The sequence below is a fragment of the Zingiber officinale genome, chromosome 6A, assembly GCF_018446385.1.
Source record: "Zingiber officinale cultivar Zhangliang chromosome 6A, Zo_v1.1, whole genome shotgun sequence".
Taxonomy (NCBI): Eukaryota; Viridiplantae; Streptophyta; class Magnoliopsida; order Zingiberales; family Zingiberaceae; genus Zingiber; species Zingiber officinale.
The window spans coordinates 109124829-109196421 of record NC_055997.1 but is presented as its reverse complement, the minus strand read 5'-3'; the positions used below and the strand labels follow the sequence as shown (position 1 = coordinate 109196421).

The 71593-nt window shown below is 38.5% G+C and overlaps 3 protein-coding genes across 9 annotated transcripts; 2 read left to right on the top strand and 1 right to left on the bottom strand.

Moving 5' to 3' along the window:
* Positions 1–48552: 48552 nt before the first annotated feature.
* Positions 48553–54296, top strand: LOC121997373 (heat shock 70 kDa protein 15-like). 2 transcript variants are annotated; one of them, XM_042551752.1, is made up of 10 exons: positions 48553–48769; positions 49015–50210; positions 50346–50573; positions 50788–50883; positions 51360–51551; positions 52822–53016; positions 53100–53246; positions 53327–53476; positions 53617–53747; positions 53854–54296. In XM_042551752.1, the coding sequence occupies exons 2-10, from the start codon at positions 49041–49043 to the stop codon at positions 54032–54034; spliced, it is 2490 nt and encodes an 829-aa protein (XP_042407686.1). In that variant the 5' UTR covers positions 48553–48769; positions 49015–49040; the 3' UTR covers positions 54035–54296. The 2 variants fall into 2 exon arrangements, with proteins under 2 accessions (XP_042407686.1, XP_042407685.1); XM_042551751.1 differs by lacking the exon at positions 51360–51551 and having other exon boundaries at positions 48575–48769.
* A 1042-nt stretch (positions 54297–55338) lies between these two features.
* Positions 55339–63780, top strand: LOC121997372 (probable 1-deoxy-D-xylulose-5-phosphate synthase, chloroplastic). Of its 5 annotated transcripts, XM_042551748.1 has the most exons (12): positions 55339–55503; positions 55678–55812; positions 56137–56315; positions 58291–58410; positions 58498–58662; positions 58765–58915; positions 59919–60187; positions 60585–60840; positions 61027–61334; positions 62247–62525; positions 62730–63014; positions 63233–63780. In XM_042551748.1, the coding sequence occupies exons 3-12, from the start codon at positions 56160–56162 to the stop codon at positions 63380–63382; spliced, it is 2139 nt and encodes a 712-aa protein (XP_042407682.1). In that variant the 5' UTR covers positions 55339–55503; positions 55678–55812; positions 56137–56159; the 3' UTR covers positions 63383–63780. The 5 variants fall into 5 exon arrangements, with proteins under 5 accessions (XP_042407682.1, XP_042407683.1, XP_042407681.1 ...); XM_042551749.1 differs by lacking the exon at positions 55678–55812; XM_042551747.1 differs by having other exon boundaries at positions 55699–55812; positions 58498–58915.
* A 283-nt stretch (positions 63781–64063) lies between these two features.
* On the bottom strand, positions 64064–68818 carry LOC121997370. 2 transcript variants are annotated; one of them, XM_042551743.1, is made up of 8 exons: positions 68590–68818; positions 67329–67494; positions 67206–67246; positions 66562–66625; positions 66164–66352; positions 64934–65005; positions 64643–64803; positions 64064–64560 (listed from the first exon to the last, which is right to left on the bottom strand). In XM_042551743.1, exons 2-8 carry the CDS (start codon positions 67482–67484, stop codon positions 64443–64445), a joined length of 801 nt encoding a protein of 266 aa, XP_042407677.1. In that variant the 5' UTR covers positions 67485–67494; positions 68590–68818; the 3' UTR covers positions 64064–64442. The 2 variants fall into 2 exon arrangements, with proteins under 2 accessions (XP_042407677.1, XP_042407678.1); XM_042551744.1 differs by having other exon boundaries at positions 67329–67490.
* Positions 68819–71593: the final 2775 nt, after the last annotated feature.

Below are 71593 nucleotides of genomic sequence, written 5' to 3'. Positions count from 1 at the left end.
ACTTAGATAGACCTTATCTAAGTTATGACTCAAGGGGAGCAAGTAGAAAGACAATACAACCAACTTAATTAACCAAACTCATACATTTAGGATTAGGTTTATTTTCTGCTTAGAATGGTTAGATAACAAAGGTTTATCAAACCCTACAACATATCATCGGAATAGATTGGGATGATAGTACGTCAAGGAAACTTTGTCGAAGACATATCTAGGTTGAATCTTGTGTATTCTACCTAGTGCACTAGACTTGGTGGATCTGACCGAAGCTACCCTAGTCAAACATGGGCTAGTTAGACCAAAATTTAGTATTAAGTTTTTTGAGCATGAACAGTTTGGAAAGTCTTCAGCAAGTGGTCCACCGTTGATACACAAGAAGGTCATAAGCCTCGCCACTGAACTGAAAGCTTATCCTTAGGAAGCCTGCTTGATTAACCCAAAGCTAAGTTTGAATCTAACATGGGTTCAACAATCTTTTTCAATAATTCAATCTTTTTAAAACCTAATTAAAATCATTTTAAAAATTAATTAAAATCTTTTTAAAGCCTAATTAAAATCATTTTAAAAATTAATCAAAATCTTTTTAAAACCTAATTAAAATTATTTCAAACTTTATTTTAAAACTTAATTAAAAATTATTTTAAACTTAATTAAAACTTAACTTAAAATCTTTTTAAAACTTAATTTAAAAACTTTTTAAAACTTAATTAAAAAAAAACCTTTTAAAACTTAATTAAAAATTTAAAACTTAATCTTAATTAACATCTTTTTAAAACTTAATTTAAAACTTATTTAAAAATTATTTTAAAAACTTAATTTTAAAACTTATTTAAAAATTATTTTAAAACATAAAACTTAATTTAAAATTTATTTTAAAACTTAATTTAAAAATTATTTTAAAAATTATTTTAAAAAATTAATTTAAAATTTATTTTAAAACTTCTTTAAAAAAATGTTCCGTCGACCGAAAACAAATATCAGTCGATCGAACAAACGTTGATCATATGACGAAAATCAATTATTCGGTCGATCGATCATTGTGATCGGTTGACTGAAATATTAAATCGTAATCAATTCTTGACTATTCACCTAACTTATATTTGTATGAAAATAAATTTATCGGTCGACTGAACATTGTTTCCGGTCGATCGAATATCGATTACTTGGTCAAGAAGTACGGCGTGGTAAAGGGATCGGTCGACCGAACCCTGGATCGGTCGACCGATCCACCTCTATATATACGGGATCGGGCAGAACACAGAACTCACCCAATCTTACCATCTCCTATCTTCCTTGACTTCAGATTTTAGGCGGCCCAAGTCTGTCTTGAAAGCCCGACAATGCCTCGGTAACCATTCTTTTTGTTCTATTTCTTTTTAAACACTTATGCACAAATTATTTATTGCTATTTTTTATTTAGTGAAAAAAGTAGAGCAATATAATTGCACAACGAGAGGCTAGCTCTCTTAATCCCAGCCAGGACCCTAGGTTTTCATCTGAAGAATTAAGGCAATTTTTTCCAAATAAAAAATTTAAGGTGATAGGTACTCGTTGTCTAGATCTCCAATTTTACCAAACTTACTGTCCTGAAGCCATTGAGATCAACCAATACTTTCAACTAGATAACATAATCTTCTGTCGGCATGCTTACAATCCCATTCTCTATTCTGAATTTTATCACAACCTATGTGAACTTGATCATCATCACTATAAGACTAGAGTAGCCACCAGAGAGATGTTGTTTAATCTAGATATGTTTCTTCAATTTCTACGGATCCGACCCTCGATGAACCGTATATTTTTCAGTGCTTCTCTTCCAGATCCATTACCTGTTCCATTTGCACATCTTACTCTTGATCTTATGTATGCTGACTTCTTTGAGGGACCACGTCCTAAAAAGATGTCTATTGTACCCCTTAGTCCGATAGACAATGCTTTTTATAAGATGGTTGTTTCCTGCATTCATCCCTTATCATCTAGAGATCAGGGTGTTTTACGGACAGTTCATCTTTTTCTGATGTATGCACTGCGACATAGACTAGATTTTGACTTAGTATACTGGGTATTCCGATCCGTCATCTAATATTCGAGGTACAACACCTCAAATAAAGTTCATATGATCTAGTGTCATGTTCTCACTGCCTATATTGCCTCTTTAAGGGTCGGAGTTCACCGTGGTGAACTAATTGAGTTATTTGATTTTGATCTTATTGGTATTAGGCAGTTTGTCTTTGGCTAGGATTAGGACTAGCGCTGTGAGTCTAGTGTATAAACGGACTCATCCACACTACATTCCACCGGCTGTTGAAGAACCTATTGCTGAAGATGATCCGATCCTAGCTACTGTGCCTTCTCTGGTGTTTATTGATCCAGGATTTGCCATGACGCCTTATTTTGATTTCCCTCAGAGCAGTTCATATGCTCCTCCTCCTCCGACTAGTGACTTCTTTACCCATCTTCGTGACGATATTTTTAGTCGATTTACCTCCTTAGAGACGAAGATGGATGATCAGTACAGCTCCCTCCAGGGTCAGATTGTAGATTTTCGTTAAGAGATGATGGATCATACTGATGCTTTAGAAAGGGAGCAGCAGAGGATATTTGACTATCTTAGAGATGATGAGGATGCGGAGGAGTGATTTTAGTGTCTCTTACTTTTGACTTGCTATATCTATTCACTACCTTGGACTATGACTAATCTTAAGTACTTTTCAATTATGATCTGTGTTAGTAGCTTTCTGGTAAAATTATAGAATAGGTTTTATTATATTTTTTGAAAATTACTACTATATAATTTTAAAAAATATATATATATTTTTGTAAAAATCCCTCTTTCAAAATTTTGTTTTTCAAAACTTTTTCAAAATATTTTAATTTTCTGGAGTAGCCTAGGTTCTACCGTAGCACTGCATGTTCCTATAGTTCTAGGAGCCAGCATCTCACAAGCACAGTAGGATTCCTTGCTTGATAACTTAGAATGGATGAGATGCTTAGGACCTAGCCTAAGATTTCAGATGTTTATGTCAGTGCATCGCTATAAATCTAGGCTTTAAACAACATACATGAATCAATTTGAGTTAACTAGCTAGTAAAAACCTAGTTAGTCCTAAACACTCAAATTAACCAACCTGAGTCAATAGCTACTATCTTATGGTAGTTAGTGTTGTACAACGGTTGGACATTTCATCATAAGGATAATCTTTCCTTAGTCTTTCTAACCATGCTTGGACTTTTAGGTTGTCATCACTTTTAGGGGGAGCCTTGAGCTATTTTTTTAAGACTATTTTTCAAATTTTAAAAATCAATTTTGATAATTTTCAAAATATTTTAAAATATTCTACTTAGTTGAAATTTTTACACTTCTCAAAATTATATATCTTGCTTTATTTTTCAAAATTCATTTTCAAATTCTTTTTCAAAATCTTTTTCAAAAGTTTTTAAAATAAAATTCAAACTCAAACTTTTTAAAAATTTTCACACTTTTCAAAATTTATTTTCAAAATCTTTTTCAAAAGTTTTAACTTGGTGAAAATTTTCACATTTTTCCAAAATGTTTATTTTTTACTTTACTTTATTTTGAAATTTTTAACATCACTATTCTTTTTAACTTAGTGAAAGTTTTCAAATTTTTACTTGCTTATTCTTCTTGCTCTCAAATTATATCCTTCATTCAACTAAAAGATAATTTTCAAAGTTTTATACATATTTTTTATGATTAGAATTTTTCTATGTTTCACATGTTCATTACTACTAGGGTCACACTGAACTAAGTTGTTTTCTTTGAGCATGCTTCTTTTACTTGCTTTTATAGTTTTCCTCTATTTTTGATGTGTATCAAAGGAGGAGAGATAGTGAATTCAGGGGGAGTTGTTTAACTCAGGAGGAGAGTTTGTAACGACCCAATTTTCCCTATTCTGAGTTTCAAATGTCCATAAAGATATTTGAAAATACTTTTAAAATATTCTTGAGATTTTTAGAAATTTTTAGAGTATTTTTGCGTAATTTTTGGAGGTCGTTTAGTATTTTTACAAAACCAAAAAAGTTTAGGCAAAAAGCGTTGGAAGCAAAGTTTGAACCCGGGACCTCGAGTCAGACTGACCCAAGCCAAAACCAGCCTGACCAACTAAGCTAGGAGATTTCTGTTAACCGAATATGAGAAGAAGTAGATTTAAGATATAGTATAATGGAAACCCCTAGATATAAGAAAAGGCTTAAGTTTCTCCCGAACCGAAATCTCGAAACCTAATTTCGCTTCCTCCCTCACGCGCGCGATCCTTCTCCTCTCGCGGCGGAAACAAAGAAGCGGGCTTAGGGCTCTTCCTCCGGCGGCCGGCCAAAGCTTTCCGAGGGGTTTTCTTCACCTCCTAACGGTCGTATTGTCGAGGGGAGCACGCGGGCACAGAAGGATCACCGAGATCTCAAGCTTTTCCCGAAACCCTAGCAATCTTTCCTCTCGGTTGTAAGTCCAAGCAAACAAGGGTAAGTACTACTCACCTGTGGTAGGAGTAGCTCCGAGTCTCCGATTTTGTTTCCTTGCTCACGGGATTTGCAGTGCCGGATAGATGATGCTAGGGATTAGTTTCATTCTTTTCTTCAATTGCTGCTTGGTTATGTTGCTATGTAGTGCTATGTAGTTTGGACTCTTCAATTTTTCATTGCTGAACCGAATAAGAACGGCCTTAAGGTTGCTGTGTTGTGATAGTTTAGGTTCAAGCATGCGGGTTTTCTTTCCCTTGCTATGATTGTTAAGCCGGACAACCTTTTTGAAGCTTACTGTCAGTTTGTTTGTGCTATGCAATAGGCAAAGACAAGCTTTAGGGTTTTGTCCCTTGCTTTCGGTTTTGTTGTGCCGAGTAGAAGAATGTGTTAGGGTTTTCTCCTTGCTCTGTTGAGATGCCATCTTCGGGTTCTGTTAATTGGACACCAGTAGCTACCATTTGCTATTAGATATGCATGCAAGTTTCCTAAATTTCACTAGTTTTTTTTAGTTGGGCACGAACAACCCTCAATTTAGGTACATGGTGTTAGTTTTCTTTCTGTTTAATAACATAGCAAGCTTAGTTTACATGGATATGCATGGGCAGATCATTTAATTTCCATTTACTATTGATTCTTGTTTCTTTCCTTTACCGGTTACAAGCATGAACAATTTTCTTGTTCCTTTGCTGTTAGTTGTTTTCACTCTGCCATTGGTTTGAGCACGAGTAACTCCAGCTTAGTTCCCTTAAGCAGAGGCAGATCCTTCCTTTTTACATAGTAGCTTAGTTTTCCTTGCTAATGTCATGCACCTGATTAGTTTTAAGTTGGTATTTCAGCCTTGGATTTCCATGTTTCTAAACATGTACAGAACTTTGTTTTTAAGCATGCATAAAGTCTTATTACAAACTTGAACCACAATAATTCTCTAGATCTTTAATGTTGCACGTAGTTGGAAACTTCTTTGTTGTTTGTTGCTTGTTACATCTATAGATTCCAAGCTAATTAATGGAAGTGCGTCTGATATTAATTTGGCTAGCTTTACAGTTCTATGTAGAGAATTAAGGCATGAGATGAATTTTGGAAAGTTGGAAAACTACTCTTACAGAATCATAGCAATAGCACATTTTAGATGTTACAAAGATGCAACAAAATGGATTTTTCCAGAGTTCGGATAGTCTTTTAAGTTGACTTTTAAGGTAGTACACCTTGCCTTTTTGGAATAGACATGCTTAGCTTGGATGGGAACTTTATTTTCAGATTATTTAATTAACATTTTCAAAAAAAAAACAGCATGCTTAGAAAGTCCAAGTTAGTTTCCTTTTGCCCTATTTTATAGCCTGATTAGTAAGCTCAAAGTTGCTTCCTTTTGCTCTATTTTGTAGCATGATTAGTAAGGTTAGATTAGCTTTCTTTTGCTTTTATCACAGCATGTTTAGAAAGTCCAAGTTAGCTTTCTCTATCTCTATTTTACAGCATGTGTAGAAAGTCCAAATTAGCTCTCTTTTGCTCTATTTTATAGCATGATTAGTAAGTTTGAATTAGCTTTCTTTTGCTCTATTTTATAGCATGATTAGCAAGTTTGAATTAGTTTTCTTTTGCTCTATTCTAGAGCATGATTAGTAAGTTCAGACGTGCTTCTTTTCCTTTGTTTTACAGCATGTTTAGGAAGTTCAGATTTGCTTTTCTGTTGCTTTGTTTTATAACATGCTTAGGGAGAGTTTAGATTTGTTTCCCTTGTATTGTTTTTGTTGGGATCCTTCGTACTCGGCTAGAGAGGGGGGGTGTGAATAGCCGCCCCAAATCGATCGCGTTTCTTCCTACGATTAGGTTAGTGCAGCGGAAATACAAATAGAAACGAAAGGAGAAGAAAATCAAACCTTAACACAGCGATGTACGAGGTTCGGAGATGATACTCCTACTCCTCGGCGTGTCCGTAAGGTGGACGAGCCCTATCAATCCGTCGGTGGATGAGTCCCTGGAGAACCGGCTAATACAATATACTCCTTGTGGGTGGAGAAACCTCGCCACAATATTTGCAACAGCAATAGGAGTACAAATAGGAACAAGAAAACAAGAACAGAAATGTAAACTACACTTGCTTGCCTTCTTGAAGTCAGAAGGAACCCAAGCTTCTCGGATCCAAGCCTAGCTAGAAAACCAAGAACAGGAAAGCTCACGCGAAGCTTTAGCACCCAACGAGCTCAACAAAGCTCAAGAAGAAAGACGTAAGCTTCGGCAAGAAAAACTTCCGTAAGGAAGAAGAAGAAGCTCTGAGAAGCCCTCGGCCCTTTATAACCTGCGAAAGAAAGACAGAAGACGCTAAGTATCAGACACTGATCGGTCTACGGACCGATCAGGGCCGATCGGGTCCCCGCATCGACAACGTCACACGTAACCTTCGGCATTCGACGGCCAGGACCGATCAAAGACATCTGGATCGGTCCATAGACCGATCCCAACTCGCGTCCCTCGCGACATCGTCTCTGATCGGTCCCCGGATCGAGGACATGGCCTGATCGGTCCGTGGACCGATCACCGCTTTCTTTTCGCCTGTTGATCGGTCACCGCATCGACAAGAATCGAACAGAGCTTGTTGGTATCCGATCGGTCACCGCACCGATCGAGCAAGCAGTATCGGATCGGTCCGGTGACCGATCCGAGCTTGGTTTTTGCCCAAACCAAGTCCCAAGACTTCCAAACCAATATCCGTCAACCTCGACCTATTGGTACTTCATCCCTAGCATCCGGTCACTCCCTGACCGCTAGAACTCCTCGCCAAGTGTCCGGTCAATTTTTGACCTACTTGACTTTCCAACACCGTAAGTCCGATCATCCCCGATCCATCTGGATTTTCCCTTGCTCGCTTCACTCACCAGGACTTTCACCGGCTTCACTCACCAGATTTCCCACGCCTAACATCCCTAGACTTTTCACCGCCTCGGCTTCACTCACCGGACTTTCCCACCGCCTCGCTTCACTCACCAGACTTTCCACACCGCCTAACATCCCGCTTAGGACTTTCCCATTCACCTAGCTTCACTCACTAGGATTTTCACCGCTTCACTCACCAGGATTTTCCCGAATGCCCGGCTTCACTCACCGTGACTTTCACCTTCACTTAGTTTCACTCACTAGGATTTTCACCGGATTCACTCACCAGGATTTCCCCACCGCCCGGCTTCACTCACCGTGACTTTTCCCCGTGCCAAACTCCCTGCTTGACTTTCCCGCCAAGTCTCCATACTTGGACTTTTCACGTGCCAAGCTTCCCTTGGACTTTTCCAGCCAAGTCTCCATACTTGGATTCTTGCCAAGCTCCCCTTGGACTTTTCCGTGACAAGTCTTCATACTTGGACTTTTCCCAAATCAGGTCAACCAGTCAATCCACACTATTGCACCAATAATCTCCCAAACATCTATTCTTGTCCCACATCAAGAATAGAACTCTCACGAGTGTCAAACATCAACATGCAACACAACTAGGTCAACCTCGACCTAAGGTTGCACCGATAATTTTCCCAAGTCAAACATCAAAATACAACTCGAGTCACGCCAACTCGAGTCGGGTCAACCAGTCAACCTCGACCCAAGGTCGCACCAACAATCTCCCCTTTTGATGTTTGACAAAACTCATAATCAAGTTAGGTTAACCCGATAACCCAAACTTGGGTTTCTACATTCTCCCCTTTGACACACATCAAAAGAATAGAGAGATCAAGGTCAAGAGTTTCTTCCCAATGAAAGTCCCATACCTTCATTGAAACTCTTAATTTCCCTGATACTAAACTCAACAATCAACTTAGTGATAACCCCATATCACTAATCCTCAAAAGTCTTAAGGAGTAAAACCTCCTAAAAGTCAACTCCCTCGACAATTAGGACTCCCCTAAAGGTCAACTCCCTCGACCATTGCACCAACAATGTCTTGAGAGTTTCAAACCCTTAGAAACCTAAACCACAACTTTCACACCGGAATTTCAGATATACAGCTTGAAATTCAGCTTTGGCACGCTCGACGGTCACCGACCGATCAGATCCCATCGATCGGTCCCCGCACCGATCCACATTCACCGACCGGATCCGCCTCATCGCTTACCGGATCGGTCTCCGACCGATCCACACCTGATCGGTCCAAGGACCGATCATTCCTTCCCGGATCGGTCCAGGACCGATCCAAGATCCCTTATCAATTCCTGAATTTTTACCCGAAATTCAGAAACCCATAAACAATTCCAGAAAATTTCAAAAATTATGAAACTTTGAGGATACACTCCTCATAACATATACTATCAAGGAAAAATAGTTTTCTATGAAAATAACTTCCATTTTTCAATCTTGATACAAAGTTCAAAAACTTTGAAATAGTTCAAGTTTAACTCAACTTTGTATCACAATGTTCAATGATGAATGCTATCACTAGGAAAGCTTCATCAAGGTTTTTCAAATCAATTTTAAAATGCTTTTAAAACCATTTGAATTTAGGACCATAATCTTAGGGCTAGATGTACATGACTTGTACACAAGCTTTCCCTATGATCCTCAATTTCTTGAATTAGGGTCATCTAGGTACAAGAACTATGCACCTTGATCCTAACTCATGATCCTAATATCTCACACACATTTAAAGTGTATCAACACACATCCAAGTCAATTTTGATGTGAGATATGGGTTTAGGTATCTTAGACTAAGGTCTCATGTATTTTCTAAACACAAATTTGATCTCAATATCAAAGTGTGTTTTTCATCCTTAAATCAATTCAATTGATTACTAATGCAAGAGATGATGACATGGCATAAAATGGTATCATCAATGAAAACATGTGCCAATGTCATGATGTCATGGCATAAAGTTTGAAACGAAACTAACACATGACATATAGATAACCTAAGCATTATCATGACATTTCAAATGATAATAAAATAAATATGATGTCATGACATGGCATATGGCAACCAATCATGGCAAGTTAGCACAAATAAAATACCTAAATTCCCTATCTAAGTATCCTTAGCCTTTGCTAACTTAAAATCTAACCCTAGATTGCCCATATATCCCTAAGAGAAAACCAAAATCCCAATTATGGTATTTCTCTAGGTTTTCTTAAATTGTGCCAAATAAGATTAAAAATGAAATTTCCAATCTTTAGGCACATTTAACTCTTCAAAGGAGTAAATGATAATTCCATTTCATTTTCAAAAGTTCTCAAAACCTTGAAAATGCTCCTTGAGTGTCAATTTCCTCAAAGTTGGGTTAACTACCCTTCTTATTGGAGTTGACACTCTCTAACCCATTTATGGGGTAGAGAAGATGCTCCTAGGAACCCAATACCTATTTGAGCTCATTGGGTTCACTAAATATTCACTAGGGATAACTTCCCTAGCAACCCTCCTAATGAGCCTCTTAGGCTTTAAAGCCTTGGTCATTTGGGTCTCATCAAGGTCAACTATAGGGGTGACTCCCCTTGTGACCTTGGTAATGGTCTTCCTAGCCCTAGGTTTTGTTCCATAATCGAATGGAACATTGTGGTAAGTGGGCTTGACCATTTGGGACTTAGGTTTGTGACCCAAACCTTTCTTGTCCTTGGACTTGAGTTTTTGACTCTTAAACCCTAGAGATGACTTCTCCATGTTTTTAAGAGCCTTTTCCAAAGTATCAAGTCTTGACCTCAAGACTTGATTCTCTCTCTCTAATACCTCAATTTTTGATTTGTCATTTTTCTTGAGGCATTCCTAGGCATGTGTCTAGTTGATTTGGGATTCCTACCTAGGTCCTCCTTCACCTTAGATGAGGTAATTATAGGGTTGGCTTTCCTAGTGTTATCCTTATCTAGGCTCACATGTTTGGCACCTAAGCACATGTATTGATTCCTAAGGTTATCATGCTTGTTATTATCGACAAGTGCAATAAAATTCCTAGCATGCATTTTATTAGAGTTGCAAAAATGAACCTTAGAGGTTACCTTAGGGTTTGCCTTAGCTCCCCTATCGATGTGCCCGGCTCTTGCCCTTGTGAGGTTGCCTCCCCTGACAATGACTCCTATAGTGTCCCCTTTGCTTGCATTGAAGCACACGATGTGCTCCTTGCCCTTGCGGGACTCCGGCTTCCTTGAGCCACCGGTGGAGTCTTTCTTACCCTCTTGGACACTTACTCTTGTAATGTCCAAATTCCACCTCAAGCACATTATGTGTAATTTGCTAGAAATTAAAATGCTTGAGTTACCTAGGGTTGAGGATGGATGAACGCTCTCATCTTCATCCCTTCCGGAGGTAGAAGCTTCTTCTTCTTGCTCCGATCTTGAAGAGGAACTCTCCTCCTCTTCTTCTTTAGATGTTGAGTGGCCCTCAACTTCTAAATCTTCTCCTCCATGATGTGAGCTACTTGGCTCACTTAGCTCCTCTTCATGGCTTGAATTTGAGCTTCCCTCATGGAACTTGGCCAAGTTATCCCATAATTCCTTGGCATTGTTGTAACCTATCTTACACAAGATGTTAGTAGGCAATGAAAATTCAATTATTCTCGTTACCTCTTCGTTGATTTCGGATTTGTGAATTTGTTCTCTTGTCCACTCCTTCTTCTCAAGTGGTTTTCCTTCCTTATCCACCGGAGGAGTAAAACCTTCTTGTACACAAAACCAATTCATTATGTTAGTCATAAGAAAGTACTTCATCCTTACCTTCCAATACGCGAAGTCACCGCATTCGTAGAAGGGTGGAATGGTGACATCTTCTCCGAGTAGATCCATCCTCTAGCCCGTGCTCCCCGGGTGTTGATCCGTCGAAGAGCGGCCTCGCTCTGATACCACTTGTTAGGATCCTTCGTACTCGGCTAGAGAGGGGGGGTGTGAATAGCCGCCCCAAATCGATCGCGTTTCTTCCTACGATTAGGTTAGTGCAGCGGAAATACAAATAGAAACGAAAGGAGAAGAAAATCAAACCTTAACACAGCGATGTACGAGGTTCGGAGATGATACTCCTACTCCTCGGCGTGTCCGTAAGGTGGACGAGCCCTATCAATCCGTCGGTGGATGAGTCCCCGGAGAACCGGCTAATACAATATACTCCTTGTGGGTGGAGAAACCTCGCCACAATATTTGCAACAGCAATAGGAGTACAAATAGGAACAAGAAAACAAGAACAGAAATGTAAACTACACTTGCTTGCCTTCTTGAAGTCAGCAGGAACCCTGGGGAAGCAGCAGCTTCTCGGATCCAAGCCTAGCTAGAAAACCAGCAACAGGAAGAAGCTCACGCGAAGCTTTAGCACCCAACGAGCTCAACAAAGCTCAAGAAGAAAGACGTAGGCTTCAGCAGAGAAACAACTAAGGAAGAAGAAGAAGCTCTGAGAAGCCCTCAGCCCCTTACCGCGAAGAAGAAACAATGAAGAAACTAGCCGTTGCGTCGCATTAGCAGACACTGATCGGTCTACGGACCGATCAGTTCAGGCCGATCGGGTCCCGCATCGATCAGCCGCACGTAACCTTCTCAGGCATTCGATCGGCCTCGGACCGATCAAAGCACATCCGGATCGGTCCACGCACCGATCCCAACTCCGGGCCGTGCTTCGCGACATCGTCTCGATCGGTCCCGCATCGATCAGATGGCCCGATCGGCCCGTGGACCGATCACCGCTTTCTTTCGTTGCTTGGCGATCGGTCACCGTATCGACAAGAATCAACAGAGCTTGTTGGATCCGATCGGTCACCGCACCGATCGTAGCAAGCAGACACCGATCGGTCCGTGACCGATCCGAGCTTGGTTTTTGCCCAAACCAAGTCCCAAGACTTCCAAACCAATATCCGTCAACCTTGACCTATTGGTACTTCATCCCTAGCATCCGGTCACCCTCGACTGCTAGAACTCCTCGCCAAGTGTCCGGTCAATTCCTTTGACCTACTTGACTTTCCAACACCGGAAGTCCGATCATCCTCGATCCATCATGGATCTCGCTTCACTCACTGTGACTTTCACTTCACTCACCAGGATTTCCACACCGCCTAACATCCCGTTAGACTTTCTCACCGCCTCGCTTCACTCACCGGACTTTCCCACCGCCCGGCTTCACTCACCGGACTTTCCACACCGCCTAACATCCCGCTAGGACTTTCCCATTCACCTAGCTTCACTCACTAGGATTTTCACCGGCTTCACTCACCATCCCAATGCCCGGCTTCACTCACCGTGACTTTCACCTTCACTTAGTTTCACTCACTAGGATTTTCACCGGATTCACTCACCAGGATTTCCATTGCCCGGCTTCACTCACCGGACTTTTCCCTGCCAAACTCCCTGTGACTTTCCCGTGCCAAGTCTCCATACTTGACTTTTCACGTGCCAAGCTTCCTGGCTTCACTCTCTATGCCAAGTCTCCATACTTGACTTTTCCAAAGCTCCCTGCTTGACTTTTCCGTGCCAAGTCTTCATACTTGGACTTTTCCCAAATCAGGTCAACCAGGTCAACTTTGACCTACGGTTGCACCAATAATCTCCCAAACATCTATTCTTGTCCCACATCAAGAATAGAACTCTCTCACGAGTGTCAAACATCAACATGCAACACAACTAGGTCAACCTTGACCTAAGGTTGCACCGATAATTTTCCCAAGTCAAACATCAAAATACAACTCGAGTCACGTCAACTCGAGTCGGGTCAACCAGGTCAACCTTGACCTAAGGTTGCACCAACAGTTTTTATATAGCATGCTTAGTTAATTGTAATCCTACACTTGTTAGGTATATCTAAAGGATTCCAATAAACTCTAATAAAGGATTATGAGGAAACTGAGTAAAAAGAAAGAGACCAAGGTCTAGTTAAAAAGAGATAACAAGTAAACTAAAGTAAGAGGCTAGTACCCGACTTCCAAGGTTGTCGTTAAACAAATTCAGGTGACTAATTCCAAGGTCTTGGCCCTGGTAAGACCAAGGTCTTTATCTCATAGGACTAGAGGCTCGCTACCTCAGTCACTATTAGAGAGCGCGCAAAATAAAGATGGTACTAAGTCTGGGCCCAAAGAAGAAAAGAAAAGAAAAGAAGAAAGAAGAAGAAAGTAAAAGATAGAAATTAAAAGATTAATTTCTATTACAAGGATATAAGAAAATATAATAAGTTTTATGCTTAGAATAAATAAAAAGTTAGTTTCTTTAATTCTAAGCTTACAGTGTTCATTTCTTATTATCCTATTAGATAGTGAGCATGTTTAGTATTCAGTTTCATTTTCTGTATACCATGAGCACATGCAGATTTGCTTTAGCATTTCAGTTTCAGTATTATTGCATTTCTTTTATGCGCTTCGAGTTTTTGTGAGATAGATTAGTACTTACTAAGTGTTTTCGCTTATAGATCTTTTGTTTTTTTTCCTCCTACCGCAGATAAAGGAAAAGCTAAGATATGAAGGGAGACGACAGGATGATGGTGGTGATGAAGGTGTGTGATGTTTGGACTGTGGAGAGATCCAGGATTAGCTGACAAACCTGTTAAGACCTTCTATTTAATTCTTTTAGATTGCCTTAAGTGTTATTTTGAGTTGAGATTGTATTTAAGTTATTCCGCACTTGTATGTAGTTCACTTGTATTATTCGTGGAGTGATGTAGTTGGTTGCTTACTAGAGTAGTTTCTTTCTTTTACTGTTGATTTATTACTGCGTGGTTATGAATAAAATGTGTTCCAGCCGCTTGTGGCTGCGTATATATTGTTTGTATTATGGATTTGGTCACCGGTATAGGGGAGACTCTGTCGAAATTTTTCGGTAGGGTTTCCATATGATTTTTAATCATACCGGTTAAGTAGAGTTAGTAGTTAAGTAACGGTCATCCTTAGAGAGTAGTAGTAGTAAGAAGGGTGGGTTGTTACAGAGTTAAAATTAAAATTGCTTGTTTATTTCATTTTTACATATTTTAACTTAACTGTGAACTTTGGTTGCCAAACATCAAAAAGGGGAGATTGTTGGTGTAAGTTGCACTAGAATCAAACCTAAGTTTTGATATTATCAAAGGTTCAAGTTAAGTCTTATTGTGATCTAACAAGTTGACTGAGTGTGCAGGCTGTTTACTCAACCGCAAAGACCTAGTTGGAGGCTAGGCAAGAGAAATCTTAGCAAATCGTGGAACTCAGGTGCAAGTCCAAGTGGGTCGAGGGGATCCGAAGCTTGGCGGTGCGATCGAGAGGTCTGGAGGACCGAAGATCAAGGAAAAAGTCCTGGCGAGCCGATCAAAGCTAAGTGAAAGTCCAAATTAGATCTGGAGGATATAAGTTTGGCAGGTAGGTTGAAGTAACAACTAGAGGAGCGACAGTGAGGTCGGGTTCCCATAGGGAACAATCTTAGGTTGCTGATCCAACTAAAGAAACCGGGAAGGTTTCTAAGTTGAGATCAAGACAGTTCTATTGTCTTTTATATTACTCTTGCATTATAATATTATTGTGCTAACATTTGTTTTGCAATATGTTTTGTCTAATATTGTTTTGTAGGTCCGATGGATCGGTCGACCGAACCGCTAGATCGGTTGACCGAACAAGGCAAAATCAATCCAGTATTCAGAACAGGTCAAAGCAGTTCAGAGTCCGATCAAACATTGATCGGTCAACCGAACTATATGATCAGTCAACCGAACCATGATGACTCAACGCCAGTTCATCAGCACCGATCAGCAGCAAAGGAAAAGAAGCGGATCGGTCGACCAGATATAAGGATCGGTCGACCAAACCAATCAACATTAATGGTGCATTAACTATTGATCTCGGCAAATCACAATGAACAGGGAAAGAGCTTGTTCGGTCGACCGAAAAGATAGATCGGTCGACCGAACCATTAAAGACCAATTAATGCAGAATATCGAGCCAGCGTCAGATTCCAGCCAGGAAGGAGGGGAGTGTATTCAATCGACCGAACATCCAGTACACCTATAAAAGGAGGCTCGAAGTCTGACGTTGTATAACACTTCTGATTATCTCAAAAGCTCTTCTTTACGTACGGATCGTGCTACACGTCTTCATCAGCTCAACAAGCCACTCCGTCCGGAAGTACCGAGCAAGCTACATTCTACGCGTACTACTGTCGGTATAATTTTTGTATTGCACTTAATTTTAAATAATATAGTAGGATTGTTACTATCTTATGTCTTTTGTATCTGTACGATCTGCTTCTTTCCGAAGGTTTCGAAAAGAATGGTTATAGTGATTGCCCATCGGTGTGGTCAAGGACCACGGGCCTTCGAGTAGGAGTCGAGCTAGGCTCCGAATGAAGTAAATAAATTTGTCTCTCTCTTTACTTTCCGCTGTGCATGACTCTGATTTAAAAGGCTAAAGTTTTTTTTTAAAGTGTGATATTCACCCCCCCCCTCTATCGCATCCATTCGATCTATCAGACTGGATAGTTGGTACAAAGTCTAGCTAGGTCGATGGGCTGACCGGATAGCTGACACAAAATCCAGCTAGGTCGACGGGACGACCGGATAATTGGCATGAAGTCCAGCAAGGTCGACGGGCTGACCAGATAGCTGGCACAACTAAGTCGATGAGCTAATCGGATGTCTGGCAAAAGGTAAGTCACTAGAGGAGAGTAACTGTGAGGACGTGTCCTAGTTAAGGGACAGTAGACGTTGGTCCAGTTTAGGTCCATTTGGGATCTCTAGACTGAGACCTTGACTAGATTCTAGTCTTGAGGAGATAGAGTCTAATTACTACTATTTATTATTTGTGCTAACACTTGTTTTGCAGGATATCACATTTTGTGCAGGGCAAGTAAGAAAGTAAGTCTACATTCTGGTGAACAGTACCCGAAGGCACCTTTCATGGCTATGGAAGGCGTCTCGGTATTATTCATAGAAGGCGCCTTCTATGGCTATGGAAGGCGTCCTCCGCAGGATGATTTTTGAAATCGGTCGTAGATAAGTGTCGATTTTCTCGGGATAGAATTTGTCTTATTGGAGGCGCCTTCCATGCTTATGGGAGATGCCCTTCAAGCTCTTTATAAGGTAGTCTCGAGTAGGCACTTATACGTCAAGTACATACAAGCTACTACACGTGCATTAAAGCTTCCGATTGCTTCCAGTTCCTGCTATGACTCTACTGTGAAGCTGCTAAGCCCGACGACTACTCCAAGGAGTTCCGATTGTGCTCGGTAGATAGACATCAACACAAAGTACCTCATTCCAATTTCTAAAAAGTGTTGGTAGTATCTGTGTTTATACTTAATTACTATAAAAGGACAAGTGCAGTGTGTTGCACTTGACCTAACTTCTCTTGTACTCGATTCTCTCTTCCACAGGAAGAGGTTTTTCAGTGGATTGTCCATCAATAGGTCTGTAGGACCTGGCCTTGGAGTATGAGTCGACGAAGGCTCCGAACCAAGTAAAATTTATTTTGTTAGCATTGTGTTTAATTTTCTGTTTTCGCTGCTTACTTGATAACGAATTTTCGACGATTGCTATTCACCCCTAGCAAACTTTACGATCCAATAAGTGATATCAGAGCAGGCACCGCTCTGATTTGGTGCAACCACCAATCAGGCAAAAGGGGTGAATTTTTTTTGTTTTCTCATTTTTTCGATTTTAAGTTTTTCAACATAATTCAAATTGGTATAGTTACCTCTTTGGAAAATTCTTTTTCGTAGTAAATTAAACTAAACTAGTGCAACATCAATTCAGTCTTAAATTTTTTATTTTTCTCCCACACTGCTAAATCCAAGACCAAGTCTTGGGATCCTCTTCCTTGTTTCTTTGTGTGCAAGAGTTATGACTCAAATCGAGGGATTCAGCACCGTCCGTCCTCCCCTGTTCAACGGTGACGACTTCCCGTACTGGAAGAAACGAATGGAAGTCTATCTAAAGACATACTTCGACCAGTGGTTCAGCATCACCAGAGGCTACAAGGCTCCTGTCGACAACTCCAGAAAATCGATGGACCCTGAACAGTGGAATCTGGAGATGAAGAAGAAAGCCCAGACGGACTTCAAAGCTTTCAACACACTACAATGCGGGCTAACGAAGGAAGAGCTGAATCGAGTGGGTCCACACGAAAATGCGAAGGAACTATGAGACAAGCTCATCGAACTTCACGAAGGAACCAGCGACGCTAAGATAACTAAAAGAGATCTTTATTTAAATAATTTATTTAATAAAAAAATGTAGAAAGAAGAATAGGCAAGTCAACTCCACGTGAGGATGAAGGACATCCTCAATGGGCTTCACATTATCGGCCACCAAATGGAGAACCGCGACCTAATAAGGAATGCTTTAAACATATTTCCTCGGAATGCATTGTGAGCATCCATCGTGGATTCCTACAAAATTTCGAAGAATCTTTCAAAATTAAAGTTAGATGAACTATTTTGTAAACTTGAGCTACACAAATAAACTAACGCCAAAACTGAGAAAGGTGTTGCTCTTTTTGCAGGTTCCTCCAAGGAAAAGTCAAGAACCAAGCCTGAATCTGAAAATGAGTCTAACCAAGACTCAGAAGATGAAGTGTGAGATCTCGGAAAAATTTAAATAAATAAGGTTATTTGGGAAATAGCCTTATAGAATTTTTCCGAAATTTTTAGAAATTTTCTGGGAATTTTTCGGAGCTCATACGGAGGGTTTTGAGGGGATCAACTTTGGGTTCGGATAAAGCCTGTTTAGGATACCCGTTTAAGTGAGGAAATGTGTTAATATATAAATTCATTTCCTTTATTTCTTTTCTCCCCCAAACCCCATCGCCGATTCACCCGACTCTTCACCCAACCCGAACACCTTCTTCCCCGATCTCCCCAACTCCTCTCGACCTCTCTTTCTCGCGGACGAAGCACAGCCGGGGGTTCCGGTGATCGTCGACCTCGACGGAAACTAGTGGGGTCACCGGAGCTTGACGGTGCCGAGGAGCTGGATCTGATCAGGGGGTTCTGTCCGGCGGATTTGGAAGCCGATCTCCTCCTACGCGACCCTCTCCTTCCTCGATCTCTCTAGCCTTCGTCGCCGATCCTGAGGAACTCATCGCTGGATCTCGACGGTGCCAAGGAAGACCGGGCTGCCTTCGGCCGAAGGGTCTCTGCTCCGGTGGTGCTTGCGGCCGATCGCCGAAGGTGCGGCGGCTAGGGCACGGTGAAGGACCAGATCTTGCGTCGACTCCCAACCAATCGCCTACCGAAGCTTGGAGAGGTGCCCTAGTCCGGATCTGTATCACTCGATCACCGGCGTGGGTAAGCCAGCCTTAACCGAAAGCCCCTCTTCTGAAATTGCCTCTTGATTCATCACTGGATCCTTGTTGATTCAAGGGTTTAGCTAGATTAGGGTTCTTCCTTTGGATTTGAATCTTCTTGTGCTGGATTCTTCTCTGATCGAATTGGTCATCTTATTGTGGTTGGTTTAGGTTTTGGTTGGAGATGATGGGATCAATTGAGTTGCCGAGCAAAGGCTTGAAGGTTTATTGTGTGATCCGTGATCTCCATTGATTGAACCCTTCTTGATCCGATCAGGAGGTGAGGTCTGTGCTTGCTGTGGAGTTTCTTTGGTTCCGGCAGCTACTCCATCGAGCAGAACACTTTGTTCCAGCATCAATAGGGGGCTGTGAGGTTAAGGTATGGTGTAGGATTTTTGATTGGGTAGTAGATCATCATGTAGTTTGGTTATTTTAGATGGTTATGCCTGTTGTGGATGAATTAGGGTTATGTTGATTGTGATTAGATTTAATTGCTTAGATTAAACTAATGGAATGATTAGGGTTAAGACAATTAACCCTAGTCAACTATCGGATTTAATCTAAGATTGGATTTCTAATCTAATTGGTGATTAGAGATTAGGTAACTAATCCTAATTAACCATTAGATTTAATTATGTAGATTGAGGTTGTGATTAGGGCTTTGCCCTAATTTAGGTTTAGGGATTTTATTTAGCTATTCATTTGGATTTAGCTAAATAAAATATATATATATTGTTTGATTGACACAGGACTCTGATTAGAGACAGGCGTCTCGACCTTGGATTGCTTGATTGTACCTTCTATTGGAGGCGGGTACCCTCTGACTTATCTTTTGATAATGTCTTATGATATGTGTAGCTTATATATATTTACTAGTGGTAGATAGTAGATTATTCTCCCCCTTGGTCTTAGCTAGTTGATACCTATCACATGCTTCATCTGCTAGTTGCTTTACTTCAGGATTGGATATTTTATCTCTTGCCATGTGTAAATATGTTCATAGAGATGCATATCTATAGTGCTCTACTCTACTGGATTTGGTTTTCTTCGATGTAGTGGAGTAGGATGTGTACATATATTTTCGAGATTTTATATCGTCTTTCCTTATTAAACTGCGTGGATTGATTATATGTTGAATTATGTGGAATGTTGATATAAACTGCGTGGCTTGTTCTTTTGTATTGTATTATTCCGGCCGTGTGTGGCCGAGGTATGGAGATATATGTATACTGAGCTTCATATTGTCCGTCGTACAGGGGAGATGCTGCCGAAATTTCTTCGGACAGGGACTACCTGGGGGCGTGACATGAAGAACACTTGGTGAACTTGGTAAGAAAAATGTTTACCAGGAGAAAGAAGAACTTCAGCAGAAATGACCTGTAGAAGATCAGCTCCACAACCAAACCAAAGAATGTGACCTGCTTCGGATGCAACAAGAAGGGTCACTACAAGAACGAGTGCCCAAAGTTGAAGAACGATAAAACCAAGACAACCAAAAAGAATACACTCAAAGCAACGTGGGACGAATCGTCTTCGGAGGAATTGGAAGCCGAAGAGCAGAAACATCGAAGCTACCTTGCGCTTATTACCCGCGAATCAGAATCAGAGGACGAATCGAAAACGGGTCCGAACCTGAATCAAGCCACGAGTCCGTACTCGTTTCCAAAGGTTCCGATGAGATATGTTTTAATTTTAGCAAAAAGTTTTTAAAGTCATTCCATGCTTAAAAGAAAATTAACTGAACAAGAAAATCAAAATAAGATGCTACTTGAGGAAAATTTGTTGGTGCGGGAAGCATCCGATGATTAAACTTGTGTTTTGATTATATTAAAGGGTTCAAAGTTAAGCTATTTTGTTATCTGATATGTTTGATTGAGATTGCAGGAAAGTCTTAAGTTTACTTAGGCAAAAGTCTTAGCTGCGGTTAGGCAGGTGAAAAACCCTAAGGGGTAATAACCCTAGGTCCTAGGGGGTGGTAACCCTAAGTGAAGAAAAGTCCTAGCTGTAGTTAGGCAAAGGGAAAACCCTAAAGGCGATAACCTTAGGTCCTAGGAGGTGGTAACCCTAGGCAGGAAGTCTTGGCGGGTCGGAGCTTCGGGCAAAAATCCTAGGGGCAGTAACCCTAGGTTGAAATCCTGGTGTCGCGAACCAGGTGGAAGTCTGGGCGGGTCGTGGAGCGGATGTCCAGCATGAAGACTAGAAGCTTCGGACGCTAAGCAAAAGTTCAGTCAGTCTGGAGGACCGGTTTGGCAACAGGTATACTCTCCTGAGTGGAGTAGGTGAGGACGCGTTCCCCGAAGAGAGAACAGTAAGCGTCGGTTCGACCTAGGGTTTCCGGGTCGGAAATCCGAAGTCAGAACAGGATAGTATGGTGACTGCCAGACTTTTATATTCATGTTACTATTATGTGCTAACTTTGTATTGCAGGGTATTTTTGGGACTAACATATCTTGCAGGGATAAAGGAACAAGTTTTGCCTTAGATGAACAGTACCCGAGGCACCCTCCATGGAGCTTGGAGGCGCCTCGGGTGCAAAGGCTGAGGAGTGCGCTCAGCGAAGCTGGAGGCACCCTCATGGAGTGCTGAGGCACCTCGGACGACATTGAAGGTGCCCTCCAGGAGGTTGGAGGCGCCTTCAAGTGGATAGACAAAGACTGTTTTGGAGTTGGTCCACGCTGCGGATCCGGTGGTGATGGAGGCGCCCTCAAGGGGCTTGAAGGCGCTCTCAATAGCCTTTATAAGGCAATCTCAACCAGCAGCTTGTATCAACACATTCCAAGCAATCTTTTTTCAGCACGTTGCTAACGAGACGATCCGACTGAGCTACAACAAGACCCTCGACGACCCGAAGCTGTAAAACTTCAATTCTTTGTTGTCGGTATAGTATTTTAGTATGATTAATCTCTTGTACTTTTTGCACGATTATAGTTGTTGCCCAAAGTAAACGCTCAACGAGCGTGGGCTTTGAAATAGGAGTCGTCCCAGGCTCCGAACTAAGTAATCTTGGTGCCTCTTTGTGTTGTGCTTTATTATTCCGCTGCGTTTACTTCTAAAGTTTTTCGAATACGAAAAGTGAAAGCCACGAGCGTTATTCAGCGCTATTCACCCCTCCCCCCTCTAGCGCATCTCGATCCAACAATTGGTATCAGAGCGGGGTCGCTTCAATTTGGTGCAACCACCTGCCAAGCACATTTTTCGTGGTGTTTTTTAGTTTTTCGGAGTTGATCGGAATCGATATTCTTGTCGGCCTCTGATTTTTTTTGTAATTGAATTTTTCTCGAAGTTGGTGCAACACCACTAGAGACCGCGTGTTAGTTTTTCTCTTAACCCGCACTACTAATCCAGGATCAAGTCCTGGGACAAGTTTCTTTTTGTTGTTTTCCTTGTGCAAGTTTCTATGGCTCTTCAAGAAGGCTACAGTATAGCCCGACCTCCGCTCTTCACCGGAGAAGACTTCAGCTACTAGAAGGGTCGAATGAAGTCGTACCTTCAAACACATTTCAAAGTCTGGATTATCGTCAAAACCGGTCTTGAACTTCCAACCGACGACCCCGGCAAACTGATATCGTGCGAGAATTGGGATGCAACTCTGATAAAGAAGGTAGAAGCAAACATCAAAGCGACATGTACACTTCAGTATGGCCTAACCAAGGAGGAGATGAACCGCGTCTGTCCGTTCTCGAGCGCCAAAGAATTATGGCAAAAGTTGATCGAGTTGCACGAGGGCACGTTCGACATAAAGGTAAGTAAGCGTGACTTACTACTTAATAAATTATATAATATTAAAATACAGGAAGGTGAGATGGCTAGCTAGCTTCATGCTCATATACAAGATTTTCTCAACGGACTCCATGCAATCGGACAAAAAGTGGAGAACCGCGACATCCTAAGGTACGCCCTAAATGCCTTTCCGAGGAATACCTTGTGGGCATCCACGGTAGATGTTTACAAGGTATCTAAGGATCTATCTTTAATTAAACTAGACGAATTGTTTGCTGAATTTGAATTGCATGAACAAATTAACGCTCAATCGACCGAGAAGGGTATAGCTTTGATTGCAGGTACAAGCAGAGCGCACAAACCAAAAGCAAGACGCAGAACCGAACCAGAGTCAGAAGAAGAACTGGACTCAGACGATGATGACGATGAAATTACCGCCGAGCTCGTGAAATTGGTCCAGAAGATGTGCAAGAAAAAGAAAAAGGTGACTCAAACGAACACGAAGGTCAAGACTAAAGTTACTTGCTACGACTATAACCAGAAGGGGCACTACAAGCTGGATTGTCCAAACCAAAGGCAACAAAGAAGGAAGGTGTTGAAGGCAACATGGTCCGAGTCATCAGACGAATCTGAATCCAACGAAGAAGAATAAGCAAGCTTTCTCGCTCTACCAGTACAAGCAAATATTGTCGAAACCGAGTTTGAGTTCGAGTCCGAAATAGAGAGCGAATCAGAAACCGAGTCCAAGCGAAGCCACAGATCCATATCCATTTTCGAAGGACCTAACCCCACTGTAAGCTTCTTATTTCTGGTATTAATTTAGAAAATTTAGTTTCTTATTTGTTAAAGAGATTAGCTAAATCCAACATCCGGGTCAAGTCACTCCAAAAGGAGGTAACATCCCTTAAGGAAGTGACTAACTCGAGTTCTTTGGCTAAGCCAATTTAAATTGGAAACTCAATTCAAGTCCAACAACTTGAGAAAGAAAATTCCAATTTGAAAACTCATGTCAAAGAACTTAAAGACACATTGGAGCGGTTCACGTTGGGTTCTAAGAATCTTGATTTGATTCTTGGAAAACAGAATATCGTATACAATAGATCTGGACTAGGATATAAGACTAAAAGGAAATACAGTTCATATCTATCACTTGTTAACAGACCAAATAAGAAGGTCGTCCAAGCATGGACACCCAAGCCTAACTTGATTAATCAAGTTGGATTTGGACAGTATTAGGTCCCCAAGGATCAGATACATTATCTTAATAGACCACATCGAGACTATGATTAGGGGGAGCCAATAGAAAAACTATCTTTATAAATAATTAGAATTGTTTGATGATTGTTATTTTCTTTTCTTTATAATATGTATGCTTAGATTAGGATAGATTAAGGACCTAGGCGTAATTTACATTTGATTGGATAGTTCTAGGAGTTTCAAAAAGAAAATTAAATATATAATTTTTTTGAAAGATTTTGTCTAGAAGTAGTGGATGATCTCATACCCAAGAAGACCTAGTATCTCGCCACAGCCTGGGAGCCGATCCTTGAAATGTGTATTTAATTGACTAACTGAACAACCTAAGTCTAACTCAAATGTTAATTAATCCTTAGACATAATCTAAATTAAAAGATAACCATCTCACAAAACTACAAAAGATTTCCTGATTGATAATTTAGAAAAGGGTGAGATGAACCTAGGGCTAAAATAGTTAATTAATTAATTAATTTCAAAATCCTAGTTAATTCTATAATTAATTTTAAAAATCATAATTAATTTTAAAATATTATTTAATTCTTCAATTAATTTTAATTAATTTCAAAATCCTATTTAATTCTATAATTAATTTAAAATCATAATTAATTTTTTTTCAAAAAGTTAATTATTATTAAAGTTCACGTCATAATTAATTTTAATTAAAGTATTAATTCTCTTTTTTATAATTTTAAAATTCAAAATCATTATTTACAAAATTATAATTTCAAATCATAATTAAATTTTAAATTATTAATTATTAAAATTTTAAAATCTTAATCAATTTTAAAATTATATTTAATTCAAAGTCTTAATTTTCAAAATCTTAATTAATTTTCAAATCATTTTTTCAAATTATAATTTCAAACTGAATTAATTTTTATTATATTTTTAAAATAATCAAAATTTTAAATGTTTACTCATTTGAAATTCAAACTCACAAAAAAATCCAAACTTATCTTAATTTCAAATATTTTAAATATCAATATTTTTTTTTGCTAAAATTGAAATAAAGTTAACTTCATCTCATACTCACTTATAAGCTGAACATTTTTAACAACCTAGAATGGGTGAGATGGAAAATTAAGAAAATAATAACTTCTATTCCTTTTTAAATACATGCTTGGACTCTAGGACCCTCAAAATTTCTAAAGCATTAATCAAGAGGGAGCGAAGGTGTTAGGACCAAATATGGAGCTATAAGAGGGGTTAATAGCTCGGTGCGTTCATCGTGCTCTTCGTTGCTTGTTTCTTCAAATGGATGCAGCGGAAATACAAGAAACAACTACAACAATGCTAACAAATGGATTTTACTTGGTATCCACCTTACAAGAGGTGACTAGTCCAAGGATCCACGTACACACACACACCTCTACTAATAAAAACACTCCTTTATGGTAACTACCAAAGGCAGAGAAGCCCTACAAGTTCACACTACAAGAAGAAAGGGAAAGGGGACAAGATACAAGCAAAAGCTTATAAGTTTGCACAAGAGAAACCCTAACCCTAGCTTTCTTCTTCGCCTCTTGACTTGGACGTGTCTCCAAGATCCTTCAAGAACTGGCGGTGAGAACTCTTTGGAGATGTTGAGGAAGCGCTGGTGTGATCGGGAGTGAACAGTGTGAGCTCTGCCGAAGAAGACGCACGCCAACGACCTTTATCTGCGCCAACGGTCGGATCCCGATCGATTGGATTGCTCCCAATCAATCGGGGAGGCTTTGGATCGATCGACCGATCGATCCAGAGCGCCTTTGTGCTCTCTGGAATAGCCTGGATCGATCAGCCGATCGATCCAGGGCTTATTGTGCGAAATCGCGCCTCCCAATCGATCGACTGATCGATTGGGAGTTCTGGATCGATCGCCCGATCGATCCAAAGGGGCTCTGTTCGTGCGACACTTCTCCCTAATCGATCGCCCGGTCGATTGGGATAATGCCTATCGCGGGGACTCACCAGATCGATCAGCCGATCGATTGGGCATGATCCAATCGATCGGCTGATCGATCTAGATCTTGATTTTTGCCCAAAACCAAGTCCAAAGCCCCTCAAACCATCATCCGGTCAAGCTTGACCTGTTGGTACATCATGCCTAGCATCTGGTCTCCCTTGACCTGCTAGGACTCCCTCACCAAGTGTCCGGTCAATCCCTTTGACCCACTTGGACTTTTCTCCTCGTGCCAAGTATCCGGTCAATCCCCTACTTGAACTTCCACCAGATGTCTGGTCAACCTTGACCCATCTGGATTTCCCTGTGCCAAGTATCCAGTCAATCCCTTTGACCTACTTGGACTTCCACCAGATGTCTGGTCAACCTTGACCCATCTGGATTTCCCTTACCTGGTTTCACTCACCAAGACTTTCACCTAGCTTCACTCACTAGGATTTTCATTTGCCCAGCTTCACTCACTAGGACTTTCCAACTGCCTGGCTTCACTCACCAGGACTTTCACCTAGCTTCACTCACTAGGATTTTCACCTGGCTTCACTCACCAGGATTTCCTTCTGCCTGGCTTCACTCACCAGGACTTTCCTTCTGCCTCGCTTCACTCACTAGGACTTTCTTCTGCCTGGCTTCACTCACCAGGACTTTCTTCTGCCTGGCTTCACTCACTAGGACTTTCCTTCTACCTGGCTTTATTCACCAGGACTTTCCTTCTGCCTAGCTTCACTCACTAGGACTTTCTTCTGCCTGGCTTCACTCACCAGGACTTTCCAGTCAAGTATCCGGTCAACCTTGACCTACTTGACTTTCCTTCACATCTCAACTGGTCAACCTTGACCAAACGGGAATTGTATCAACAATCTCCCCAAATGAACAACTGCACCTGCATCGTCCATATCATCTACGCCCAATATATTGTTAAGCATCGAAACCCAAACCAAGACTCAAGCTTGGTCAACCAGGTCAACCTTGACCTAAGGGATATTGCACCAACAATATCCCCCTTTTTTATGTTTGACAATACTACATTTAAGTTAGGTTAATCCCATAGCCTCAACTCCCTTCATGCCATTAGGTAATGAAGACGCAAGTTAAATCCTACATTCTTCCCCTAAGAGGGCAAACTCCCTCTTAGATAATGAAGGCCTAACTTAAACCCTTTCATTCTCCCCCTATTGACACACATCAAACACAACTTCTCCCCCTGAAGAGTTGCTTATCGTTGTTCACAACTTCACTCGTTGTGATCAACACGATAATGAAGATCCCATACCCTTCATTATCATCAATGCTCACCCTTAAGCATTAACCACTTGAATAACCCAAGTGAAGGTCTCATACCTTTCATTTTTATCGAATGCTCATCTATGAGCAAACACCACTTAACCAATGAGGATATCCACTCCCCATTAATTTCAAATGCTCAACCTTGAACATTTTCACGCAAGAAGGTTAACCAACTTCCAAGGTATATGAAAAATAATTTTCATGTCTTTAAAGAGTACCTCCCCCTAAAGACATGGTCGTACCTTCTGTCATTGCACCAACAATGACTTGGAATCCCTAAACCTTTAGGAAACCCAAATTTAGAAGTTTAGAGGTTCAAATGTTCAATAATTTGAAGCAAACCACACTTAAACTTCTACCTAGTCTACCTTAACCAATCCATCCTTGTTTTCATCATGAAAACACCCTCTAAATGTGTACAAAGATGTCTTGAGGGGTTATGAATGGTTACATAGACTAACTATGGTTCAAAAATGCTGAAATCAGGCCTTCCTAGCCAAAATCAGCATCTTCGATCGATTGGAGTTGGTCTCAAACGATTGAGCCTTCTTGAATTGATCCACTGATCGATTCAGATAGTGTGGATCGATCGGTGGATCGATCCAGTGAGCTGCTGCTCACGGGATTTGCTTTCTCAATCGATCGTCCGATCGATTGAGGCACTTCAATCAATCGGGTGATCGATTGCAGTTCTGATAGTTGCTGAAATTCCATTTCAGTCAACTTTAGAAACCCCTAGAAAATTCTACAAAAATCTAAAAATTGTGAAAATCGTTGTAGACATTATTTAGGCCATATAGCATCATGGAAAAATAGTTTTCTAAGAAAATACTTCATATTTTCAAAAATTGACACAAACTAGAAAACTTGCAAAATCTTTAGTGTTTTCTAGTTTGTGCTCAACTATTCAATGATGATTACTATCAAAAGATAGTCTTCATCAAGGTTTTCCAAAAGCATTTTAAAATGATTTTCAAAACCAATATCCCACCATGTTCCTTGGGCTTAATGCACATGACTTGTACATTAGCTTTCCCAATGATGGGAAAACACATAACTATATGTTTTGATGAACTTAAAACTCAAAAGAATGCACTAAATCAACATCTTGAGTTTTGTTCATTATCCTAACATCTCACTTGTATCCAATGTGAATTAAAACACATACAAGTCACCTTATGGGTCTTTGTGAGATGTAAAGTTTGATTTTGCCCTACACTAGGGATCATGCATATCTATCTAGACATTTTTGAATAATAGACATCCACCAAGGATGTTACTTGTTAATTAATACCATTAGTCCGTAATAAACAAGGAATTAAAAATTAATGCATGAAATGATATGGCATACATCAAAATGAAATATTTTCAAAAGAAAATTTTCCTAAAACTACATGATGTATGTATGTCATGACATGATATTTTTGTATTTTCATAATAAGGCATGAGTGCAAAAATAAAACATGATGTCATGGCATATAATGGACAAACAATCATGACAAGTTTTAGCATAAATAAAATACCTAGATTGACTACCTAAGTATCCTTAACCATTAGATAACTTAAAAATTTAAACCTTAGATTGCCCACTATTTCCCAAGAAAATGTCAAAAACCAAATTGACATTTCTTTTGCTTTTCCTAACTTGTGCCAATTTAAATTAAGCATATTTCTCAAATTTTGACACAATTTATTCTTTTAAAGAGTAATCAATTGAGTTAAGGTTTAACTTTGCCTTTAACTTCCTAAGAACATACCAAAATCCCAACTTGGTAGTTCTTATGATTTTCTCAAATTGTGTCATTTAAAATTTCATCCAATTTCTCAACATATGACACATTTTACTCTTTCCAAGAGTAAACCCTTTATCCTTCTTCATTTTCAAAAGTTAATAATAACCTTGAAAATGTTCCTTGAGTGTCAACTTCATCATGATTGGGTTAACTATCCTTCCACTTAGAGTTGACACTCTCTAACCCATCTATGGGGTAGAGAAGATGCTCCTAGGAACCCAAAACCTATTGGTGCTCCTTGGATGCTCTAGGTACTCGCTAGGGATAACTTCCCTAGATACCTTCCTAGTGACCTTATTTGGCTTCTTAAAAGCCTTGGTCACATTTTCTAGGTCAACCCTAGGGATTGCTTCCCTTGTGACCTTCTTTGTGACTTTCTTGGACTTCTTAGAAGTCTTAGTCACATTTGTTACAAAAATACTCTTAGGGATGACCTCCCTAGTATTCTTGACTTGCCCACTAGGCCTAAGGTTGGTTCCATAGCTATATGGAACCCTATGGTAAGAAATTACATCCTTCTTGATTTTATGTTTGTATCTCAAACCCTTATGACCATTGGATGACTTTGATACTTCTAGACCTAGGTTTTGACTCTTGGACCCTTGTGTCATATTTGTGATTTTTCTAAGAGTCCTCTCTAATTTGTCAAGTCTTGACCTCAAGACTTGATTTTCCTTCCATAATTCTTCAACCTTAGGTTTTTCACTAAAATCTTGATTTTTCTTCTTCTTAGGCAAATACCTAGAATCCTTAGGGTTGTTGCCTAAATTCCTATCTACCTTTCTAAACCTAGGTTGAGAGGTTTTAGCATGATAAGCTACATGATTTTCCTTAACTTTATCATGCCTCCTATTTTCATGGTAAATAGCATTGAAATGATATAAATTTGAACTAGCATGTTTTTTACCATTATTTAAAGAAATAGGCTCAATAAATGTTACCTTCCTTTTTACCTTGGAGGATCCCTCTTGAGTTGAGCTTCCTCCTTGAGCCTTGACCGCTTTCTCCCCTTGGGACATTGACTCCGATAATGTCCCTTTTGATTGCAAGAGAAGCACACAATATGCTCCTTGCTCTTCTTTGTTCCGGGAGCAATCTCTTTGGGCGTCTCCTTGCCCTTTTGTGCCACTTGGCCCTTCTTCTTGGCCAATTTAGGACATTTACTTTTGTAATGCCCTTTTTCCCTACACTCAAAACAAATGATATGATTTTTGTTATTTTCTATTGAAATTGTTATACCTTTGCTTGTAGGGGTGACATCTTCTCCTTTTGATCCGGAGGTAGAAGCTTCCTCTTGATCCGAACTTGATACTCCTCTAATAGATTTGTCTTGACTTGTGGAGGTGGAAGCTTCTTCATCCTCTTCTTCTTTTGACCCGGATGTGGAGGCTTCTTCTTGATCCGATGATGATTCTCCTCCAATAGATTTGACTCGATTTGTGGAGGTGGAAGCTTCTTCATCCTCTTCTTTTCTTGACCCGGATGTGGAGACTTCTTCTTGCTCTTGATCCGGTGTCAATGAAAATTGCTCCCCCTCAATCCTAGAGGTGGAGGCTTCATCATCTTGTACATGGAACAAGGAGTATGCTCCCTCCTTGTTCCCTTCATTGCATTCCCTCGAAGATGAAGCTTCTTCTTGGACTTCTTCTTCGGAAGTTGAGCATCTCTCAACTTCGGAGTCCTCCTCTTGGTCTTGCACCAATGAGTCACCCTCTTTGGATTTTTCTTGGATTGGTACAGTGGAGGGGATCTCATGGATTGATGCCAATTTGCTCCTTGGCATCCTTGAACTCTCCAATCTTTCCAAGAATGTGGCTAGGCAATAGATTGACCAAAAACTTGGTCACTTTATCATTGGCCTCACATCTTTGGACTTGCTCCGGGCTCCATTTGCTCCTCTTGAGAACTTTGCCCTTTAAATTAGTTGGAGCTTCGAAGCCTTCCATAAGAGCAAACCATTGCTCTATCTCCACCATTAAGAAGTTTTCGATCCTTGATTTCCAAAGATCGAAGCTTGTAGATGTGTACGGTGGAGCCACCCTTGTGTCAAATTTACGTCCATCTTGGAATTGCATCTAGAAGTTGAGTTTCTTGAATTCTTTGACTTTGATAATTTTGCTCCAACTTCTTCACCCTCTAGCTCTTCTTGTTATGTTTGCCCCTTCCGGCGATGATTCCGCTGAAGAGCGACCTTGCTCTGATACCACTTGTTAGGACCAAATATGGAGCTAGAGAGGGGGGGTGAATAGCTCGGTGCGTTCGTCGTGCTCTTCGTTGCTTGTTTCTTCAAATGGATGCAGCGAAAATACAAGAAACAACTACAAAAATGCTAACAAATGGATTTTACTTGGTATCCACCTCACAAGAGGTGACTAGTCCAAGGATCCACGCACACACACACACCTCCACTAATAAAAACACTCCTTTATGGTAACTACCAAAGGTGGAGAAGCCCTACAAATTCACACTACAAGAAGAAAGGGAAAGGGGACAAGATACAAGCAAAAGCTTATAAGTTTGCACAAGAGAAACCCTAACCCTAGCTTTCTTCTTAGCCTCTTGACTTGGGCGTGTCTCCAAGATCCTTCAAGAACTGGCGGTGAGAACTCTTTGGAGATGCTGAGGAAGTGCTGGTGTGATCGGGAGTGAACAGTGTGAGCTCTGCGGAAGAAGACGCACGCCAACGGCCTTTATCTGCGCCAACGGTCGGATCCCGATCGATTGGATTGCTCCCAATCGATCGGGGAGGCTTTGGATCGATCGACCGATCGATCCAAAGCACTTCTGTGCTCTCTGGAATAGCCTGGATCGATCAGCCGATCGATCCAGGGCTTATTGCACGAAATCGCGCCTCCCAATCGATCGACTGATCGATTGGGAGTTCTGGATCGATCGCCCGATCGATCCAAAGGGGCTCTGTTCGCGCGACACTTCTCCCCAATCGATCGCCCGATCGATTGGGATAATGCCTGTTGCGGGGACTCACCCGATCGATCGGCCGATCGATTGGGCATGATCCAATCGATCGGCTGATCGATCTAGATCTTGGTTTTTGCCCAAAACCAAGTCCAAAGTCCCTCAAACCAACATCCGGTCAACCTTGACCTATTGGTACATCATGCCTAGCATCTGGTCTCCCTTGACCTGTTAGGACTCCCTCACCAAGTGTCCGGTGAATCCCTTTGACCCACTTGGACTTTTCTCCTTGTGCCAAGTATTCGGTCAATCCCTTTGACCTACTTGGACTTCCACCAGATATCTGGTCAACCTTGACCCATTTGGATTTCCCTGTGCCAAGTATCAGTCAATCCCTCTGATCTACTTAGACTTCCACCAGATGTCTGGTCAACATTGACCCATCTAGATTTCCCTTGCCTGGCTTCACTCACCAGGACTTTCACCTAGCTTCACTCACTAGGATTTCCATTTGTCCAGCTTCACTCACTAGGACTTTCCAACTTCTTGGTTTCACTCACCAGGACTTTCACCTAGCTTTACTCACTAGAATTTTCACCTGGCTTCACTCACCAGGATTTCCTTCTGCCTGGCTTAGCTCACCAGGACTTTCCTTCTGCCTAGCTTCACTCACTAGGACTTTTTTCTGTCTGGCTTCACTCACCAGGACTTTTTTCTGCATGGCTTCACTCACTAGGATTTTCCTTCTGCTTGACTTCACTCACCAAGACTTTCCTTCTGCCTAGCTTCACTCACTAGGACTTTCTTCTGCCTGGCTTCACTCACCAGGACTTTCCAGTCAAGTATCCGGTCAACCTTGGCCTACTTAACTTTCCTTCACATCTCAACTGGTCAACCTTGACCAAACGGGAATTGTATCAACAATCTCCCCAAATGAACAACTGCACCTGTATCGTCTATATCATCTAAGCCAATATATTGTCAAGCATCGAAACCCAAACCAAGACTCAAGCTTGGTCAACCAGGTCAACCTTGACCTAAGGGATATTGCACCAACAGAAGGGGGTCAAGTTTTTTAAGTTAAAGTTTTTTTTAAGAAATTCAATTTTTTTAAAAATAAACATCAAATATTTTATCAAGTTCAAATTTTTTGTATCTAGAAAAATAAATTTTTGAAATTTTTTTTTATTAAGTTTCAATATAATTAACTAAGTTTTTCTTAAAAATCTTTTCAAAAAGCTAAGTACTTGATAAAGTTTTTTTGAAATATTTTTCAAAGAAATTATTTTCTTAGCTAAATATTTTTCAAGCTAAGTACTTAATTATGCTTTTATGAAAAAAAAACCCTTTAAGCTAAGTGCTTAACTAAGTTTTTTATGAAAATCCTTTTAATATAAGTACTTAATTGAGTTTTTATCAAAATCTATTTTAAGTTGAGTACTTTTAAGTAAGTCCTTCTTCAAAACCTTTACATTTGAAGCTAAGTATTAAAATTCTCAAAGTAGTTTTAAAGCAAGTCTTTTTAAGGTTAAATACTTGACAAAACAAGTATCTTCAAAAATTTAGCTAAGACTTTGATAAAAGTGTTTTCAAAGCAAAAATTTAACTATTTTTTTTTCAAACCTAAGTATTTATTAAACTCCCTTTCAGCTAAGTTTTTAACTAAGTAATTTTCAAAACTAAACATTAAATTTACTTAAAATGTTTTCTAAACTTAGCTATTTAGCAAAGTGTTTTATCAACACAACCATTTTAAAACTGAAAATTGAACTAAGTTTGTTTATCTAAGTTTTTGTTGAAAAAATTAAATATCTTTCAAAGCATTTCTAAATTAGCTAAGTATTTTCAAAGTTAAATTTAGCTAAGTGCAACTTTTCAGGGGAGCTTAGAATTACATAGAATATTTTTCTATTTTTTTTTTCTCTCTACTATTTCTTTTTGATTTATGTCAAATGGGGAGAGAAAAGTCAAAGTTAAGAAACAGTTAAGCAAATTAAGATTTAACAAAATAATAAAGAAAATTACATTCATGCTCATGTTTAAAATTTCTTTATTTATTGGTTGTTATATTTTTTACTTAACTTTGAACTGTGCTGCCATAATCAAAAAAGGGGAGATTGTTGGTTTGTGAAGCATCCGACGATCGAACCTACGTTTTGATTATGTTAAAGGGTTCAAAGTTAAGTTGTTTTGTTATCTGATATGTTTGATTGAGATAGCAGAAAAGTCCTAAGTTTACTTAGGCAAAAGTCCTAGTTGCGGTTAGGCAGGTGGAAAACCCTAGGGGGTGGTAACCCTAGGTCCTAGGGAGTGGTAACCCTAGGTGAAGAAAAGTCCTAGCTACTGTTAGGCAAAAGGAAAACCCTAGGGGGTGGTAACCCTAGGTCATAGGGGGTGGTAACCTTAGGCGAGAAGTCTTTGCAGGTCGAAGCATTGGACAAAAATCCTAGGGGACAGTAACCCTAGGTTGAAATCTTAGTGTCGCGAACCAGGTGGAAGTATGGGCGGGTCGTGGAGCGGACGTCCAACATGAAGACCGGAAGCTTCGGACGCTGAGAAAAAGTTCAATCGGTCTGGAGGACCGGTCTGGCAACATGTATACTCTCCTGAGTGGAGTAGGTGAGGATGCGTTCCTTGAAGAGGGAACAGTAGGCGTCGGTTCGACCTAGGATTTTTAGGTCAGAAATCCGAAGTCAGAACTGGACAGTCCGATGACTGTCAGAGTTTTATATTCATGTTATTATTATGTGCTAACTTTGTGTTGCAAGATATTTTTGGGACTAACATATCTTGCAGGGACAAAGGAGCAAGCTTTGCCTCGGATGAATAGTACCCGAGGCACCCTCCATGGAGCTTGGAGGCGCCTGTGGTGCAAAGGCTGAGGAGTACGCTCAGCGAAGCTGGAGGCACCCTTATGGAGTGTTGAGGCGCCTCAGACGACATTGAAGGCACCCTCCAGGAGGTTGGAGGCACCCTCAAGTGGATAGACAAAGACTGCTTCGGAGTTGATCCACGCTGCGGATCTGGCGGTGATGGAGGCGCCCTCAAGGGGCTTGAAGGCGCTCTCAATAGCCTTTATAAGGCAGTCTCGACCAGCAGCTTGTATCAACACATTCCAAGTAATCTTTCTTCAGCACGCTGCTAACGAGACGATCCGGCTGAGCTACAACAAGACTCCGACAACCCGAAGCTGCGAAACTTCAATTCTTTGTTGTTGGTATAGTCTTTTAGTACGATTAAATTGTAATAATCTCTTGTACTTTTTGCGATATTATAGTTGTTGCTCAAAGTAAACGCTCAACGAGCGTGGGCCTTAGAATAGGAGTCGCCCCAGGCTCCAAACCAAGTAAATCTTGGTGTCTCTTTGTGTTGTGCTTTATTATTCCGCCGTGTTTACTTCTAAAGTTTTCCGAATACGAAAAGTGAAAGTCACGAGCGCTATTCACCCCTCCTCCCCCCCTAATGCATCTCGATCCAACAAAATCAACGCCTCAAAGAACAAATTAAAAAATCTAATCCAAATCAAGTTGTAAAACTTAGGAGAAAAATTCAATACTAAAAATTGAAATTAACAAACTTAAAGGGTTGTTAGAAAATTTCATAACTAGGTCAAAAAATTTGGATCTAATATTAAATAAGCAAAAAGTAGTATACAACAAATCTGGGCTTGGATACAAGTCCAGTTCAACAAATAAATCATTTATGTCACTTGTAACTCAAAACAAAACACAAACTAAAACTTGAGTTCCAAAAGCGTGTGTAACCACGCAAGTAGGATTGAACCAATACTACATACCTAAAAATAAAATATATCATGTAAAATCAAATAACCATCCAAAATATTAAACTAAATCAACTAAACCAAAATCAAATAATAGAAATAACTATAGAACCAAATGAAACTCAAACTATCATCAAGTTCATTACAATTATAAAAGTAATTGACATAAACCCAGAACAAAAATTTAATCCAAATCAATAATTCAGGGGGAGACTCCAAACTAGTTGACACCTCCAAAAATAACATACCCGGCATGGTAATTAGGATTAACTTAAAAAGGGACAAAAGTTTAACTTGACCTATGATATTGGTGAAGTTTTGGATGATAGTAGGTTAGGGAAACTCCGTCTATGCATGTCTAGGAAGATATAGCTTCGACCTGGTGCATGCGGCTGAGTGAACTAACTGAAGCTACCCTTCACGAATCCTAACTAGTTAGACCAAAGTTTTGTACTAAATTCAGTGGATGAGACTATTTGGAAAACCTCGAAGGCATGGTTACTCTAATGATGTCCAGATGACTCACCATAACCTAGAAGTTTATCTAAAGAATGTCTGTTTGTTAAGCCCAAAGCTAAACCTAAATCTACATAAAGTTAAACCAAGCCCTGAAATTTAACTTAACTCATCTCACAAAAATTATAAGATTCCCTGATTAAAAATATAAATCGGGTGAGATGACTAAGGACATTAAATTAAATTCAAATTAAATTAAAATAAATCAAATTAAATTAAAATTAAACTCAAATTAAATTCAAATCAAATAAAATTAAATTCAAATAAAATTGAATTAAATTCAAATTAAATTAAATTAAAATTTAACTTAAAAATTAACATAATTTTTTTAAAAAAATTAACTTAAAAATAATTAACTTAAAATTTTAACTTAAAATAATTAACTTAAAATTAACTTTAAAAAATTAACTAAAAAAATTTAATTTAACTAAAATTTAACCTAAGAACTTAAACATTCAAACTGATCTTAACTCTTACTTGTTGTAGGAATCTAAGTCGATTTTGGATAGTAGTTGCTCTAAACACATGACTGAGGATTACACCAAATTCACTCAACTAACCTACAAAAGTCTAGGAACAGTTGTCTTTGGAAACAACAGCAAACTCAAGGTAATTGGGATAGATAATATTGAACTCAAAACTGATTTTATTATTAAGAAAGTATTACTTGTTGAAAATCTCAAATACAACCTTCTTAGTATTAGTCAATTGTGTGATTCTGGATATAAGGTTAGGTTTTTATCCTCTGAATGTTTGATTAAACACTTAGATAACCCTACTATAAATTTGAAAGGGGTCAGAAAAGACAATATCTATGCAATTAATCTAACCACTTCTTCACTTAAGTGTTACTTAACACAAAAAGAAGAGAATGTCACACACCAACTTTAGAAATATAAGTAAGTTAAATGGATTAGTTAGAGGCTTACCAAAATTACTCAACTTAGACTCAATAATCTGTAATGCTTGTCAACAAGGAAAACAAGTAAAATCTACTCACAAACCAACTGATCAACTTCAACAAATTCAATACTAGAACTATTACACTTAGACTTATTTGATTCCCATGGGGGCAAATCAATAAATGGAAGTCTATATTGTCTAGTAATAATAGATAACTACTCTAGATTCACCTGGGTAAAATTCTTAAAAAGTAAAGATGAAACGTTTGAAATCTTCACTAATTTTTACAAACAAGTTGAAAATGAAAAAGACCTAAAAATTAAAAGAATCAGAACAGACAACGAAGGTGAATTTAAAAATCACAATTTTAACAAATTTTGCCTTGAAAACGGTTACCATTATGAATTTTCATATCCTAAAACACCTCAACAAAATGGAATAGTAGAAAGAAAAAACAGAACTCTACTTGAAGGCTCTAAGGCAATGATAAATGAATATAACTTACCAAAATATTTTTGGGTAGAAGCTGTTAGTACATCCTGTTATGTATAAAACTGAACTACAATAAATAAAACTCACAATAAAACCCTATTTGAATTATATTATAATAAACAACCTAATATTTAATATTTTAAAGTATTTGGATGTCCAGTCTACATACTAAATACAAGAGAACACTTAGGAAAATTTGCCTCAAAAATAGAAAATGAAATATTTATAGGATATTCATTAAACAATAGAGGTTATAGAATATATAATAAAGTTACACTGAAAATTGAAGAAACCTCAAATGTGAAATTTGATAAGACCAACCAAAACATAGAACAAACCAAATTCAACCAATTGATTTTGTTCAAGGTAACACTACTCAAGGGGGAGCCAATGAAAACCTAATTCATGAAGAAGAAGATAAGCTTCAAGTGAATGAACCTCCCAAAACCCTAAGAGTCAATCCAGATCATCCAATTGACCAAATAATCGGTGACCTAGATCTAAGGGTTCAGACTAGGTCATCCTTCAGGAACTTAAGTCAAATATCCCTAATTTCAAAGATTGAACCCAAAATAATAGCTGAATCCTTACTTAACCCAAATTGGATTATGACCATGCAAGAAGAGCTAGCCCAATTTGAGAGAAACGCAGTCTGAGACTTAGCACCACTACCTAAAAATAAAAAGATAATAGAAATAAAATGAGTATTTGGAAACAAACTACGTGAAACTGGAAAAATTATTAGAAACAAGGCTAGACTAGTTGCTAAGCGATTTAGTCAAATAGAGAGACTTGACTATGATGAAATATATGTTCCAATAACCCGACTTGAATCCATTAAAATGTTACTTAGCTATGCAACCCATAAAGGATTTAAACTTTATCAAATGGATGTAAAATCCGTATTTTTAAATGGGTTAATCAAAGAAGAAGTTTATGTAGGTCAGCCACCTGGGTTTGAGAATTTAGATCATCCTGATCATGTATTTAAACTTAAGAAAGTCGTATATGGACTTAAACAAGCACCTAGGACATGGTATGAAAGATTAACCTCCTACCTAATTTCCAAAGGATTCAACCAAGGATAAATTGACCCAACCTTATTTGTCAAATCAATCAAACAAGATATTTTTATAGCCTAAGTTTATGTAGACGATATAATCTTTGGGTCAAACAATATTTTTACAAGAATTTATAACTCTAATGGAACAAGAATTTAAAATGAGCCTAGTAGGTAAACTAACTTACTTTTTAGGACTACAAATTAAACAAACAAATAAGGGCAATTATATTTATTAACAAAAATATATTAACGAATTATTAAAAAATTTGAAATGGAAAACATTAAGGGGGCGTTTGGTTCTCTCCTAGGAATGGGAATGAGAATAAGTATCATAGTATTATGGAATGGGAATGGGTATGAGCTTGGGTATCATTCTTAAAAATGATGTTTGGTTAGTTAAATATTTTCAATCAGAATGAACCTAAATTTTCTTTTTTTACCCTTACAGGAAAATAAGAGAAAAAATTAGATGGGAGAGAAAGTTGAATGTGAGAGAAACATATGATGAGAGAAAATGATGAGAGAGAAAGTGTGATGAAAGAGAAAGTATGTTGGGAAAAAATAAAGAGAAAGAAAGTATGATCAGAGAAAATGAGGAGAGTGCATGATATGAGAGGTTGAGAAGAGAAAAAATATGATGAGAGAGAAAGTGTGCTAAGAGAGAAAGAGTGATGGGAAAAAATGAAGAGAGAGAAAGTATTATGAGAGAAAATGGAAGAGTACGGAGAGAGAAAGTATGATGAGAGAGAAAGAGTGATGAGAAAAAATGAAGAGAGAGAAAGTATGATGAGAGAAAATGAGAGCCTGAGGAGAGAGAAAGTATGCTGAGAGAGAAAGAGTGATGGAAAAAATGAAGAGAGAGAAAGTGTTATGAGAGAAAATGAAAAAGTGAGGAGAGAGAAAATATGATGACAGAGAAAGTGGGTTGAGAGAGAAAGACTGATGGAAAAAAATGAAGAGAGAGAAAGTATGATGAGAGAAAATGCGAGACTGGGGAGAGAGAAAATATGATGAGAGAGAAAGTGTGCTGAGAGAAAAAGTGTGATTAGAGAAAATAAAGAGAGAGAGTGTGTAATGAGAGAGAATAAAGAGAGAGAAAGTGTGATGTGAGAAAATGAGGAGAGAGAGTAGGCTAAGAGAGATTGAGGAGAGAGAAAGTATGATTAAAAAATAAGTAAAAAGTGTGTAATGAGAGAGAAAGTATGATAGAAGAGAATGAAGAGAGAGAAAATAAGGAGAGAGAGTGTATGATGGGAGAGAATATAGAGAGAAAATGGTAGAGAATGTGTGATGAGAGAGAATGAAGAGAGAGAAAGTATCTTGAGAGAGAAAGTGTGATGATAAAATAAGGAGAGAGAAAATATGATGAGAGAGAACAAGGAGAGAGAGTGTGAAATTAAAAAAAAAATTGAACAAATATACTAAGGATATTTTTGTCTAAAATTTAATTCACATTCCTATTCCATCAAAACCCAAAGGAGAGGGTGAGTTTCATCCATACCCAAATTTTTTGGTTTCATTCCAAAATCTTGATTCCATTCCTATTAACCAAACATAAGGTTTGGGAATGAATCCATTCCCTCATTCCCAAACCCATAAACCAAATGCCACCTAAGTAAAGACACCTATGACAACTAATACAACCTTAGATAATGACCCAAATGGAAAACTTGTTGACTTAAAATACTATAGAAATGTCATAAGTAACCTACTATATTTAACTGCAAGTCGATCTGATATTTTATTTGCAGTTAGTATGTGTGCTAGATACCAAACATGTGCTAAAGAATCACATTTGACTCAAGTTAAAAGAATTTTTAGATATCTCAAAGGAACATCAAATGTAGGAATTTGGTATCCTAGAATAAGCAATTTTGAACTCATAAGCTATTCTAACTCAGATACGCTGGCTGTAAATTATACTGTAAAAGTACAAGTGGTGGATGTCAACTACTTGGCTCATCACTTGTTCGCTGGTTTAATAGAAAACAATACTGTGTTGCCTTATCTACTACTGAGTCAGAATATATAGCTATAGGAGAATGTGACGCACAATTATTATGGATGATGCACACTTTAAAGGATTTTAATTTAAACTTTACAAATATAAAAGTACTAATTGATAATGTTAGTTCAATTAATTTAACAAAACAATCCTGTGCATCATTCAAGAACTAAACACATTAAAATTAGGCACCACTTTATCAGGGATCATGTCACTAAAGGTGATATTGAACTCAAATACATTGAGTCCAAATCTAACTTAGCTGACATATTCACTACACCCCTCACTGAATGTGAATTTAGTAACTTATGTCGGCAATTAGGAATGTGCTTAATAGACTAGGACCTTTATTTTAAAAATTGCTTTCAATTTTTTTTTTTCAAATTTTAGGGTAAAACTTTTTTTATATTTCTCCAAATTTCCTATTTTTAGAATTTTCAAAATCAATTTTAGCCTTAGTCTAGATCAAATCCTTAGAATGCATGCTCCTATGGATTTAATTTTGAGCATCTCACCAACACATTAGGGCTACCTTGTTTGTGTATTGCTGAACTTAGAAAGAGGTGAGATACATAGGCAGATTGCTTAGACTTAAGATGCTTATATTAGTGTATCAATACAAGTCTGAGCGTTAAAAACCAAACTAAAAAAATCAGGTTAAGTTTTTCAGCTTAGTCAAACACCAACTGAATAAATTAACTTAACTTGATTAACTAAGTGAAAACTGTTATCTTTTGGTAGTTAGTAAGTAACTAATGGTTAGACAATTAAGGACACTTTCTAATTATTTTCTTTTAATATACTATCAGGTTCAAGGGGAGTATTAACATTTTGCAAACTGCTTGCATTTTTCTTTAAATATTTTGTAAAATTATTTTTGAAACCTACTTCCATAAAGATTTTCTTACTTAAAATTTTATCATCTTATTTTTGAAAACCTTAAATTTTTTAAAAAATATTTTTGAAAATATCCCTTATATCTTTTTCAAAATTCAATTTTCAAAAATGTTTTTCAAAGTGTTTTGAAAATTATATTAAAATGTTTTCAAAATTTAATTTTCAAAATGTTTCCCAAATTTTTTTTTTTATTTATTTAATCTTCTAACATGGTTCTAGCATTTTTTTTAATTTTATATCCTTTAGAAATCTAATGAAAAGATAGTAAATTTTGAAAACTATGCGAAGCTAGTAAACTCTGAAAATTATTTCCATTTTATTCTGACATGAAGATTTAAGACATATTTGATTTTTTTTTTATTAAACTTCTTTATTAAAAATCTTTATTTGTTGAACAACTTATTAACTTATTTTTGTAAGTTTAACTTCTCCCAGTAAACCTGAAATTGTCAAAAAATTTCTTCCTTTACTTAGCAAATTTTCCCAAACTTATCTATGCTTATTATTTTTTATGAATGTCAAAGGAGGAGGGTTAGCTAAATTAAGTTAGCAAAATACTAGACAAAACACCAAACTCAGACTAAATCAAAATCATCTCATTTGGTCTAATTATTTTTTGCATATTTTTCACTAACTTAACCCATGTTGTCATTGTATCAAAAAGGAGGAGATTGTTGATGCGATTAGCACTAACGATCTAACTCAGATTTTAATGAATGACAAAGTAAGTTAAGTTAGGTTTGTTATGATCAAACGATCTGACTGAGTGTGTAGGAAAAATCCAACTATGTCAACGGGTCGACCAGATAGTTGGTACGAGGTCTAGCTAGGTCGATGGGCCGACCGGATAGCCGACACGAAGTCCAGCTAGGTCGACGAGTCGACCGGATAGCTGGCACAAAGCCCAGCTAGGTCGACGGGCCAACGGAATAGCTGGCACGAAGTCCAGACTAGTCGACGGGTTGACCGGATGTCTGGCAAAAGGTAAGTAAAGGTAAGTCATTGGAGGAGAGTGACTGTGAGGACGTGTCCTAGTTGAGGGATAGTAGGTGTCGGTTCAGTTTAGGTTCATTAGGGATCCCTATACTGAGACCTAAACTAGATTATGATGGATCGAAAGCGCTAGAGGGGGGTGAATAGCGCTCGTGGCTATTTCGTTTTTCGAAATCTCGGAATCGTAAGAACTTGAGTAATGCAGCGGAATAAAAACAGACACAGAGAACACGGAGAATTTACTTCGTTCGGAGCCTGTGACGACTCCTACTCGAAGGCCCGTGATCCTTGATCGCTTTCGGTGGGCAACAACTATAAGTTCGTTAAGAGTATTACAAACTAATTACAATTCAAAGCTGTAAAAAGATTATACCGACAACAAAAAGATTAAATCCGAAGCTCCGGGTTGTCGGGGTGTCGTTGCAGCACTTCTGGATTGAGTCGTTAGCAGCTTGTCGCAAGGAGATTGCTTAGATGATTGTTATCTTTGAAGCTGCACCTCAACCCTCCTTTTATATGAGGCTCCGGGCGCCTGGGACCTTTCCGGGCGCCTGGAGTGTGACGTGGCCAGCCAACCAGATTGCTCCATGTGGCGAAGTCGCGCAGGGGATAAACTTTGGTCTCGGGTGCCCGGACCTGTTCCGGGCGCCCGGACCTCCGGGCGCCCGGATCCATCCCGGGCGCCCGGACCACCTTTTTCCAGCAGGTTCCTCACCTGCAACACAAGGTTAGTCCGAGCAAATACCCTGCAAAACAGTGTTAGAATCTGATAAAACATAGTAACGAATAATTAACAGTCTTCGGACTGTCTGAGTCTGACTTCGGATTTCCAACCGGAAATCCTAGGTCGACCCGACGCCTACTGTTCCCTCTACGGGGAACGCGTCCTCACCTACTCCCCTCAGGAGAGATTACCTGATGCCAGTCCGGTCCTCCAGACCGACTGGACTTTCCGCCTAGGGTTACCACCCCCTAAGACCTAAGGTTACCGCCCCTTAGGGTTTTCCTCCACCTAGGGTTACCGCCCCAGGGTTACCGCCCCCTAGGACCTAAGGTTACCGCCCCTTAGGATTTTCCTCCACCTAGGGTTACCGCCCCCTAGGACCTAAGGTTTCCGCCCCTTAGGGTTTTTCACCTGCCTAACCGCAGCTAGGACTTTCCTGAAGCACTCATTCAAACATGTTAGATCACACACTGACTTAACTTTGAATCCTTTGCCATTATCAAAACTAAGGTTCGATCGTCGGATGCTTCCTGCACCAACAGATTATGGTCTCGAGGAGATAGAGTCTAATTACTATTATTTATTATTTGTGCTAACACTTGTCTTGCAGGATATTTGGACTAATACATTTTGTGCAGGGCAAGCAAGAAAGCAAGTCTACCTTCGGGTGAGCAGTGCCCGAAGGCGCCCTCCATGCAATGGCGGATCTAGGGGGAGCGGGGGTGTGCTTGAGCAACCCCTTGCTCACGAAAAATTCCACCAGTATGTTGCAGTCCGAGGGGCAGCGAGAAGGAAGACAAGCTTCAGCTCCCTTCTTTGAGCAACCTCTTCCTTTTTTTTCTGGATCCACCACTGCCTCCATGGCTATGGAAGGCGTCTCAGTACTGTTCATAGAAGGTGCCTTCCGCAGGATGATTTTTGGAATCGGTCGCAAATAAGTGCCGATTTTCTCGGGATAGGATTTGCCTTATTGGAGGCGCCTTCCATGCTTATGGGAGACGCCCTCCAATCCCTTTATAAGGCAGTCTCGAGTAGGCACTTATACATCAAGTACATACGAGCTATTACACGTGTATTGAAGCTTCCGATTGCTTCCAGTTCCTGCTACGACTCTACTGTGAAGTTGATAAGCCCGACGACTGCTCCAAGAAGTTTCGATCGCGCCCGGCAGACAGACATCAACACAAAGTGCCTCATTCCAATTCCTAAAAAGTGTTGGTAATATTTATTTATGTTTATACTTAATTACTATAAAAGGACAAGTGCAGTGTGTTGCACTTGATCTAACTTCTCTTGTACTCGATTCTCTCTTTCGGGATTATCGGAAGAGGTTTTTTAGTAGATTGCTCATTGATAGGTCCGCGGGACCTAGGCCTTGGAGTAGGAGTCGACGAAGGCTCCGAACCAAGTAAAATTGGCTTTTGTTAGCATTGTGTTTAATTAATATTTTCTATTTCCGCTGCTTACTCGATAACGAATTTTCGACAATCACTATTCACCCCCCCCTTCTCTAGCGAACTTTACGATCCAACATTTATGTCCCTTCTTTATTAGTCCAACTGCTCATTCACTAGCAGTCGACTGTTATAGACAATCGAATCCACCAATTGATTTCTAAATTATTTGTGATCAGCAATCGATTGCTAAACTTTATGTGCTCTAGCAGTACCATTACATAGCTCGCCGTGCCAATTTCAAAAACTCGTAACTTTCTATTTAGGCTATGAAATTCATGTATGACATCATAGTTACACTCAGGATAATGCAATGAACTTGGTTTAAGTGTTTCTAAGGTGCCTAAGACCATTAGTGAGTTTTGACCTTAGAAATCTCAGAATCACTTCAAACTAAGATCATTACACTCCTAGGAGCCTCCTGAGTATAACCATGCTCTAAGAACTAGACTCTATAACCTAAATCAAGAGATATGAGTTTTTGAAATTTTTACATCCTTGAGATAATTTAACATGAGCTTATTAAAGAGCCTAAATCGGTCATACTTTCTCATCAATACTACCAAAGGGTTCTAGAACTCACTTATTTCAAACAATGTCAAAATTTTAAAATTCAGAACATTATAGGGTCATCAGTAGAAGATGAGAATTATAGAGATAAGAATATTAATGTGGATACATGGACATACAAAAATAGACAAGATAATAAATTAGAGCAACAGAGAGAAAGTAGGGATTGTATTTATTGAGGGAAAACTTTGGGAGATACGTTTAAGATAGTATGAATATGTACTCAGATGATCAATAAATACTCCAGTTAGACAATATAAAACTATGACAAATATATACATAAAGCGAGGAAGATCAAAAAAATTTGGTTAGCAACGATAAAATAAAATAAAATTTATTTAAATATAGATGATGATATAGTAAGGGATAAAGCTCAACGATGTAGAATGGTCTATATAGCCGACCCCACCTACTCGGATATGGCTTGGTTATTGTTATTGTCGGGTCATCAACGAGTTTTAGCCAAAATTGGACCATTAAACCAAAATTGGACCATTAAACTCTTGAAAACTTTCTGAGTGTAACTATATGCTAATACTTAGATTTCACAACCTAAATTGAGAGATGCGAGTTTTTGAAATCTTCTCGAACTTAAGATAATTATTTGGCCAAAATTCGCTGACCTGTAGTGTATCAAATTTCAAAATCTTGACATGGTTTGAACTAGGAGAGTTTTAGGAACTCTTTGGTGGTGTTGATGAGTAATTATGATAAATCTAGACCCTTTAATGAACTTGTGCTAAATTATTTTAAGGTTGTGAATATTTTAAAAATTCATATCTCTTAATTTAGATTGTCGAATATAGGTTTGAGAGCATGGTTACACACAGGAGGCTCTCATGAGTGTAATAGTTATGATTTTAAGTGATTCTGAGGTTCATAAAGCCATTGACAAGTTTTAGCTAAGACTCGTTGATAATCGCACATTGTTCAAAATTTTAAAATTTTGACATGGTCTGAATCAGGAGAGTCATATGAACCCTTTGGTGATGCTGGTGAGTAAGTATAACAAGCCTAAGCCCTTTAATCAGCTTATGTCAAATTGTTTTAAAGTTCTGAATATTTCAAAAATTCGCATCTCTCAATTTAAACTGTGGAATCTAGGTATGAGAGTATGGTTACACTCAAGAGGCTCCCAGGAATGTGATGGTTTTGATTTGAAGTGATTCTGAGATTCCTCAAAACTCGTTGATGGTTCTATAGTATTCAGAATTTTAAAACTATGAACTAAGGAAGTTCTAAGAGATTTTTAGTTCTAAGAGATTTTTAGTGGTGTTGATGAGTAAGTATGTCAGGCTTAGGCCTTTTAATGAACTTGTACTAAATTATTTTAAGGTTGTGAAGATTTCAAAAACTAACATCTCACAATTTAGATTAGATAGTGGAGTCTAGGTCTGAGAACATAGTTACATTCAGAAGGCTTTCAAAAGTATAATTGTCTTGGTTTGAAATGATTCTGAGATTTCTAAGGTTAAAATTCGTTGATATCCTTAGGTATCTCAGAAACACTCCAAATCAAATTTATGCACTTCTTACATCATACTGAGTATAATCATATACTCATACATGAATTGCATAGTCTAAATAAAGAGCTGTGAGTTTTTGAAATTAGCATAACGAGCGGTGTAATGATTATGCCAAAGTACAGAAAATTTAGTGGTCGACTGATGATGATGATGATGAGCAATTGACCACAGATCACAAATCTAGCATATCAAATTTAAAAATTGACTAGGGCACTCGATTGTTTGTAACCGTCTCATTAACCAAACAGTCCATTGTTGATAAAAGAGGGACATAATGTGCTATGCGTTTTGGAAATTACGATACTTAGGTACACGAAATGGGTAACATTAAAACTTACAACGCAGTTCAGCAAACGTACGCAGTTCAGTAAAATGCTGAGTTTTTTTCCTTTGAAAAAGATGTTAAGAGTGAAGAAATGCGTTCACTCCTGACAGGCCAAACGCGAGCTAGTTTGACAGAACCATCAGTAGGGCTATAACTATGTCCATGTTGCTTCAATCGTCAATGGAACTATCAAAAGAACCACGAAGGATAACAATAGCGTATCCGTGTAGTAGATCAGCGTATCACTCACTGCGAAGTCATGGACGAAGCAAAACCCTAGGCGACACAACGCTTGTTCTATGCGGGTTTCCCGTAACTCTAGAGCGGATTAAGCGAAGAACCGTAGCAACGAGACTCCGGGGACAAAGCAATCGTCATTAGGAAACTGTTAAAGTAGCGAATCGAGTACCTTGTTCTTGCCGCTCTTCTCCCTTTCTTCGAATCCTCTCCTGCTCAGCTTCGTTTCTGCCCGTGCTCGGGCTTTCCCGAATAAATTGGGATTTGTTCAAATTGTGCCTTAAAATTCACATGAAAGATTATAAAGAGCAAAATAAAATTTGCTTCCAGAAATTTGGTCAAATTAAAAAACTCGTCACAAGAGCAATCCACGCAATTTCCATTTCCCACGCTTCGAAACATTTCCACACGGTCAGAGATGATGTCCAGCCGGACGGTCAAAGTTCCACGAACCTTCTTCGACTGGACTCCACCACAATTCATCTAGAGACGAACCACGTGCCGTCTAAACAAATCCGAACCAAAACCCTCAACGTTGACCTCTGACCAACTTCTCAAATTCCAAGAAATGTCGTCCTCATCTCTCCTTTTCTCTGCAAGAAACCAACTGAAACAAGCCGCCGGCTTTCCGATGCCGTCGACGACCAGCATTCCTCTCCAAACTCTATATAAATGCACTCGGCGAAGAAATTTATTCAATCTGCAAGTATCACTTCTACTTGCTTCAGAGATCAAAGATGGCCTCTGTTCGTGCCGGCGGTTTCTTCGTCTTCTTCTTCTTCTTTTTCTTTTCGAGCCTCGCAAAGCTTGCGCGGGGACAGGCGGAGGCTCCAGCGCCCATGAGCAGCGATGGCATGGCGATCGATCAAGGCATAGCTTATGTGCTGATGCTTCTGGCTCTGCTCGTTACTTATCTTGTTCATTGAGGTTCATAATTGTGCTACTGTTCGAGATATGTAGTATACGTTAAAACATTCTTTGACGATGAAATAATTCACTGTGTTTTCATAGTTTGATCATTTTATTGTGGGAATTGGTATACGGATCTGTTTTCTTCTACCTTGTAATCCTCCTTTAAAATATACAAATTTATGTTTAAGTTTTCTATGTGGACTGCGGAGCCAATAAAATCGTAATATTACATAAACGCCCGTCTTATTCCATAAAATGGAACCTGATCCTCCACAATTCCACTACATTCTCACTACAACTACGATTTGTCCTCCTCACGCTTAAGTCAAAACAAAAGCTCTTCCGTCCTCACATGGGCCACGCCAAACCATCTCCCTTGTCTCCAATCAGAGAGCAGGGTAGATGCAGGTGCTTCGAGAACGAGTACTAATAGCAACGCTGATTCAGCAAAGTGACGCTTCTCGAACACTCCGGTCCGGTCCCACCGTCTTCGCCACGTGTTGGCGTGCTTGGCCGACCGTTGCGAAACTCGGGGACTCGTTAACTCGCCAATCCTGACTGCCGATCAAGAGGGACGTGTCTCGATCGACGGCTAGCAATCGGAAACCATAGCCTTCCTGTGATCCATGTGCCGCTAATCGTCGTGGAGACGATGGTTCTAGAAAAAGCGCCTCAGTCTAATTCGATCACCCTCTCGCCTCCGCCTCATTGCGAGGGAAAATTCATCCGCTCCGGCGACGACGAGAAGGCGGTGAATCTTGATCCAATAAGGCGTAGCAGCCACTTTGCACCTGCTTCGAGGTTTACTCTTGGTACGATCCGAATCCCGCTTATCTCCGTCCACAATCCTTAATTACTTAGCTCTTCTCTGTGATTTTGTTAGATTGTTTGACCAATCTCTGGTAGGTCAAAACCTTAGGTCGTGTTTCTTGATTGGAGCTAAAGCTAGATTATTAGAGTAGTGTCTTATTGTTTAAGATCTATTTTTCTAAAGCTAAATGTGTCTTCATCGAACTTTTGGGATCCGTCTGACTGAGAGTTGCTTCTTTGATTGCAGATTTCTGAGCATATTTGGTAGCCAAAATGAGCGTCGTGGGATTTGACGTTGGGAACGAGAGCTGCATTGTTGCGGTGGCAAGGCAACGCGGCATCGATGTGGTACTGAATGATGAATCAAAGCGTGAGACCCCTGCCATTGTCTGCTTCGGCGAGAAGCAGCGTTTTATTGGGACTGCAGGTGCAGCATCGTCTACTATGAACCCTAAGAATTCGGTCTCGCAGATCAAGCGTCTTTTAGGTCGGAAGTTTTCGGATCCTGCGGTACAGAGGGATATCCAGTCCTTCCCGTTTAAGGTAACTGAAGGACCAGATGAGTCTCTATTGATCCATGCTAACTACCTAGGTGAACTGAGGACATTTACTCCGACCCAAGTTCTTGCGATGATTCTGTCCAACCTGAAGAGCATTGCAGAGAAGAATCTAAATGCGGCAGTCGTTGATTGTTGCATTGGGATTCCGGTCTACTTCAATGATCTTCAGAGGAGAGCGATGTTGGATGCTTCTACAATAGCTGGCTTGCATCCTCTACGTTTGTTCCATGAGACAACTGCTACTGCGTTGGCCTATGGTATCTATAAGACGGACTTGCCGGAGAATGATCAAATTAATGTGGCTTTTGTTGATGTGGGGCATGCAAGCATTCAGGTGTGCATTGCTAGTTACAAGAAGGGACAACTGAAGATATTGGCTCATTCTTATGATCAGTCTCTCGGTGGGAGAGATTTTGATGAAGCTATTTTTAAGTATTTTGCTGCTAAGTTCAAGGATGAATACAAAATTGACGTGTATCAGAATGCCAGGGCCTGTATCAGGCTCCGAGCTGCATGTGAGAAGCTAAAGAAGGTTCTCGGCGCAAACCCTGAGGCTCCAATGAATATTGAGTGTCTGATGGATGAAAAGGACGTGAGGGGTTTTATGAAGAGAGAAGAGTTTGAGCAGATAAGCCTTCCCATCTTGGAGCGGGTTAAAGGACCTTTGGAGAAAGCCCTTGCTGAAGCGAGGTTGGGTCAGGAGAATATTCATTCTGTTGAAGTTGTTGGATCAGGATCGCGTATTCCAGCTATTATCAAGATTTTGACAGATTTCTTTGGCAAAGAGCCTAGGCGTACCATGAACGCAAGTGAGTGTGTCGCCCGTGGTTGTGCCCTTGAATGTGCCATTCTAAGTCCCACGTTCAAAGTGCGGGAATTTCAGGTGCTAAATCTTTTTGCATCTTCATTTTCATTTATGAAGTTACATTTTTTAAAATTCTAACTAACTTTTTTCTGCTCACTGTTATTGTCTTTGTTGATATGTACTTACAGACTTCTTAAATTTGATTTTATACAGGTTCGTGATAGCTTCCCTTTCTCGATAGCCTTATCGTGGAAAGAAACAGCTACTGACTCACGGAGTGGTGGAACAGAAAACCAGCACTCTACAGCTGTTTTTCCAAAAGGGAACCCGATTCCTAGTGTCAAATCTCTTACATTCTTTCGGTCTGGTACATTTTCTGTTGATGTTGTATATGCAGACGCAGGCGATTCACAAATTCCTGCAAAGATCAGCACTGTCACGGTAATCATTCTGTTTGGCATGATATTACAAAAATGCAGTGAATGCTGCATTATCAACTGCAATTATTACTTCAAGTTAGAGTCCTAAAAATTCTTCTAATTTCATTCTTTTCATTCCCCTGGATATGTGATACTGCTAGCCTTGTATAATGCCACTACAATTATGGCTTCTTTAAAGACTTGCTGCTATCGACAATTTTAAACCTTATTTGCAGATTGGGCCATTCCAGTTAAGCGCCATGGAGCGTGCTAAGGTGAAAGCAAAAGTGCGCTTAAATCTGCATGGAATTGTTTCAATTGACTCAGCCACTGTAAGTGCATTGATTTAAATTTTATTATTTCGTTTACCTTATCCTTACCATGATTGATCTTGATGCAAAAAAATGTGATAACACTCACCCCAAGCGCTCCTCATTGCTGGCCCACGGTGAGATGAAGGGAGGAAAATCACCTCCTGAGTGGCCTTCTAAGTAGAAGGGTTATTTTCCGCAGCTGCGACTCAAACTTTTGCCCATTGATGCAAGTCTACCACTTGGTACCAACTCAGCTACTCCCTAGGGGCCTTACCATGATTGATCTTGATGTAAAAAAACATGATAACGGTCATGCCAATCGCCCCTCATCGCCTTCCTCATGGTGAGATGAAGGTAAATCATGTATTGAGCGGTCCCCTAAGTGAAAAGCTTATTTGCCGCAGCCGCAACTCGAACCCTTTCACATTGATGCAAGTCTATTACTTGGGTACCTGGGGGCTTTACCATGATTGATCTTGGATCTATAATTGGAGGAGGAAGTTGAAATCCTAGTCTTGGCAGAACCACCTAAGGAATCCGCACAAATGGTTATTGACAACGGAGCAATTGATTCCTCAAAAACTGAAGCGGATGTAAGCATGGAGGATGCAAAAACATCCGGTAGGGTTGAGAATGGGGTATCGGAGTCAAAGGAAAAGCCTTACACATGGAAACTGACAAAAAATGTTTGATAATTCTCAATTTCTCATTTATATAGTGATTAGTTTGGCGCTTAAGCAGGCTACCTTCCTGTTTGGTCTGGATGCTGGTAATACCACTTTTTTCGATATGCCATATCAAAACCCTTGCCACACAAAAAAATGCTACAAGCCCAGATCCTCAAATAAGTTGCCACCTCTATTGGAGGGTTTAACATTTTAAGTGTCAATGGTGGATTGTGTCTGTCACAAAGTTGGGCCTAGTCATGTGGCTCTGAGGTTGAAGATTGGTGACCAGCAAGGGTATGACATGAATGGTCTAATGAGATCATAATTTAATGATTAAGTTAAGGAGAGAAAAAAAGTGGTTCACCAGAATATGGGAATCAAAGTTCCTATAATTGCAAAATAGGGTGGCTAGCAATTTTTAGAGTCGCAGTGGCTGATCTGATATTTATTGTCACATTTGTAATCCATTATATGGCGGAAGAGGGCAATTAAATCTTGGTTGGTCATTGCATTTGATGCCAGATAGGCTGCAACCTTAATTGCATTGTTGTTAGCAATGGTTGCTTGGACAAGCATAGTCTTGTTCTTACATCATGGCTTTGGATCACTTCAGTTGGGCATGCTTAATGGTGGTTTTGTTAATGGTGAACCTTGTTGATGTGACTCCAAACCAATTTTGGGCAACTAGCTCTAATTGCATAATGATGTTGGGTTACCTTCCCGGTAGGAAATTGAGATGGATGGGTAGGTTGCTTGATTGGTCTGAGTTGGAGTGAGTTTAGTAGCCAGTTCTAATTTAGGACATCTGAGATTGAGTTAGAGATATGGCCATCATGTCCGATATGAGAAAACATGAAACTATACAACAACTGTCACAATAATGTTGGAGAAGTTGATAGGTTGGAAAAATTGGTCTTATGTTACATTTTTAGTTATTTCTGATTAATTTCTCTTCTTAATTTTTTTTTTCTTTTCATTGTTGGTGTCCATTTTCTCTGGTATGCTGAAGCAATTGCCTGATTTATGTGAATTCTTGATTAACTTATTGTTGATTGGCTAGGTCAATCACAAGATTATGATGTGAATAAATGGTTCTCGATGCTTGCTTTCCAAATCAAAATAACTATATTTCTACACTTCAATCATGCTTTCTTAGGTTGTGCTTGTTTCGTGCGTAAAAGTGATATTGTTAAGCTTTACTTAATTAACCTCTTCATGGCAGAGTATCATGATTCAGTATTTATTTTGTGTTTCGACCTTCAAATTTCATTAATACTTCGTACCCCAGGTTGAATATTCTAAAAAGAAAGTCAAGAAAACCAATATTCCTGCCGTTGAGACAGTCTATGGTGTACTGTCATCTGATGAATTGCAGAAGGCCATCAAAAAGGAGTTTGAAATGGCTCTTCAAGATAGAGTGATGGAAGAAACAAAAGACAGGAAAAATGCTGTGGAGGCATATGTGTATGACATGCGGAACAAGGTAATACATTCTATCCTACTCTACTACAGTAGGATATAACTGTAACTGTTTCATTGTGATTCTAAGAGTATATTAACCTTCAGCTTCACGATATGTACGAGGCATTTGTAACAACATCAGAGAAAGATGAGCTTATTGCAAAGCTTCAGGAAGTTGAGGATTGGCTTTATGAAGATGGTGAAGACGAAACTAAGGGTGTTTATGTTGCTAAACTTGAGGAACTTCGAAAGGTAAAATATATGCATTTAACCTACTTGTCATTCAGTGTTTAAACAGTTCCTTAAGCTGACGGTGTTTGTCCTGAGCGCAGCAAGGTACCCCAATTGAGGAGCGGTACAGGGAGTGGACAGAAAGGACTCCAGCAATCGATCAACTTGATTATTGCATCAATAGTTTCAGAGCCGCAGCTTTGTCTAACGATTCCAAGTTGGACCACATTGAACTTGCAGAGAAGCAGAATGTAATTGCTAAGTCACTTTACTGAGTGTTTCTTGATTCCAGTATATGCTTCTTGGTTATTATTATCTGATGGACAATGAAATTTAGTTTACTTTAGATTCTCTTGGCATGTCAACGCATAATTTCTTATTTCTTCTGCAGGTGGTTAGTGAGTGTTGCGAAGCAGAAGCTTGGCTGCGTGAGAAGCAGCAGCAACAGGATGCCTTGCCCAAATACGCCAATCCAGTTCTCCTCTTTGGCGATATCAAAAGAAAGACAGAAGCTTTGGACGAGTATAAACTAACCATTTAAACATCCATCACCTTATTGCCATCAAGTTGAATTAGACTGGGTTTCGGATGTTAATTTAGTCTCTCCCATATGGTCTTTTATCGGCAGGTTTTGCAAACCGATAATGACTAAGCCGCAACCCGCTTCACCAAAAGGTCAGACCCCGGGTGATCAATCTCAAGCATCCGAGTTGCAGAACCAAGGAGAGGATGGACCGGTGGAGTCCATGGCTCATGAGGGCAGTCAAGTATCTCCGGCCACGGCTGCTGAGCCAATGGACACCGACTAGTCAGACAGTTCCCCATAGGCGTAAAACAACTTTTTCATCTTATAGTGTTTGCTTGTGATCGATATTTCAGCAAAAGGATCGAGTGGAGATGATAAGTCAATGCATCTGGAGATCTCACAGAAACGTATATGGGAGTTTTTTTGCATCTCCTGGAATTTAGCAGTGTATTCATTGGAAGTTTTAGTCAACCATACTCTACACTAAATTTGTGACCTGTCCAGTCTTCATCTAAATAAATAGTTGAAAGATGCTTTCCTCTAAACAAATAGGATGAAATTCTCTCTGCTAAAACCACTGCAAATTTCTGCCCTTGTTTTTTTGGTGCAAAAGCCAAATAATCAAAGGGATCAGTACAATTATTCAACTATTTTCCAAAACTATTTAGGACAGTGGAGTAGGACGGGTTTTCAAGTTGGATAAGATTACCTAATGGATATTTTCCTGAGATCTCGTATGACTGGAGAGTTTCATGCATCGAATTGTTTTTTTTTTCTTCCAAAATTATTTAGATCATTTAAAATTTAGTTAGAAAATAATAATACTGAAAAGGTCGATCCGTTATTTTAACGGCTCTCTTGGTGTTGTTAGTTATGAGAATTAATCTTTGATTATTATGTTAGAGAGTTTTGTGTCCGTGGAAATAATAATATTGAAGGATGGTTAGATAATTATATATGAAATGGTGGAGTACACATTTGGAAATAATAATATTGACGGATGATTGGATAATTGTATATGGAATATTGGAGTAGGACAGTGGAGTAGGACGTAATAAAAAAAATTAGTGGAATACATATTATTTATTTATTTTTTATTTTTTTGGAATCTGCAAATTTACGAACCGACTCGGATTCCGTCCACTCAGATCCAAACACCATTTCTATCAAACAACGATTAATAGCGTAATAAAATCGATATTTGTCCGGTTAAGTTAGCTTTAGCATGCAATTTGCAAATATTTTAAAGATTAATTTGTCGAACTTAATCTCCTGACCGGACCAGACCGGTTACGTCACAGGTCCAAACACAAGACGCCGGTCGGCTTGTCTCGTCGCGCAGCCGAAGATTCCATTGGCCATGAAGCGAACCGTTAAAAAGACTTCGCCCTCGTAATTTAATTATAATTCAGGGGGGGGGAGTAAAGATTTCTCCTCCACATTTTACTATCCGGAGCCGGCCCGATGAGCTATCTAGACCGTCCAATCAACGATCGACGGAGGAAATAGATCTCAAGGTCAAATTTTCTGCGAGGGGGGCGAGTGGTGGTGCTTTATAAGGCCGGCTATTCCTTTCACCATAAAGTTGACACGTCTTCGTTGCGCTTTATTATTGCTTCTCAGGGAACTTCTTTCGTCGCCTGCCTCTTCCCTAGTTCCCTTGCCGCTGCTTCTCCGTGCTCATCGATGTGATTTCGAAGTGATTACTCGCTTAGATTCTTCTACTTGTTGGTTTTGCACCCGATAGAGGAGGTAAATCTTCCATTTTAGGGCTTTGTTTATCTCCGAATTTCTTGTGATTAAATTCTTATTTCTTAGTCCTAATTTTGGTTCGGCGTAGTAAGTCGCTGATTCAGACAGATTTAGCGGCCCAAGTTTTGTTTTTGAGCCTTTTTATGGTGGTTTTATGAGAGGTTTTGATTTCAGATTTGATGGCCCTGTTCACAGATAGAGTGAATCATTATCATCGTCGTCATCTCGCCTTGTTCGTCCAAATTATTTGGGGCCGGCTTGATGGATTTTATCCTTCCATTGAGCTTAGTTCGAGGATTGATTGAGAGAGTGAGCATTTACCATCATTTGATGTTTATAGTGTATGGTTCATTTTTCAGTAAATTGTTCGAGTCTATTCACGTTTTGGCTGTGTTGAACCAATAAGTGGCGCTTCAATGTCTATGAATTATGTTTGTTATTGTTGACTCCTCAATGTTTGTTTTCCTAAAATAAATTTGGCTTAGGATTTTTTTTCTCTTTCATTTTTTTTTGAGAACGACTGCATTGTTTTTATATGCCTATATTGAATTATTTTTTTCGTGGTCTTAGGTTAGGAAATCTTTTTTTCTCCTAAAAACAGTAGTTTTAATCTGTTCAATTCCATGGTTGCAGATTCTACTTGTTTTGTTTGCCAAATGGCGTCTTCCTCCTGTCAGTGCCTATTTGGACATAGGCCATTCTTCCATGGCGAATCAAGGTTTCAGTCAAAAACTGACCTCTTCAGCTCTACGCAACCTTTCACATTGGAATTCATTATGAACCAAAATTCTGTTACTACATATCCCCAAAAGGTTAAGGTTCTATTTCATGCATGTTCTGCAGCTTAAAGTATTGTATTAGTTCTGTTGTTAGGTATCTTTATATATGGCCTGTCTGGAATGCATATACTGGTTAGAATTTATTTCTTCACTTTTTCAGCAAATTAGTACCATATTCCGACATGCTTTACATCTAGGCAAAGGGAAAAAAAATGCATATATGATAATATTGCACAACCAATTTGTTAGTTTTTTCTTTCCAGTAGATGAATTTAAAATAATCTCATTTAAAATGAACATTTGTATGTGATGCAAAGTTGAAATTTCAGGCATGCGCATATTATGTTGGGTGGGATTAGATAGAACTGATATTCCCTAGAGTTGCATTTAAAAAATTTTGCAGTGTGCATTATAAAAGATAGGATGAGCAGGGAAGAGAGCTAACTAAGACAATCCCTATGCACATTCAGCATTCAAACTTCTACTTCAGTAACTGAAGAGAAGGAACCGAAAATAAGAAAGACCGGAATTCCAATAGCTGTCTACTGCTCAACCAAAGATAGGAAAATGAAAGGGAACTCATAACTACAAATCAAAAACATCCTTTTTCTTCTGTTTGGCCCCCATCTTTGTTCACTTTGCTGCCGGTTACGAATTATTTATCTTCCCTCAAAGAACAAGAGGATGGAATGCATGAACTCAGATTAGCAGATGCTAGATATCATATCTGAACTTTTGCTTTCCATACCCCCTCAAATAATTTTCTTGTTGTTTGTTGATCAAATAAGCAAGTTCATCTAAGGAGTGTGTCATTCTATCTCTTCATACTCTCAACTAATTTTCCTGTTATTTGTCAACCAAATAAGCCAAGTTAACCTAAGGAGTGTGCCATTCTATGGCAAGTGTACTATTGGAAAATTTCCTATGTTATCCTCTTATAGTGGTAGGCATTAATTTAGGTATCTCTTGTAAGAAGTAATGTACTTATACACTATCTTGGGGTAAAAATGAACAGTGAAAGTAAAGTTATTTGAACATGGTATCAGTGCTCAGTTTACTCATCAAAATGACAAGCAATGGGTTTTATTAAGTTGCAAAGGTTTAAAATTTTGACCCGTGCCGAGGTTTCGGTCTTGGACCGGAACGATACAGTTTCGGTACCGTATCGTGCCGTGCCGATATAGTTTCGGTATTTTTAAATATAAAATATATTAATTAAAAACTAAAATATTTAACATAATTATTTAAAAAATAATCTTTTTAAAAAAGGAAAAGATATGAAAATAGATAAATAAATAAATAAATAAAAATTTTATTATAATTTTTAAATTAAAATAAATGAAATATAAAATTAATTAGATAATTTTATTAGGGTTTAATAAAATCTCTTTAGATTATCTCCATCATAGTTAGGAGTTGATTAAAATAATTAACCTAAGTTTAATTTTAAAAAATCTAAAATCCGACACCACTCGCGAGCCCGACTTCGGGGCTGCCGCGGGGTTGCGCGACCAGCCATGGCCGCGGGGATTGCGTGACTCCTTCGGCGCGACCACGTTGGCTGTGCGACCCCTCTGCAGTGACCGCAGGGTCGCACGATGCCTTCACAGCGGCAACGGAAGGCTTATACGATCCCTCCGCTACTGTTGCAGGTCGAGCGACCCCTCTGCTGTGACCATGGGCTCGCGCAACACGTCGCACCTGTCGTGGGTCTGGTGCCGGGGTCATGCCGGTGCCGGTCGCCAAGCGGAACGAGACGTTTCGCCCGTTTCGACCATTTCGGCACGGCACTTTAAACCTGCTGCATATGCTCATTTCTTGTTACTTGTGATGATTGTAGGTTCACTAGTAATGGATGTTAGATAACATCCATAACACTTAAATTCAATGCCTATCTTTATATGTGTCACTTTTACTATTTCACTTAGTAATTGTGTTTAGATTCTGTTTAGTTTTTTTTTCTTGACTTCTATTGAGTAATTCATCTAGAGAAGTTACTTGTTCTCAGAGCTTGTGCAGCCAAGTAGCCGCGCTACCAGACCTCGGTGAGTTCTTCTGGGAAAAAGATCCAACTCCTATTTTAGACATGGTTGATACACCAATACAGTTGAAGAATCTGTCCTGCAAGGTATCTTATCTTTACAATCATTATCTTTTTGACCTTTGCTGCAAATTGCAAATGTCTGTGGGAGAGTTGATAAGTGACCCGATACAGGAACTAAAACAATTGGCTAGTGAAATTCGTTCTGAGATTTCTTTCATTATGTCAAATGCCCATAAACCTTATAAGGCAAGTCTTTCTGTGGTGGAGTTGACAGTGGCTATACATCATGTTTTTCATGCACCGATGGACAAGATACTCTGGGATGATGGTGAACAGGTACTTTGTATTTCCTTGTTAACTAAAACGGATGCCAATTTCAAAGGCCCTATTTACCATGCTACATTCTTTATTTTAAATATTTTTTTCCATCAAATACAGACATATGCACATAAGATTCTGACAGGGAGGCGGGCTCTTATGCATACACTTAAGCAAAGAAAAGGTCTCTCTGGTTTCACTTCTCGAGCAGAGAGCGACTATGATGCATTTGGAGCTGGGCATGGATGCAATAGCATATCTGCTGGGCTTGGTACTTTCTTCATTTTTTTTCAGTCAATATTTTGTTTTGGCCTTTTGAGTTCATGAGATGATAAATAGATATCCAGGAGATAATTGCTTGACAATATTACATAAATACCACCTTTAATTCTGTAGTCAATGCTAGATTGATATTCCATGTTTTGAAGAATTGGTCTGTCACTATCTATTTTTCTTGTATTTTTGTGGTTCTCGAAAAAGTATTCCTTGTATTATATGTAAAGGACATTTTAGTCCCAAAATAAGATGGGCATATTGAATAACCTACAGTGCACTTTATGATTTGACAATTGTAAAATTAAGCTAAAAGCGCTCTATTGAATGTTACCCATTATATAGTCTTTTATAGAGATAAATGAAGTAATATTCATATAGCGGATTCTAAATAATTATCATGATGAACAATTGCAAAATTAGGAGTTTCTTGATATATTTTTTTACCATAAATTTGCCAAATATTTGTCATTTTTTTTTGGGGACAAGTGATTGTTGATGTGTGTCGCTTATAGGTAATTATCAAGATTGGATTGTTGTGATGATGTGAGTAGAACTGTAAAAGATTAGGTATGATAGATGAGATGCAGTCCTACTTATTTATTTAACTGAAAAACAAGAAATTTAATTTCATCTGTCTGGAGGTTAGAAGTATTGACTCATTTTCTACACTCAATTGTAGTTAGATTGAAAGCATGCTTTACTTCATATTGGAGTTCAATTGATGGTGGTCCCTTTACATGACTGCTTCCCATCAGCCTTAATTTGTAGGATGGTTCACTGTTTGCTGCAAAAAAGTGAAAATTTGTTAGCTTTGTCACTCTTTTTTTTATATCTATTATTTTTTAAAATAATGATATTGAATATTGAGGTTTATTTATTGTTCCTTGTTTTAGTAGAAAATCCTTGTTTGCATTTCCAATGTGCATTTTACCCATGATATATGGTTAAAATTTAAAAAAAAAAAGGAAACTTGTTCTGACAGTGCTTATTTTTCCCAGGCATGGCTGTTGCAAGAGATATTCAAGGAAAGAAGAATCGTGTTGTGGCAATCATAAATAATTTGACAACAATGGCTGGTCAGGTCTATGAGGCAATGAGCAATGCTGGATATCTTGACTCTAACATGATAGTGATTTTAAATGATAGTAGGCATTCTTTACATCCTAAGCTTGATGATGGATCAAAAATGGCAATCAATCCTCTCTCCAGTAGTCTAAGCAAGCTCCAGTCTAGTAGATCTTTCCGGAGATTCAGAGAAGCAGCAAAGGTACATGTTTTCTCAATTCAGTAGCACATCTATGTCTAAGCAGTATGATAATTGAATGATACTAGCTAAATTCTGATTGGAAATATGGAATGAAAGAACCTGAGTTCTGTATAATCTGTTTGGGAAATGTTAATGTTCATTTACCTTAAACTTTTCTTGACAGAACTTCAAATAGGTGAAGTTGCTTTGATATATGGGTTTTTTTTCATATGTTTTATTGCCTCAATTCTTGACCGCTTCAATGGTTTTCTTTCTTAACTACTGCATGTGTCTTGCCTCGATTGTTGACCATTCCAATATTTGTGATCATGTTTTAGAGCTCTATTATTTGGTATGCATTATCTTCTTTGCATTTTACCTATATTACATTGTGTTTTATCATGTTTGTCAATACCAGGGAATAACAAAACGGATCGGTAAAGCAGTGCATGAATTGGCAGCCAAAGTTGATGAGTACACACGTGGTATGATGGGCCCTCTTGGAGCTACTCTCTTTGAAGAACTTGGACTTTACTACATTGGGCCTGTTGACGGGCACAATATTGATGATCTAGTTTGTGTACTTAATGAAGTGGCATCATTAGATTCAACTGGTCCTGTGCTAGTACATGTCATCACAGAGGATGAGAAGGACTCAGAATCTACTGAGGAGGGTAAGATGATTGAATCCTTGTCTACTGTAGCATGTGGCAGAGCAAGGTCTCTGCGCCACTAATCAAATTTGATGTAACAATGTGTATGCATTTATGTATATTCATTCATAAATTGGAAATGTATACCTTACTGTACTGAAGATTTCCTAAGTGATCAATGTACTCTGTCACATTGATGTCAAACAGGTACGCCAAAATCATGCTCTCTAGTATCAGATTGTATGTCTATCAAAAGCAGCCTCAGGACATTCAATGACGTTCTCGTGGAAGCTCTAGTAGCAGAAGCAGAAAGGGACAAATCAATTGTAGTGGTCCATGCTGGCACTGGACTTGATCCATCTATTAAGTTTTTCCAGACCAGATTTCCAGATAGATTCTTTGATGTTGGAATGGCAGAACAACATGCTATTACTTTTTCAGCAGGATTATCTTGTGGAGGCATGAAGCCATTCTGCATAATTCCGTCAACATTCTTACAGAGAGGATATGATCAGGTCATATTATTATCAATGTCCTTAAATGTTTACCCGTACAGGACTTGCTACCTAAATATATTCAGGGCTTTCTTCTTGAACTGCCTTTTCTCCAAACTTAATAAGTTTGGAGAGAACTTCTGAAGGTGTTTTTCATTTACTGAGCCATCCTAGCTGTTTAACATGACCTAAATTACCAGGGCTCCCAACTCCTGAGCCCTGTTGTTATACTCAATAGTCAGTACTCAGTATATTATTCACGATGCACAGAGTATTTTGACCATCTAATCTATCTTTTTTCTTGGGTTGTTTTATCTGTTTCTTTAAAATGGAGTTTTTTATTTTCTTGTTCATTGGGCCCTGGAATTATAATTTTCCATTGGTATATTATCTGTATATGAATTTGGATGCTTGGAAAGTACTATATCGTTGAAAGTTATCATCACTGTATTGCCACATTACCCAATAATGAGATTAGGAAATGCTATGGTACTCAAGAGTCACATAACCTATTCACTTTCATGGCCAAAAATTTATTCACTTACATGGTTATGTGATCATAATTATAGTGTCTACAAGATTTTACTTTAGCTTATTGAGTGAATATTGTAGTCGCAATACACGACAGTAAAATCCAAGCAATATTAAATTCCAATTAATTGTTCTTACAAATTGCATTTCATTATTTCATCAGATGTCTACTGAGCATAAGAAGATAAAACCCATTTACCAAATTACCATCACATGCTTAAAAGTTGATACAAACTAAGAATCATTTATGTTTAGTTTTGCTTATTGTTTGAGAACTGGCGGTGCATTTTCCATAAATACTAGGAATCGTGCAAGGGGGAATGGTTTTTCAAATATAGTGCTCTAAATGTGTTCCTTCAATTTTGAATTAAATAATTGTGAAAAATTATGTTGTTTTTGTAGGTCATTGAAGATGTGGATCTGCAGAAAGTTCCTGTGAGATTTGCCATCAGTAGTGCTGGACTTGTTGGATCTGAAGGCCCAACTCAATCAGGAATTTTTGATATTGCATTCATGGCATGCTTGCCAAATATGATTGTAATGGCACCATCAGATGAAGATGAACTTGTTGACATGGTAGCTACTGCAGTTCTTGTCGATGATAGACCTATTTGCTTCCGGTATCCTAGGATAGCCCTTTTCGGAAATGGTAGTTCATTACGTAATGGAACTCCCCTTGAGGTACCTTTCGGCAAATCATTTTGAATTCTACAAAGAGTTTTCAAGGTTTTTCTTATTGGTGTCAATCTAATGCAATGGTTATCCGAAAAACAACTAACAGGTGTACCTATTAAACCGTGAAGACGATGACCATTAAATTGTGAAGACTATAACTGTAATATTTATTTGCCATTGTCTTGATGGTCTTTGAATTGCTTGTTTCAGATTGGGAAGGGAGAAATCCTAGTGGAGGGAAAGCATGTGGCTCTACTTGGCTATGGTGTGATGGTTCAGAATTGCATCAAGGCCCAATCTTTGCTTGCTAGTCTTGGTATTGAGGTAACCGTTGCTAGCGCGAGGTTTTGCAAGCCACTCGACATTGAGCTCATACGAGAGCTATGTCAGGACCATCAGTTTTTGATAACAGTTGAGGAAGGAACCATTGGCGGCTTTGGTACTCATGTATCACAATTCCTAGCTCTTGATGGTTTGCTTGATGGAAGAGTAATGGTATTGTTTTCTCCCATCTTTCCCATACTTTTCACTTTGCAATTTTGCCTTTAAATCGTCAACCGTATGAGATGTTAGTTGTGTTATCGTCCTATTATCAGTATATGAAATCAGGCATGATTTGAACCAATCTAGAGTTTTCAATTTTCGTGAGTTCATTTCTTCTGAAACTTTTGGCTGAGTCATCTCTCTGAGTTCATCTTTGTTTGGATTACCAGTGGCGACCTGTGTTACTGCCAGATAATTACATCGAGCATGCATCCCCGAGGGAGCAACTAGATATCGCTGGATTGACTGGGCATCACATTGCAGCAACAGCATTAAGCCTGTTAGGGCGTTATCGTGAAGCCTTCAGCCTGATGCATTAAAATTGTTGTTCAACACAGGCAAAGTGGACAGATGCAATGGAGGAGATTTGTTCTAATAAGATGCCAACAACACAACCTCCAAATTTTGGTAGAGGCTGCCAGACTATGAATACCGGGTTTCTCTGTTTCTTTCGAATGTAATGGCTATCGGCGCCATCTGCATTTGATGATGAAATGGGTGACTACGATCATTGTTTGCTCGTATGGTTTATTGTTCACAATTGTAAACTGTTGATAGTCGTCGACTGCTATGAACAACAATGGAAAGCCAATGCATTCTGCATTCTGCTTCTACCGGGAACAGGAGCCATATTTTACGTGTAGGTTATCTGTATGTTATCATGGTACCTCTTGTACAGTCACATTAGCAGTGTTTAAGAACTTCATTTGGCGTGTCATATAGTTTACAATCTGGTTGAGATTTGACAAAATCTAACACTAGATATGGACTTCTTGAAAACTTGCACGGAGTTTGTTCATTAATTCAGTGTCGTAATTTTTTTACTTTCGCTAATAACTCGTGATCACAAGATCAAACAACTTTTCTGTTGTACCAAAATTCCCCTATGTTTGACTCAAATTGCTTGAATGAGCATTCATGCTTAAACTAATTCTCACTAAATTTCGAAAACACAAACACGCCAAGAAACCCTTCAGATAAAAGATCGAATATCTGTGATATGCATTAGCAAAAGATTGAATGGGAAAATTTGCACCGAGTCTGCAAAAGAGTTGCTAAAGAAAATAATACGGAAAGCCTCAACTCCAACACAGCATCAATCGTCTCTTTTTTCAGCAATTTTTGACGCTCATAAATTTCAATGTTTTCAAAATGTGGATGTCTCAAAAAAAATTTAACAACTCTGGGCTTCTCAACTGCCAATGCGCCTCTATCATAAATAATTGTGATCAAGGTTATCGGATCTCCTTAACAACAACACGGTATTGAGCTGGTTATAGTGCACGTTATTGGTTGGCGCTTGTGTTACTTCTAAGGTATGCATACAAAATCAGGCCGAAGGACATCAAAAAATAGACTCAGGATGATACTCGAAGAGTCTCATTTCTCGTCTAACAAAAGAGAAATGCACGATAGAAGCCATGAAATTTCCTCTTCAGTAGCGTATCCATAACCTTGCCATCTGATACAGCCTGAACTATCAAGAAGGAAGGTATACCTGAAGGCAACAAAGATAAATTTAATGATAGATTGCACTTCTATATTTCTGGGAGAACAATAAGTTGGAGGATTTGGGCTACCCTGTGAGAAGATTCAGAATCTGGAGATTCTTTCTGAAATAGTAATGATCACCAAACGAGTAAGCAATCTGCCTCTGTGGATTACTAGATTTCAGCATAATCTTGAGGAAAAGCCGCTTTACCGGACTCAGGGAGAATAACCAAGAGTCTATAAATGATACCTGGAAAAGATTCAAGAATAAATGAAGTGAAAAGCCTGATAATTATGTCAATGCGAAACAAACTATGATACTTCTGCCTGTTCGTATAAAAACCTCTAGAACAATGAAACTTGGGGCAAGGATTGATTACCTCGTATATTTTCACTGTGCCAGCATCACCAAAAGCATTCAAAACAGGAAGACTCCATGATTCAACCATTTTCTATGAACACAAACTGAATTTTTTATTATTATATTCACCTTAAATGATTCCACATAACAACTTAAAATGTGACTAAATATCATGAATATATATCTTAATCTTGAATGACAGGTGGGGAGTGATTAAGTATTCAAATACCATATATCTTATTAACCAGATAAGCAAATCATTAACGACTAGCTTGTAGATTGTATATTTCACAATTAGAACATCTAGAATGGGAAAACCATGGCAAGAGAAAATGATTTTTGAAGTATGACTCCATCATATGATAAATCAATGAAATCAAACATTGGGTATGTTGAAGTCAAGAAGAGTTGACTTCAAAAAAAAATTATGAAAGGCCTAGTTCAAAATTAGAAGTTGGCAATAAGAAAAAAATATTCTCTCATTTATGCTACACTGCTAGTTTGTCCGTGTTTTGACCTCGGTTCCTGGCTTTTCATTTGGTCCATGACTGGATATTTCCCACTAATTAGACTGGACCATTTTTCCTGATGGTTCCAAGTATAACTAGTTGAACTGGTCAGTCCAACTGGGTTTTCAAAACGTCAGCCTACTAGTGTCTTAGACACAACTTGAAAGCCAGGGAAAATGATGATGATGATGATTCAAGTCACGGTCTGCCATTCATATATAAGATAAATGTGACAAATGTTACCTTTTGCATGCAACATGTTGCACAATCCTCTCCTGCTGAGACTAGTGCCAACTTTACCCAGGAGGCAAAAAACCAATTTGTTATCAGATATATGAAGCCATGCATAGTGTCTTAGGCAAAATAACCAACTGACCTTGTTTAAATCCAGTTAATCCAACTTGATTTTGACAAGTATATACTCCCTAACAAATTAAATTTTTAAAGTGATTATCCAATAGAATTTATATGGCACAAGATCAAGTCCTGAACTCCTGGTAGAGTTATATTACCTTCTGTTGAATCCGTGTTGTTCAATTCAATCTGGTTGTCAATATGTGAGGGTGGTATTTAAATCCATAGATTATTTCCTAATAACTCAAATTGCAGCAATTGACACAAATCAATTTTAGCATGTTGCAAAAGTCATAGTTATTATGTAATCTTAGATTTCCTATGTCATCAATGTTTAATGGAAGAAATGAAAAGGTAACATAAATAAAGTGAAGAATTTCATATACCTGAGAACTTGCCCGAAATGAAAGAGATAACAATGTCACACAGGGAAGTGCTGTTTGACTGGAATCATTTATTCTTTGCTCAGGATTACTAGGTAATTTTTCACATCTACCATCTGAGAAGTTTATTTCCAGGTTGGGAAACTTAGCAGCAATCAAAGATGGTATTATAGTTTTATTTGCTAAAGCAATCTGCAAGAAAGCACAACATCTTCTCTGATCAAAATTAGCATTTGTGTATGTCCTGACTGCATATTTTGGTATTTCTTTGTTGCCAGAAAGCAAAGTCTATTATGCAATATTTCCCTTTCTAAAAGCCAAGACATTACATGACAGAACCAGATTCAAATGTAGCTCAAATGGAAAGAAGAATTCATCATAAGCAAATTGGAAGTCATTACCTTGCCATGATTTTTATGTATCTCTGACATGTCAGCAAAGTATCCTCTGCTTATCTCATCTGAACTGCACTAAGACATGGAGTCACTTTTAATATTGTAAAATTATTTAATACCTAGAGTCTAGAGGATGAGTGCATATCAAGTTCATCAAATAAATACATTAGGGTGAATTTTTTAATAAGACAAAATTTCACATTTTACACAAATATGACATTAACTTTCATCATTTTAGCAATTGAATACATTAATCTTTCAAGTTGAAGAATTGAATAACTGAGTAAGCTCTCACTAAAGCAAAATGGTTGATTTCAACCTAGTGATAGTCTGAAGTGGTTTGGAATTGAAAGGCAACAAAATTGAACACCATGTGCCTAACTTCACTTACCCCTTGCAAGCATATAGGAATTCAAGTGGACTGATGAGTCTAGTTCTTTTACCAACATACATATATCAATAGAGCTTCTTGCATTCAATTAATGATGTAAGAATATTATGCGTACTATTAAATCATTAGTTAAATATCCATATCCTCTTTTTCATTCACAAGAAGCAACAATTTTAGGCCTCTTACACTTAAAAAATTTATCCTTTTTATGGTTCATAGGCAGCATTATTTAAACTAACAATAAAAAGAATTCACTTACAGCCTAGCCCTCTCCTTTGCAATGGCATCTTTATTGTGAAACTGTATTTGAAAACACTAATCAAGTTGTTTAACAATAACACAATGATTGAAAAAAAAATGAAGGTAGCAAGAAAACATTTACCTGGTGCAGGTCAAGGAAAGTTCGTAAAAATGTATGGGATGGGAAATTTATAAGCAAAGGTCTTTCGCCAAGAATGTGTGAGTGAACTTTTTCTGCCGAATGACAAATTAAAGGTGTGATGATGGTAGAACAACGGGATGTCAACTGTCTCAACATCCTTATCTGTCTGTGTGAAAGCATACTTGATAGTCAGATATTACACAAAAACAAAATATTTCCAGAATAAATTGTAGTCAATTAAAAATATGAACAAAAACACATGAAAATTACACAAGATAGTGAAATTCTATCAATAGCTAAAAGATCATCAAACTATTTCAACAATTAGCAAAACATATACACTGCAATTACATTAGCCCATTGTTAAGGCAAATATTAAGAAATACATAATACAGGTTACAGTAGCAATACCCAGTAGGTATATTACCTTGTATAAGCATTGATATCTGAATAGTAAACTAACTTGTTAGTTAAAATTTTGTTCCTGAAGGACACCCCCTTTAACAAAATACATGACTATGTCATCCATGAGCTTGCATATGGCCAATTTGAATATGCAACAGTTCACCAGATTACGCTTGCATTGTGATTACACAATTGTGAGTCGGGGCATATTATGCACTTGGATAAGCAAAACCATCTGACATTTTCTTGCTAACTCCACAATAAAAATTAGTCTACCTCCACAAATAAGAGACCCCAATGACCTAACTGTTCAGCTTACCATTTTCTCATCTCTTACAGTAAAGGAGCAATGTAAGAAAACAATGTTGAATTATCCTATCAAGCATCTCCCTTCTTAAAGAAGATTAACAATTATCCACATAAAATCTTTGAAGAGCTAGGGATGCCACTCTACAATTTATTTAAATTTATTTATTGGTTAAATTTGTAAAATTTATATATTGTTTCCATAAGGTTATTCGCTATGAGGTGGATGTAAACTATTTCTAAGGACAGTTATATTTATCCTAAATTATATCTATATTTAATAAAATTTTATTTTGTACATTTCAATAAAGCTCCAAATACGCAACTACATAAGGCCGACAAGCGTATATTGAACATGAAATTGAAACTTGCAAGTCTTATTAGTAAAAAATATAAATAAACATGCATCAAACACAAACACCATCAAGCTATCAACAAGAAGAGAATTATATAAACCTATAACTAAAACAATTCCATCCACATTCGGAAAAGCAAGAAATCAAGTATAGTATGAATCTAGAAGAAATCAAGGGATTTCAGATCAACCCACCTCAGATACACGAAAGAGGAGGAGGAGGAGATCGGAACTGGCGTTGCGGAAGGAGCACTCCTATAAGATTACCCGCCTGTAGATCAACAAAGAGGATAGTCCATTCGGGGCCTTTTGTGGAGCTGCCCAAGAGAACGGAAAACTTTCGGTGCGGATTTAAGCCGCTGCGGAGGAGCGGAGCCGGAGGCGGCGGTGGTTAGAAGAAGAAGGAGATGGAAGTGGAGTTGAAACACCGCGGCCGGCCGAGTAAAGCCTTTATTTTCCAGAATATTCGATCCGTTATTATTTGGTCACGGTCCGACCCGTTAGTGCTTCGGAGCCCGACCTGAAAAGTGCGATCCAAGGGGTAAAGTTTAGGGGTGATAGCCGATCAGGTTGATTTGATTATTAGGATAAAAAATTATTCGATCCTACTAGATCAGATAATATAATATCAGGACTTACATCCGATCCTATATCCAATAATTATTATATATCAGATATCCGACGGATTATCAGTTATTTGGATATCCGATCCTATATCCAATGAAATATAAAATAAAAATATAAAACAATAAAAAAATAAAATATTTTAAAATGATAATAGACATTATTCATTACACGTTGTAGCAACTAATCATCAGTAACTATTACAACGTGTAACAATTTATCGACAGTAAATACTAATTACTATAAGGTGTAGCAACTTATCGACGGTAATTCTTACAAGTAAGGGTGATCGCGGATCGGATTGGTTCGATTATTAGGATAAAAAATTATTCGACCCTACTAGATCGATAATGCAATATCCAAATAGCACTTTATTCTATTTTTATTTTTTAAAATATTGTTTAATGTTATTATAGTGATTTTAATTAACTTTATAATAATGTAAAATAAAAATAGTACATATAAAATATTATTATATAAAAATATTCTTTTCAATTTAATTATTTTTTAAACTTAATCAAATTCATTTTCAATATTATTATAATAAATATATTCAAAACTATTATAATGCTAAAACTGTTAATTTTTATTAAAATCATTATAAAAAATTTAATTAAAATATTTTTTATAATGCTAAAGGTTTTAATTTAATTATTTTTTATTAAAATAATTTTAATTTTAATTTTTTATATGTTCAAAATCAAGAGTCCAATGAAGACTATGGTGATTATTTTTTAAGTGAATTTGATAACTATAATGTTAAAGTAACTGCGTCTTCTGGCATTCAGCCCCGTCAACGTTCTAGATTTTCATTATTTACATTTTATTGGAGGAAATTATAGAAATTAAGAGAAAAAAAATTAATCATATTATTATGGAATCCAAAATTGATTGAGAAATAAAGAGTACAATGCCTTTATATAATTAATTATAAGAAAAAAAAATCTAAACTCTAAATTGAAAAGATAAAAGATTATATCTAAATCCAAAATTGAAACGGTAAAAGACATAAATTATCCTCAAGTCTATAAACAAATAATTTTAATAGATTATATAATATAAATTATATAATCTAACATCCCCTCTCAAACACACAATGTTACAACCAGAAGCATTAAGAGTTTGTCAGATAAAAATGGAAAGCGCGAAGTGGAATGAGTCTTGGTAAACATATCAGCAATCTGTAACTTTGAATGAACAAAAGGTAATGTGATGGTACCAATCTGAAGATGGTGACGAGTAATGTGACAATCAATTTCAATATATTTCGTCCGCTCATAAAAAATTGAATTGCGCGTAATTTGAATAACACTCTAATTATCACAATATAACGGAGTAGCTTGATGAAGAGAGATATTCATATCGGCAAGCAACCAACACAACCAAACTATCTCACAAGTAATTGAGGTCGTGACACAATACTCAGCTTATGTGGAAGATCTAGAAATAACATATTGCTTTTTACTCTTCCAAGAAATGAGGGATCACCAAGAAAAACACAGAAGTCAGTGGTAGATTTGCGATCTGTAGGATCATCAGTCCAATCTGCATTAGAGTATGCACGTAGCTCAAGAAATGAAGTAGAAGGAAATAAAAGGCTTTGAAATTGAGTGCCCCGAAGATACCTGAGAATACGAATAACAGCAACCCAGTGAACTGTAGTTGGTGCAGCGACAAATTGACTAACCACATGAACAGCATACGCAATATCTGGACGAGTCACGGTGAGATAAACTAAGCTTCCAATAATAGTTCTATACAAATTAGGATCCGATAAAGGTGAGCCATTAGATGGAGAATATCGAGCATTAGTCTCAATAGAAGTATCAACAACTCTATTATCAATAAGATGAGCACGCTCAAACAGATCAAATATATACTTTGACTAAGATAAAAGATAACCTTTCGGGGAATAAGCAACTTTAATGCCCAAAAAGTAGCGTAGTATACCCAAGTCTTTCATAGCAAAACAATAAGCCAACTCAGACTTCAAGGAAGCAATTCCATCAGAATCATCACCAGTAATAATCATGTCGTCAACATATAATGATAAAAGAATATGACCTGTACTCATACATCTGACAAACAATGTTGAATACTCTAATGTAAAGAAAACTCGTACATCTGACAAACGATGTACTCATACTCTGATGAAAAGAAAACTCGGGCTAGGCGGCTGCCTAGGCGCTGCGCGGCAGCAAGCCGCGCCGGAAAGCTCCCAAGCGAGTGCCCTAGGCGGCTCTCGGCGGCCCTAGGCGGCCCTCGGCGAGACTCGGCGGAACTCAGCGGGCCTCGGCGGGCCTCGACCGAGTTATTTAGGTTTTAAACTTTTAATATTTTGTTCCAAATTTGTTGTTTACGTCTTTGCCGTGCGCCGCTTCGTCTTCCAAATTTGCTGTTTTGTCCACATCGTCGCTGCGTCGTCATCGTCGCTGTTTCGCCGTGCGCCGCTTCGAAGGATTCGTCGCTCCGGGCTTTGGTAAGTTTTTACGTCTTGTTTCGTTAAGTTGTTAACTTTTTTTATTCCTGTTGAGTCATCGTCGCGCAGTCTCCGGCGACGCCGGACGCGTCCGCA

What these genes read in the sequence shown, in the direction of transcription:
- LOC121997373 (XM_042551752.1), top strand. Translation starts at nt 49,041, where the DNA reads ATGAGCGTCGTGGGATTTGACGTTGGGAACGAGAGCTGCATTGTTGCG. An exon ending in TTTCAATTGACTCAGCCACT is followed by an intron (nt 50,884 to 51,359) that starts GTAAGTGCATTG and finishes CTATAATTGGAG; the next exon opens with GAGGAAGTTGAAATCCTAGT. An exon ending in AACTTGAGGAACTTCGAAAG is followed by an intron (nt 53,247 to 53,326) that starts GTAAAATATATG and finishes TCCTGAGCGCAG; the next exon opens with CAAGGTACCCCAATTGAGGA.
- LOC121997372 (XM_042551746.1), top strand. Translation starts at nt 56,160, where the DNA reads ATGGCGTCTTCCTCCTGTCAGTGCCTATTTGGACATAGGCCATTCTTC. An exon ending in TAGCATATCTGCTGGGCTTG is followed by an intron (nt 58,916 to 59,918) that starts GTACTTTCTTCA and finishes TATTTTTCCCAG; the next exon opens with GCATGGCTGTTGCAAGAGAT. An exon ending in CTCAGAATCTACTGAGGAGG is followed by an intron (nt 60,841 to 61,026) that starts GTAAGATGATTG and finishes GATGTCAAACAG; the next exon opens with GTACGCCAAAATCATGCTCT.
- LOC121997370 (XM_042551743.1), bottom strand. Translation starts at nt 67,484, where the DNA reads ATGTTGAGACAGTTGACATCCCGTTGTTCTACCATCATCACACCTTTA. An exon ending in GCAAAGGAGAGGGCTAGGCT is followed by an intron (nt 66,626 to 67,205) that starts GTAAGTGAATTC and finishes GTCTTAGTGCAG; the next exon opens with TTCAGATGAGATAAGCAGAG. An exon ending in ATTCTGAATCTTCTCACAGG is followed by an intron (nt 64,561 to 64,642) that starts GTAGCCCAAATC and finishes TGTTGCCTTCAG; the next exon opens with GTATACCTTCCTTCTTGATA.